This window comes from Vicia villosa, linkage group LG1 (genome assembly GCF_029867415.1).
Source record: "Vicia villosa cultivar HV-30 ecotype Madison, WI linkage group LG1, Vvil1.0, whole genome shotgun sequence".
Classification (NCBI taxonomy): domain Eukaryota; kingdom Viridiplantae; phylum Streptophyta; class Magnoliopsida; order Fabales; family Fabaceae; genus Vicia; species Vicia villosa.
Window position 1 is genome coordinate 32,584,930 of NC_081180.1, and position 72,089 is coordinate 32,657,018.

The 72,089-nt window shown below is 32.9% G+C and overlaps 1 protein-coding gene across 1 annotated transcript; it reads left to right on the forward strand.

Annotated features, from left to right (window-relative positions):
• The first annotated feature begins 29,187 nt into the window (after positions 1 to 29,187).
• Positions 29,188 to 41,889, forward strand: LOC131633335 (uncharacterized). The gene is made up of 15 exons (XM_058904058.1): positions 29,188 to 29,489; positions 29,619 to 29,789; positions 29,893 to 29,944; positions 30,037 to 30,144; positions 32,624 to 32,708; positions 33,351 to 33,405; positions 33,881 to 34,276; positions 36,248 to 36,307; positions 37,206 to 37,304; positions 37,417 to 37,527; positions 38,131 to 38,202; positions 38,295 to 38,411; positions 39,744 to 39,893; positions 40,672 to 40,772; positions 41,454 to 41,889. Exons 1-15 carry the CDS (start codon positions 29,427 to 29,429, stop codon positions 41,779 to 41,781), a joined length of 1,968 nt encoding a protein of 655 aa, XP_058760041.1. The 5' UTR covers positions 29,188 to 29,426; the 3' UTR covers positions 41,782 to 41,889.
• The last annotated feature ends 30,200 nt before the right edge of the window (positions 41,890 to 72,089 follow it).

The following is a 72,089-nucleotide window of genomic DNA, read 5'->3' on the forward strand; positions in this document are numbered from 1 at the left end:
GAAGGAGTTTGATAGTTAAAAACTATCTTGATAAAGAGTTAGTTTTTATTTTTTGCTACTGAAAGTTTGTAGTGCTTGAAATTTGATTCAAAACTTTAAAAAATGTGAAAGTAGTTTATGATACTGTCATGTCATCTTAGAGTATATTATAGCAAGTAGCAACACTAGTTTTGTATTTCTGGCATGTTTGTTAGTTTAGTTTGTTCCTTTTAAGAAATCAATTCATGATAAACCTGAGATTTATAGTAAGTATAAGAAATTCCAATATAAAAAATAATATCTAAACTTATCGTATCAGTTTTGGTTTAAAATATTATTCATCTTTATTATTAAAAGTTTTACAAATTTTAATTCATTTGGTAAATAATATTAATTAAATTCATAACATTGTTGTTTAGTGATATTATATCATATTAATTAAATGATTTTTTCTAGGAAGTAACAAATGAAAACACTTCCAATTCTAATATCTCCAGTGATGGCAATGCTTCATAATCAGAATCTACTGTTGCATGTCGTGGGAAAACGGATCCCGCATGGGAGCACTTTACAATGAAAAAGGATAAGAAAACAATTGTTTACACTTGTATCTATTGTTTGTTAGAATTTAGAGGAGGGTGTATGTTTAGAATGAAGTAATATTTTGCAGGAATAAAAGGAAATATAGCTTATTGTAAGAAAGTCCCTCCTGATGTTCGCCATCAAATGGCGGAGTTATTAAAAAATATTGAACAAAAAAAAAGCACCGCAACTCTCAATGATTCATATGATGGTCAGAATAACGAGGAGGAAGTAGAAGTCTCAATTCTATCTTCCCAAACAGTTTATAACAAAGGAAAGAGAAAAGTCGTTGTTGGAAGCGGTAGTTTTTTTGCTCCAAGGACAACACCGGGATCTCAACCAACTCTAAGAAGTGTAATGTCTAGTAAGAAAACAATATTCAAGGCTAAAATGGCAGTTGCTAGATGGTTTTTTATGCTAATATTCCATTTAATATAATAAAGTCCCCACATTTTTAAGATGTTGCGGATGCAATTGCAGCTATTGGGCCAGGTTTCAAAGTTCCATCATTTTGTGACATAAGGGTTAACTTGTTCGGAGATTGCAAGAGAGAATGTTCATTACTTGTTGAAAGTTATCGATCCAAATGGGCTAAGAATGGTTGCACAATAATGGCTGATGGATGGAGTGACCAAAAACAAAGAACTTTAATAAATTTTCTAGCGTATTACCTCAAGGTATGGTATTTGTGAAGTCTATTGATGCATTAAATATAGTGAACGATGCTACTACATTGTGCAATATGTTTATTGAAGTTATTGAATGGGTTGGACCTAAAAATGTTGTTCATGTAGTGACAGACAATGCAGCCAATTATGTAGTTGCTGGTAGAAAGATTCATGATAGATACAAGTCTATTTTTTGGTCTTCTTGTGATGCTCATAGTTTGAATTTACTTTTGAAGGATATTTGTAGCATGCCTTATGTTGCCGAACTTGCCTCAAAGGCTTCTAAGGTAACTATATTTGTATACAATCACATAATATTCTTATCTTTCTTGAGAACAAGAAAAGGTTGGAAGGAAATCGTACGTCCGGGTGCCACTAGATTTATCACTACATTTATTACATTGAAAAGTATGTATGATCCAAGCTAGTGAAAATCGAACCAGACTGGCTGGTCGAACTGGGAACCAGTTGGGTATCTGGTCTAATATGCCTTTAAAACCGCCTAGCAGCAAAATCGGCCAAGTAACCGTAAAACCTGCAAAAAATCAGACAAAACTAGGTAAACCGGCGGTTATGGCGGTCCAAGCGGGTTTCAAGATTTTGATTTTTTTCTCAAAACGACGTCGTTTAGGGTCACATATTTTTTTAAAAAATTAAATAACATTTAAATGGGAATGTTCTATAACTTTTTTAAATTGAAAAAATATATTTTCAATATTCTCCCTTTTAAGAGAACGTGGAAACCCTTATATTTTTCTTTTCTCAATCGACGACGGCAACATCAAGAATTCCGATGAAAATATCTTGCTATGGTGATATGCTCTTGTATTAGTAATACTCGTTAAAAATGTCTTCTTCTAATCCTTCTCAAGTGAGTTTTTTTTCTGCTTTATAATTTTTAGTTTCTTTCATAAATTAGTTTTCTGTATGATAAAGTTTAAAGAGAAAGATTGCATCATGTGTGTTAGTTTCTTTCATAATTGATTATTTTGTATGTGTTTCTTTCTTGGGTGATAAAATTCACTGACATTTGTTTTGTTGGAAAACATGAAAAAGTTTGATAGTTAAAAATTATCTTTATAAAGTGTTAGTTTTTATTATTCGCTGTTAAAAGTTTTTAGTGCATGAAATTAGATTCAAAACTTTAAAAAATGTCAATGTATTATATGATATTGTCATGTCATCTTAGAGTATATTATAGCAAGTAGCAAAAGTGGTTTTGGATTTGTGGCATGTTTGTTAGTTTAACTTGTTCCTTTTAAGAAATCAATGCATGATAAACTTGAGATTTGTAGTAAGTATAAGAAATTCCAATATAAAAAATAATATCTAAACTCATCACATCAGTTTTAGTTTAAAATATTATGCATCTTTGTTATCAAAAGTTTTACAAATTTTAATTCAATTGGTAAATAATATTAATTAAATTCATAATATTGTTATTTAGTGATATTATATCATATTAATTAAACTAGATCATTGACCCGTGTGACGCACGGGCACTTTAGGGTTGTAAAATATAATATTTATAAAAATTGATATTTTACTATTATTATTATTATTATTATTATTATTATTAGTATTATTATTAGCGTTAATTTATAACAATTACATCACTATATCAAGATATTTTCTATTGATATTATTTTTTAATTTAGTTTTAATTTTTATAAATATAATTAAGATATTCACTATAAATTTAAAAAATCGAAACGAATTTAATTCTTTGATTCATTGTAGTCGAATTTAATTTTGTATTTCAATCACTACAAGAAAAATGACATATACCAACCGCATCTTTTACTAACTATTTTTCAAGTCGTTGGTACAGGTATAATTAACCGTAGGTATAGGAGGTATAAGACTGGGTCAGCACGCGGGATTCTTCCCTCCTTCATTTTGGTTTTTATTTTTCATTTTTGGCAAATCCAAAAAATAAATAATTTAAGATAAAATTGTTCTTCCTATTTTTTTTCGTGAAACCCTTCTCTTTAGGTTACGAGCTCCACCAAAATATCTTCTCTATCATGAAACCCTTCTTCTTTCATCTTCAATTGGTAACCCTTATTATTATTCCATAAAAAAACTCACCCATCAGCCACTATTTACCCTTCTTCTTCTTCCATTGTTACCCTAAAACCCTTGTTTCTCAAACCCTTCAAATCTCAATTTCTCTCTTAAAAAACATAACCCTAAAAGCTCCTCCCTCAACAACTGAATGAGATTTCAGTAAAATCAGGCTAGCAACGCACACTTGAGAGGAGGAAAAGGAATTGCTAGTGATGTCTCATGGCTCGGCCGAGAATCGACCTGCTCTGATACCAACTGTAACACCCCATACATAACTGACTAGTATATTATGCATGAAACGTTAAAATTGATATTGAGTACATACAAAAGCTAAGGATACAAGATGATCCATTTAGAATACAACGTGAAATAATAATAATAATTACAAAACATGTGTCTTCAATGGATCTTGCACAGCGGAAAGTCAAAACCAACGAGGTCTCCGAGCCATCACCACTTCCAAGTCTTCAGTCCAAACCTGCTACTGACCAAACACTACTAAACTGCACCTGAAAAAAATATAAGTTGATTGGGGTGAGATTACTAAATCTCAGTGAGTCCCCCTATCTTACGGGTTCACACGGTCCTACAAGGTACATGCAATCAACGGATCCGCCGTGGATCCGGGGTTTACCTCACGGCCAGGTACAAATACACAACAAGGACAATATCACCATTAGAAGTCCCGTGACTAACCAATGAGATATCATTAACACACAAACAACACACAAGTATGATGTTGCTAGTACAATCACGTCGCCATGATTGTACCAACCCACCGGAGAGGACCTACTGATATTGCCTATGTGGCATCACTAGGGGTGAATAAGCAAGTGATCATACCGATATGGTATCACTATCTCACCGTACCAACATCCGATGTTTTCCTGCCAGAGGAAATGCCTTTTTTCAGTACATGGTGAGTATACACCAGATCATTCCCACCAAGCACTAGCATTTCTTTAGGTAACACGATGAGTATACACCAGATCATTCCCATCGAGTACCCACATATATCATACCGATCAATGAGTATACACCAGATCATTCCCATTGAGAGCGGTGAATATGCCCAGCTATCCCTTCCCACCAATGAGTATACACCAGATCATTCCCATTGGCGGCCATCCACGGAGTATACACCAGATCATTCCCACGTGGAGGGGGACATAAAGATGACGACATACGCAATGAGTATACACCAGATCATTCCCATTGCGTACTCGTTAATGCACAAAATCACAACATACATGATGAGTATACACCAGATCATTCCCATCAAGTATGCATATAATCATATCCGAAAGTTGACCAGAACAAACATAAATCAAGTGATCATTGTCTCACAAATCATCAAGCCATAATAGCATTTATCATCATAAAGCATTCAAATATAATGCATTAATTAATGATCCGCATACGGAGAATCAACACATCCATGATCATTAACAGCATTAACATGATCAAATATAATTTAAACAAGTCTCACACGACTAAGGAGGCACTCGGTTCTCTATTCGGAACAGAACTGCTCTCGGGGGAATTAGTAATGTAGGATCTCGCCCGAAGAGGTTCACTAAATAGGTTTCTAATATTATTAAATCTCACATTCTGATTTGGGGACCAATTCTATTGGAAAGTACATGTCGCTAGCTTTCCAACGATATAAAATTTGCGCAATTCCGATGCCCGAGCTGAAAGTTATGAATTTTCCGAAGTTTTGGAAAATCTGCCCAACAGCAATGTAACGGGTTACATGAATCATGTAACCGGTTACATCACTGTAAAACTGCGTTTTTCACCCTTTTTCACACATGTAACCGGTTACATCAACCATGTAACCGGTTACATCACTGACAGAACCAAAAATCTGCATTTTAAGAGTTCTAAACCAGACTCAAACCCTTCTAATTGATTCCCATCATCATTCTTATAATCCCAACGAAAATCAAACATGCAACAATGATCCAAGGTACATATCATACTCATAAAACATAATCATGTCATTGAATCAAGCATGCATCACATTAGCTCAATCTAAACCCTCAATCATGCATAGATCCCAATCCCTACCCCAAGTTCTAACTAGGGACTCACCTGAAATTGGAGATGATGATGGAGTTGAGAGCAGAATAGAAAATGATCAGAGAATCAGGCTTGAACAGGTTCAGATGCATGCAAGGTTGAGCTGAGTTTGGACCAAGTTTGGAGACTTCCTCTTCTCTTCCTCCCTCTTCCACGTTTCTTTCTCTTCTTCCTAACAAATTCTGGTTTTGTGTTCAATTGGTTAGAATGTCACAAAGAACCACACAAGTCCTTAATCTCATTTAAGTGGGAAATGCCAATATTGCCCTCACTCTTACTAATTGGCATGATTTATGTGATAGACCTATTAGCAAAAGTGTGTATCATACTTGTCCATTACTTATATCAATTTAATTTAGAATTGGTAATTGGACAATTATAATACCGGGTATTACAAAAAAACACACTACTTGGACAAAAACACTATTTAAGTCTTTATTTTATATTATAAAATTATTAAAATAAAATAGACTTTACTATTACTTAATCTTTAGATCTATTTTTAAATTGTTATTTTTATAAAATTTTATCTAATTCAATTTTTTAACATACATTTTTTAATAATAATTAAATCAATTTAATTTGAAAATCTTTGAGAGACTGACACATCATCCTGAAGCTAAGGTTTTGTCTAGGGTTGCCATCATAACAACCTTAAATTTATATTAAGTAAATAATTTTTAATTATAGGAAGTAACAAATGAAAACACTTCCAATCTAATATGTTCAGTGATGGCAACGCTACAAAATTAGAATCTACGGTTGCATGTCGTGGGAAAAGGGATCCTGCATGGGAGCATTTTACAATGAAAAAGGATAAGAAACAATTGTTTACACTTGTATCCATTGTTTGTAGAATTTAGAGGAGGGGTTTATATTTAGAATGAAGCAACATTTTGCAGGAATAAAAGGAAATATAGCTTCTTGTAAGAAAGTCCCTCCTGATGTTCGCCATCAAATGAATGAGGTATTAAAAAAAATTGAACAAAAAAAGAGCACCGCGACTCTCAATGATGCATATGATGGTCAGAGTAATGAGGAGGAAGTAGAAGTCTCAGTTCTATCTTCCCAAACAGTTTATAACAAAGGAAAAAGAAAAGTTGTTGTTGGAAGCGATAGTTTGTTTGCTCCAAGGACAATACTGGGATCTCAACCAACTCTAAGAAGTGTAATGTCTAGTAAGGAAGCATTACACAAGGCTAAAATTTTACTTGCTAGATGGTTTTTTATGCTAATATTCCATTCAATGCAATAAATTCCCCATATTTTCAAGATGGTGCAGATGCAATTACAGCTATTGGGTCAGGTTTCAAAGTCCCATCATTTCATGACTAAGGGTTAACTTGATGGGATATTGCAAGAGATAATGTTCATTACTTGTTGAAAGTTATCGATCCAAGTGGGCTAAGAATGGTTTCATAATAATGGTTGATGGATGGAGTGACCAAAAACAAAGAACTTTAATAAATTTTCTAGTGTATTATCCTCAAGGTAAGGTATTTGTGAAGTCTATCGATGCATCAAATGTAGTGAAAAATGTTACTACATTGTGCAATATTGTTAATTGAAGTTATTGAATGGGTTGGACATGAAAATGTTGTTCATGTAATGACATACAATGCATCCAATTATGTAGCTGCTGGTAGAAAGATTCATGATAGATACGAGTCTAATTTTTGGTCTCCTTGTAATGCTCATTGTTTGAATATACTTTTGAAGGATATTTGTAGCATGCCTCATGTTGCCGAAGTTGCCTCAAAGGCTTCTGAGGTAACTATATTTGTATACAATCACATATTATATTCTTATTTTGCTTGAGTAAAAGAAAAGGTTAGAAGGAAATCGTACGTTCGGGTGCCACTAGATTTGCCACTACATTTATTACATTGAAAAATATGTATGATACAAGGTAGTGAAAACCAGATCGGACCGGCCGGTCGAATCGGGAACCGGTTGGGTATCCGGTCTAATATGCCTTTAAAACCGCCTAGCAGCAAAATCGGCCAAGAAAGTGTAAAACCGGAAAAATTCGGACAAAACCGGGTAAATCGACGGTTGTGGCGGTCCAAGCGTGTTTCAAGATTTTTTATTTTTTCTCAAAACATTACCCAAAACGACGTTGTTTAGGGTCACATTGACGCAGTCGGAAGCCGCCCAAAGGAATAGCAAGCGCTAAACCTTGAATGAAAACAGGGTTGCAAGCGCAAACCCTATAGATAAGCTCTGGAGTCCACCAGGAATAAAGAAAACTTTGGATTCTATATAATAAAAGAGATAATCCTTATGGCTATGCCAAAGGTCTTTAAATACATAAAACAAATAAACCCTATTGGGCCTTATGGGCTTTTAATCCAAAACAAAATTAAATAAAACAAATAAAATAGAAATTGCTTAAATATTAAAACTAAAATTGCTTAAATATTAAAATGCTTTCCGACGTTCGATTTCTTCTTTGATACGCACAATCCTCCTACATCAGTCTCTTTCACTTCTGAAGAACTCGACCCCGAGTTCTCTTCTTGATAAAGAACTTCATCTGGCAGCTTGCTATAATTGTAAGTACCGACTGAAAACCTCTCCTTACGCCGAAACGCCATCACATCTTCTCCCACATTGAAAACTTTGATTTCCATGTGTTTATCTCGCATAGGAGGCAAATCGTTTGTCGGGTCATCTGCGGTCAACTCCGTGAAATCCTTTAGGATCCCTAGCAGTTCTTCTGGAATTGTTGTTTCCTCCTTTGCAACATTCATCAACCCTTTGATCATCACTGGACAGAAACATTCAGTTTCTTTTACAGCCTCATCAAGCTCCTTTTCACTCTGCATCATCATCAAGAATCTAGACTTCTTTCCTTCTGGATTCTTATCAAAGTGTAAAACAGGAGCCATAGCAATTTTATGTGTGCCCCATGTAAACATCATCACGTTATCCCGTCCTCGATAAGTGATATCATTATCAAACTGCCAAGGCCTACCAAGTAAAATATGACAAACATCCATATCAAGAACATCACAAAGTACCTCTTCTCTATAATATTTTCCGATGGAGATAGGAACTCTACAGGTTAGTGTTACTCGAACTTGGGAGCCCTTACTTACCTAACCGAGGTTGTATGGCTTCTCATGTGGTTTTGTGGACAACTTCAAATAATCTACCAATTTTTTTGACACCAGATTCTCCATGCTGCCACTATCCACAATTAGATTACACACTTTGTTCTTGATAGAACAATGTGTCTTGAACAAATTCTTGCGCTGCCCTTCGTCTTTGGATGCTAGTAACATTCGCTGCAACACAAAATTTACCCTCTCATCAGATTCTTCCACCGCAAACTCAACATCGGCATACTCATCGTTCTTAACTGTAGAATCTTCTCTTTCCCCATCTTCCTCCCTTTCTTCCACAACAGCAGCGACTCTTCTTGTTGGACAAACATTTGATTTGTGGCCTTTTCCGTTACAACGATAACATGTGTCTATAGCGGGTCTAGCATATGGATTATTTGGCCTCTGAATTGGTGCTTTACCATGCTGCACACTGCTAGAGGTGCTAGCCCCCTTATTCTCAAGATTGGAATCCCGAAGTGTTGCATTCTTTTCCTTGTCACCTGCTGATTCACAGTTACTTTGGGGTGAGTACCTTTCAATATACGAGAAATTTCGAGGGGATTTCTCCATCAATTCTGCCTTCAAAGCCAAACTAGATGCTTCAGCTACGGTCCATACAGTCTGTAAACCCATCTTCTCCTGCAAGGATCCCTTTAGGCCACTGATGTATCGAGCCACTTTCTGGCTTTCTGATTCTCCCAATTCATTGCGCTCAGAAAACCGCAGGAACTCAGCTGTGTATTCAGTCACGGTTCTCTTGCCCTGAACACACTCGATGTACATCTTATAAAGAATCTGCTCATAATCCTCCGGTAAAAACCGCTCTAGCATCAATTGTTTCATTCTTCTCCAAGTTCTGACTGGCCCCTTTCTTTGTCTCTGCCTTTGAACAACAAGTTTATCCCACCAGACAGCTGCAGTACTTTTAAGCCTGATCGCAACCATCTTGACTTGCTTGTTCTCAGGGACACCCATAACGTCGAAGAACCTGTCGACGTCGATCTGCCAATCAAGAAACTCCTCCACTCCCATGGTTCCGTAGAACAATGGAATATCAGCCTTCACTCGATAGTCATGGTTGTTCGGTAGATTCCCACGATTATCTTCTTCATTGTAAGGTTCTTCATCAGAACTCGAACCTTCGACACAGTTTCCACCCCGTAGAACCCTAATCGGCTCCCCTCTCCTGTCTCTTCGCCGATTCCCATTGTTGGCGTTGTTCGCCTGATTTGCTAAATTCGCCATCTGTTCAGTCAAAGCAGTTAGAGCCGCGGTAAAAGCCGTGGTAATTCCCTCAAGATCTGCTTTGGTCACCGGTTGGTCCGCCATAATTGTCAAGCTATGAAAAGAACAGGAGAAAACCTGCTCTGATGCCAACTGACGCAGTCGGAAGCCGCCCAAAGGAATAGCAAGCGCTAAACCTTGAATGAAAACAGGGTTGCAAGCGCAAACCCTATAGATAAGCTCTGGAGTCCACCAGGAATAAAGAAAACTTTGGATTCTATATAATAAAAGAGATAATCCTTATGGCTATGCCAAAGGTCTTTAAATACATAAAACAAATAAACCCTATTGGGCCTTATGGGCTTTTAATCCAAAACAAAATTAAATAAAACAAATAAAATAGAAATTGCTTAAATATTAAAACTAAAATTGCTTAAATATTAAAATGCTTTCCGACGTTCGATTTCTTCTTTGATACGCACAATCCTCCTACATCACACATTTTTTTTAAAAAATTAAATAACGTTTAAATGGGAACGTTCCAGAACTTTTTTAAATTTAAAAAAAAAAATATCTTTCAATATTCTCCCTTTTAAGAGAATGTGGAAACCCTTATTTTTTTTCTTTTCTCAACCGACGGCGGCAACATCAACAATTTTGACGAAAATATCTTTCTATTGTGATCTACTCTTGTATTAGTAATATTCGTTAAAAATGTCTTCGTCTAATCCTTCTCAAGTGAGTTTTTTTTTCTCCTTTAAAATTTTTAGTTTCTTTCATAAATTATTTTTCTATATGATAAAGTTTAAACAAAAAGATTGTATCATGTGTGTTAGTTTCGTTCATAATTGATTATTTTGTATGTGTTTCTTTCATGAGTGATAAAACTCACAGATATTTGTTTTGTTAGAAAACATGGAAGAGTTTGATAGTTAAAAACTATCTTGATAAAGAATTAGTTTTTATTTTTCGCTATTGAAAGTTTGTAGTGCATGAAATTAGATTCAAAACTTTAAAAAATGTGAAAGTAGTTTATGATATTGTCATGTCATCTTAGAGTATATTATTGCAAGTAACAACAGTGGTTTCGGATCTGTGGCATGGTTGTTAGTTTAACTTGTTCCTTTTAAGAAATCAATGCATGATAAACCTGAGATTTGTAGTAAGTATAAGAAATTCCAATATAAAAAATAATATCTAAACTTATCACATCAGTTTTGGTTTAAAATATAATTCATCTTTATTATTAAAAGTTTTACAAATTTTAATTCAATTGGTAAATAATATTAATTTAAAAAGTTATATTTTTTCACATAATATTTGTATACAATCACATAATATTCATATCTTGGTTGAGAAAAAGAAAAGGTTGGAAGGAAATCGTACGTTTGGGTGCCACTAGATTTGCCACTACATTTACTACACATAAGCTAGCAAAGTCTGTAACGGGAAAAAATGTTAGTGCTATTTTTTTAGATTCAAAATTTTGAAATGATTGTTTCATGGTTGCTAAGCTTGTGGCTCCCATCATAAAACTATTAAGATTTGTTGATGCGGATGAACAACCTTCCATGGGTTATATTTATGACGGCATGCAAAGAGCAAAGAATGCAATTAAGGAAAAGTTTAGGAAAAGAAAGCCAACTTGTAAGCCATATATACAAGTATTATCAAGGCTAGATGGGATAAGCACTTAAAACATGATCGATCATGTAGCTTCTTAATTTCTTAACCATCCTTTATGGTGATGACTTCAAAGAAAAGAGTAGGGTTATGGAAGCACTTATTCAATTAATTGAATAAAATCTTTTTGCCCTAACATGAGCAAAGCCCTTCAAGAGATTCAAGTGTACCGTGATTGCTGATTGGAAAGGAAGTTTTGACTGAGTAAGTGCTAAGAATATATATATGTGATTAAGTCAATAAAACCAGGTGAGCAATAAATCATAGTATTGATTTTTTATATTTAAATAACACCACAACTTTTTATCTTATATAATTCATTGTATTTTTGAAGCTGAGTGGTGGAAAATGTATGGCGGTAGTGTTCCTATTTTGCAAAAGTTGGCGATTTGTCTTCTTAGTCAAACTTCTTCATCATCGGAGTGTGAGAGAAATTGGAGCGTCTTTGAGTATATCCATACAATGAGAAGGAATGGGCTTGAACATCAAAGACTTAATGACCTTGTCTATGTTGCTTATAATTTGCGTTTGCGAAATAGGTATTACTTTTTTTATGTTGAGTTTGTTAATTTGTAATTCCTTGTGTCGAGGCAGGTGGTTACTCGAACACAAGGTATGTCGAAGTGTGTAACAGCTTGTTACACAAATAGTGTGTAACAGTTTGTTACACATAAGTTTGTTTTTAAATCTAGATAGATTTGATTTAGATTTAAAATATATTAGATTTGATTTAGTTCTAAAATAGGTATTTTGGGCTTTTATAGTTTTGGGCTTTGGCTTAGGGAGAAGGCTAACCTAAATCTATAAATAGGGAGTAACCTTCATTATTTGTAATCAAGTAATTAATGTGTATTCACAAAAGTTGCAGTTGCAAGTGAATAACATAATTTCCACAGTTTGTGGGCAGAGAGAAACTCTGCAGAAAATACTTTCTTCTTCTCTTTTAATCTCCGCAAACCCTAATCCTACTTTTGTTCTTATTTTCTTCATTGTCATCTTTAACGATAAGGAATTACTCAAAGGTTTGAGAGTCTAATTCCAACATCTGGTATCTAGAGCTCCGGTTAATCGATTCAAGGCAAGAAGAATGGCGATGGCAATGAACCATCCGAATGGGCATTTTCCAGCAACACTACCAATTCTGAAAGGAGATTGTTAGAACAAGATTTGTTCTTATCAATTATCTTAGTTTTGATGATAACAATAAAATGAATTTTGCTTAAGATAATATGGTACTCTAATCCAATGCAATTTCCCTTTCAGGAAATATATATATAAAGAGTACGCATAATTCAGCGCTCAGAAGATGTGTCTCAAATGGTTCAGCATGCAACATCAGAACATGGTCTGGCAAGACATCAGAAGATGGTCGAAGCAGAATCAGAACATGGGTCTATGGAAGCATCAGAAGAACATGAGATCAGAAGCACTGAAGATCAGAAGATGGTATCACGCTCAGAAGCACTTCAAGGTCAGAAGATCAGAAGATGCTGTGCACCAAGCTGTTTGACTCTGATGATATTCAAACGTCGTATTCACAAACATCAGATCAGAAGGAAGTACACGTGGCAGACTACGCTGACTGACAAAAGGAACGTTAAAGCTACTAAAGGCTACGTCAGTAGACACAGCGTGAACAAGGCTCGAGGTAGTTGACAAAAGCGTATAACATTAAATGCAAAGCTGTACGGAACACGCAAAGCATTAAATGCATTCAACGGTCATCTTCTCAACGCCTATAAATATGAAGTTCTGATGAGAAGCAAGGTTAACGATTCTGCACCAAAACAACTCATATCAAACTTGCTGAAACTCTGTTCAAATCAAAACTCAGAATCTTCATCTTCATCAAAGCTCACTACATTGCTGTTGTAATATCTTAGTGAGATTAAGCTTAAATTGTAAGAGAAATATCACAGTTGTGATTATAGCTTTTAAGAAGCATTTGTAAACTCTTGAATAGATTACATTAAGTTGTAAGGAACTAGAGTGATCAGTTGATCAGTATACTCTAGGAAGTCTTAGCAGTTAGCTGAGCAGGAAGTCTTGGCAGTTGGCTGAGCAGGAAGTCTTGGCAGTTGGCTGAGCAGAAAGTCTTAGGAGTGAACTAAGCCTAGAGTGATCGTGTTGATCAGTAGACTCTAGAAAAGTCTTAGGAGTGAACTAAGCAGTTGTTCCTGGAGTGATCAGGTTGTGATCAGAAGACTCTGGAAGACTTAGTTGCGGCTAAGTGGAAAACCATTGTAATCCGTGCGATTAGTGGATTAAATCCTCAGTTGAGGTAAATCATCTCTGCGGGGGTGGACTGGAGTAGCTTCGTTAACAGCGAACCAGGATAAAAATAATTGTGCATTTTATTTTTATCGCTCAAGTTTTTAAGTCACACTTATTCAATCCCCCCCTTTCTAAGTGTTTTTCTATCCTTCAATTGGCATCAGAGCGCCGGTTCTAAGGTGCAAGCACTTAACCGTGTTTAGAAAAGATTCAGGAAGAGAAAAACGCTTCATTTAAAAGATGGTTGATGAAAGTGAAAGGACTATACCTACACCTGCATCTACATCTGGCTCTGCTGAGCAATACAACGGTAACAATGGTTATACTAGACCGCCGGTATTTGATGGTGAAAACTTTGAATACTGGAAAGATAAACTGGAGAGTTACTTTCTGGGTCTAGATGGTGATCTATGGGATCTTCTGATGGATGGTTACAAACATTCAGTAAATGCCAGAGGCGTGAAGCTGTCAAGGCAAGAAATGAATGATGACCAAAAGAAGCTTTTCAGGAATCATCATAAATGTAGAACTGTTTTGCTGAATGCTATCTCTCATGCTGAGTATGAGAAGATATCTAACAGGGAAACGGCCTATGACATATATGAGTCCTTGAAAATGACTCATGAAGGAAATGCTCAAGTCAAGGAGACAAAAGCTCTTGCCTTAATCCAGAAGTATGAAGCCTTCAAGATGGAGGATGATGAAGACATTGAAAAGATGTTTTCGAGATTTCAAACTCTGACTGCTGGATTGAGAGTTCTTGACAAAGGATACACCAAGGCTGATCATGTAAAGAAGATCATCAGAAGCTTACCCAGAAGATGGGGTCCGATGGTGACTGCATTCAAGATTGCGAAGAATCTGAATGAAGTTTCTCTGGAAGAGCTTATCAGTGCCTTGAGAAGCCATGAGATTGAGCTGGACGCAAATGAGCCTCAAAAGAAAGGTAAGTCTATTGCATTAAAATCTAATATCAAGAAATGCACTAACGCTTTTCAGGCTAGAGAAGAAGATCCTGAAGAATCAGAATCTGAAGAAGAAGATGAACTGTCCATGATTTCCAGAAGGCTAAACCAACTCTGGAAGACCAAGCAAAGGAAGTTCAGAGGCTTCAGACGTTCAAGGAAATTTGAACGTGGAGAATCTTCTGATGAAAGAAGATTTGACAAGAAGAAGGTCATGTGCTATGAATGCAATGAGCCTGGACACTACAAGAATGAATGTCCAAATCTTCAGAAGGAAAGTCCCAAGAAAAAGTTTCATAAGAAGAAAGGTCTTATGGCAACCTGGGATGAGTCAGAAGATGATTCAGAAGATGAGCAGGCCAACTGTGCGCTGATGGCGACAGAAGATGACGGATCAGAATCTACATCAGAATCAGATTCTGAAGAGGTATTTTCTGAACTTACTAGAGATGAGTTAGTTTCCGGTCTAACTGAACTTCTGGAACTCAAGTCTCAGATCAGTCTCAAATACAAAAAGCTGAAAAAGCAATTTGAATTTGAAACAAAGAAGCTTGAGTTGGAGAATTCTGAATTAAAAGAAAAACTTTTAAAACTATCCAATAATGTTGGATCTCCTTCTGATTCAGAAAAATCCACTCCTAGTCTGAACCATATTCTGAAAGAATATGATTTAAGTTTCAGAAAGTTCTTATCTAGAAGTATTGGCAGAAGTCAGCTAGCTTCTATGATATATGCTGTGTCTGGAAACAAAAGAGTTGGCATTGGTTATGAGGGTGAAACCCCATACAAACTCGAACCTGTTGATGAAATGAAAATTACATACAAGCCATTGTATGATCAGTTCAAGTATGGCCACTCACATGATATTAGGCACACCTCACATGCACAGAGTTTTCACATTACACACACTAAGAAGCATGTGACACAACCTAGGAAATATCATGAAACTCACATTAAGAATTATCATGCTGTTCCTCCTATTGCTTACATTGTTAAACCCAAGTTCAATCAGAACTTGAGAAAATCTAACAAGAAAGGACCCAAAAAGATGTGGGTACCTAAGGATAAGATTATTCCTATTGCAGATATCCTTGGCTGCAAGAAGGACAAAGCACAACATGTCATGGTACCTGGACTCTGGATGCTCGCGACACATGACAGGAAGAAGGTCTATGTTCCAAGACCTGGTGCTTAAGTCTGGAGGAGAAGTCAAGTTCGGAGGAGATCAGAAGGGCAAGATAATTGGCTCTGGAACTATAAAATCTGGTAACTCTCCTTCCATCTCTAATGTACTTCTTGTAGAAGGATTAACACATAACCTTTTATCTATCAGTCAATTAAGTGACAATGGTTATGATATAATCTTTAATCAAGAGTCTTGCAAGGCTGTAAATCAGAAGGATGGCTCGATCCTATTTACAGGCAAGAGGAAGAACAACATTTATAAGACAGATCTGCAAGATCTTATGAGTCAGAAGGTGACTTGTCTTATGTCTGTTTCTGAAGAGCAGTGGGTCTGGCACAGGAGATTAGGTCATGCTAGTTTGAGAAAGATCTCTCAAATTAACAAACTGAATCTTGTCAGAGGACTCCCTAATCTGAAATTCCAATCAGATGCTCTTTGTGAAGCATGTCAGAAAGGCAAGTTCTCCAAACCTGCATTCAAGTCTAAGAATGTTGTTTCTACCTCAAGGCCATTAGAACTCTTGCACATTGATCTGTTTGGACTAGTCAAAACAGCATCTGTCAGAGGAAAGAAATATGGATTAGTCATCGTAGATGATTATAGCCGCTGGACATGGGTAAAATTCTTAAAACACAAGGATGAGACTCATTCAGTGTTCTTTGATTTCTGCATTCAGATTCAATCTGAAAAAGAGTGTAAAATCATAAAGGTCAGAAGTGATCATGGTGGTGAATTTGAGAACAAATCCTTTGAAGAATTCTTCAAAGAAAATGGTATTGCCCATGATTTCTCTTGTCCTAGAACTCCACAGCAAAATGGGGTTGTAGAACGAAAGAATAGGACTCTTCAAGAAATGGCCAGAACCATGATCAATGAAACCAATATGGCTAAGCATTTCTGGGCAGAAGCAATAAACACTGCATGTTATATTCAGAATAGAATCTCTATCAGACCTATTCTAAATAAGACTCCCTATGAATTGTGGAAGAATAGAAAGCCCAACATTTCATATTTCCATCCTTTTGGATGTGTATGCTTTATTCTGAACACTAAAGATCATCTTGGTAAGTTTGATTCCAAAGCTCAAAAGTGTTTCCTTCTTGGATATTCTGAACGCTCAAAAGGCTACAGGGTATACAATACTGAAACATTGGTTGTAGAAGAATCAATCAATATCAGGTTTGATGATAAGCTTGGTTCTGAAAAACCAAAGCAAGTTGATAATTTTGCAGGTTGTGATATTGACATATCAGAAGTTGTTGAGCCAAGAAGCAACGCATCAGAAGCAGAGCTCCTCAGAAGCAAAGAATCTGAAGATCAAGTAACAGCTTCTCTGGAGGATCTAAGTATTTCTGAAGAACCATCTGTCAGAAGATCATCCAGACTCATCTCTGGTCATTCAGAAGATGTCATTCTTGGAAAGAAGGATGATCCAATCAGAACAAGAGCATTCCTTAGGAACAATGCAGACTGTCAATTAGGTCTTGTATCTTTGATCGAGCCAACTTCTGTTGATCATGCTCTAGAAGATCCAGACTGGATAATTGCTATGCAAGAAGAACTAAATCAGTTTACAAGGAATGATGTTTGGGATCTTGTTCCTAGACCAGATGGATTCAACATAATTGGTACAAAATGGGTCTTCAGAAACAAGCTTAGTGAGAAAGGTGAAGTGGTAAGGAACAAAGCCAGACTGGTGGCTCAGGGTTATAGTCAGCAAGAAGGGATTGACTACACAGAAACCTTTGCACCAGTGGCCAGGTTAGAGTCTATTCGTCTATTAATTTCTTTTGCCACTCAACATAACATCACTCTCTATCAGATGGATGTTAAGAGTGCCTTCTTAAATGGTTATATAGATGAAGAAGTTTATGTCCATCAACCTCCTGGTTTTGAAGACTCTATGTCTCCTAATCATGTTTTTAAACTTAAGAAATCATTGTATGGATTGAAACAGGCTCCCAGAGCTTGGTATGAACGCTTAAGTTCTTTCCTTCTAGATAATGGTTTCACTAGAGGAAAAGTGGACACTACTCTCTTTTGTAAAACCTTTGAAAAGGATATTTTAATTTGTCAAATATATGTAGATGATATTATTTTTGGAACATCTAATGCTACACTTGGAAAGGAGTTTGCTAAGTCTATGCAGGCTGAGTTTGAAATGAGCATGATGGGAGAACTCAAGTATTTCCTTGGAATACAAATAAATCAAACATCAGAAGGAACGTATGTTCACCAAACCAAGTATGTGAAGGAACTTCTGAAGAAGTTCAATCTTCTAGACTGCAAAGAAGCCAAAACTCCTATGCATCCAACATGCATCCTAGGTAAGGATGAGGTAAGTAAGAAGGTAGATCAGAAGCTATACAGAGGTATGATTGGATCTCTTCTATATCTGACTGCTTCTAGACCTGACATTCTGTTCAGTGTTTGTTTGTGTGCTAGATTCCAATCGGATCCTAGAGAATCTCATTTAACTGCTGTTAAGAGGATTCTAAGGTATCTGAAAGGTACTACTAATGTTGGTTTAGTTTACAGAAAATCTAAAGAATACAACTTAGTAGGATTCTGCGATGCTGATTATGCTGGAGACAGAATTGAAAGAAAAAGTACTTCAGGAAGTTGCCAATTTCTTGGAAGTCACTTAATCTCCTGGTACAGCAAGAAGCAAGCAACCATTGCTCTATCAACCACAGAAGCAGAATATGTCGCAGCTGCTGGTTGTAGTACACAGATGCTCTGGATGAAAAGTCAGTTGGAAGATTATCAGATATTTGAGAGTAACATTCCTATATTCTGTGATAATACTTCTGCTATATGTTTATCTAAGAATCCTATTCTTCATTCAAAAGCTAAGCATATTGAGATAAAACATCATTTCATAAGGGACTATGTTCAGAAGGGTGTTATTTCTTTAAACTTTGTTGATACAGACCATCAATGGGCTGATATCTTTACAAAACCCCTAGCTGAAGATAGGTTTAAGTTCATTCTGAAGAATATCAGTATGGATTTATGCCCAGAATGAGAAGATGAGAAGTTCTCATATATGAGTATCTTCTGAAATGAATGTGGAATTTTTTTTTAATCAGAAGTTCTGATTGAATTCGTTTAGAAATTATGATTCGGTTATTACTAACGTTTCATTGTCTAAGTTGATTCAGAACATCTTGTAAAGCAAAACAGCTGTTACGCTTTATCTCGGGATGGTAAACCTGCCGTTACTATTCATGGATAAGCGCGCGTGCAGTTGAAGGGACGCCGACCATAGGTAACTGTGCCAGTCACTTCATTTGTCTTTATTATCTCTCCTCACGTCACGTAACATTAAATGCTTTTCATCATTCGTTTCATTTTATTTTCCTTTAAATACTCTTCAAAATGGTTTTCGGTTTCCTATCTCCTTGTTTCCTTCTTAAAGATTGTCTCTCCCTCTCTCTTCCTTATCAAACCCTACCTGTTCATTTTTTTTTTGCAAACTCATCATGAATTCTTCTTCAAAACCAGCAAATAATGAGAATGATAGAAACAACAAACGAAAAGCTGTTGAAACATCACCTTCCAAACCCAAAAAGATCAAAATCACCTATGATCCTCTCAAGGTGAATCCTTTCGAAGCAATGCTGTCTGGAAATTATTCTAGACGTGTGTTTCATCCTCCTGGTGAAAGCCCTCCATCATCTCCATCTTCTTCCTCATCTCTCGACCTTCAAGACTCAGCTTCCTCTGATTTTTCCTCTCCCTTAATCTCTTCTGAAGACATCTCTTCATCTTCACCCGCTGAGGATGTTGTCTCTGGAAAAGGTGGTGGAAGATCTGCTGCAGGACCAAGTCTCCCTGATCCCTCGCCTGAAAGCCCTAGAAGCAGTCAATGAGGCGTTTCACTCCTTCATGGCATGCTGGCACAGACGTGGTCTTAGCTAGGGTCCTAGGATTTGGTCTCAGTAGTTTTATTTTTCTTTGTTGCACATCCTTTGTAATCCTCTTTTGATTATCAATGAAAACGTTTCTTTGTGTTTTACATTCCAGTAAATGTTTTCTTTTGTCGTGTTATACATCTGAATCTTTTTAAATATACTTTTTGATGTTATGACAAAAAGGGGGAGAAAGATAAATGATAAATGATTTGATTATATCTATCAGTTGCTGGGTAAAGGCTCCCACACATTCACTAACAAGAACTGCAAGTTCTATATGGTTTAAGTGTTTTGCAGGTACAAAGAAGTGAAGTGAATCTTCAAAGCAAACACTAGAAGCAAAACCATTGAAACTGAAGCAAGCTGAGTGCTGTCAAGCTTCAGAGATCAGAAGCAAGAAAGAAGAATGAATCAGAAGCACTGATAATAGAATTTGAATATCACTGTCTATCCTGTTATGACAAAATTCTATTTGCCCTGATACACATAATGTTATGGCTCTGATACATTATTTGCTCTGATACATGTTTTTAGCCTAAAATGCTCTGATACATTTGGCTCTGATACATATCATGTATTTGAATATACATTTTATGTTCTAACTCGTTCATGCTGACTTTTGTCGTTTAGTTTTTGTTCTGTAACATTTCAGGATGTAGAGATGCTCAAATGATGCTCTGGTACATTCAACAATGTTCTGATACAAATCTAGCATGAAGTGATGTTAGTAGACATTCAAAGTTCTGAAGCTATCCGAGGGAAGCAGAAATCAGAAGATGTGAATGTTCTAAAAGATCAAAGAAATTCAAGTTCTGAAGCTGTCCTGAATGGAAGCAGAAGTCAGAAGCTGTGAATGTTCTGAAGATCAAAGAAATTCAAGTTCTGAAGCTGTCCAATGGAAGCAGAAGTCAGAAGCTATGGATTCTCTGAAGGCAGAAGCTCATATGATCGTCTCTACCGAAATAATCAGGGAAGTCTTTTATTAAAGTTCTTCGAGTATTTATTTCAGGGGGAGATTATTTATCTCAGGGGGAGATTGTTAATCTCAGGGGGAGACATATTCATATGCTTATGCTATAGCTGTGTAATTTGTCTTTTGCCGTCTACTCTTTCTGATCGCAAATTCATATCATTTATATATGTTTTTGTCATCATCAAAAAGGGGGAGATTGTTAGAACAAGATTTGTTCTTATCAATTATCTTAGTTTTGATGATAACAATAAAATGAATTTTGCTTAAGATAATATGGTACTCTAATCCAATGCAATTTCCCTTTCAGGAAATATATATATAAAGAGTACGCATAATTCAGCGCTCAGAAGATGTGTCTCAAATGGTTCAGCATGCAACATCAGAACATGGTCTGGCAAGACATCAGAAGATGGTCGAAGCAGAATCAGAACATGGGTCTATGGAAGCATCAGAAGAACATGAGATCAGAAGCACTGAAGATCAGAAGATGGTATCACGCTCAGAAGCACTTCAAGGTCAGAAGATCAGAAGATGCTGTGCACCAAGCTGTTTGACTCTGATGATATTCAAACGTCGTATTCACAAACATCAGATCAGAAGGAAGTACACGTGGCAGACTACGCTGACTGACAAAAGGAACGTTAAAGCTACTAAAGGCTACGTCAGTAGACACAGCGTGAACAAGGCTCGAGGTAGTTGACAAAAGCGTATAACATTAAATGCAAAGCTGTACGGAACACGCAAAGCATTAAATGCATTCAACGGTCATCTTCTCAACGCCTATAAATATGAAGTTCTGATGAGAAGCAAGGTTAACGATTCTGCACCAAAACAACTCATATCAAACTTGCTGAAACTCTGTTCAAATCAAAACTCAGAATCTTCATCTTCATCAAAGCTCACTACATTGCTGTTGTAATATCTTAGTGAGATTAAGCTTAAATTGTAAGAGAAATATCACAGTTGTGATTATAGCTTTTAAGAAGCATTTGTAAACTCTTGAATAGATTACATTAAGTTGTAAGGAACTAGAGTGATCAGTTGATCAGTATACTCTAGGAAGTCTTAGCAGTTAGCTGAGCAGGAAGTCTTGGCAGTTGGCTGAGCAGGAAGTCTTGGCAGTTGGCTGAGCAGAAAGTCTTAGGAGTGAACTAAGCCTAGAGTGATCGTGTTGATCAGTAGACTCTAGAAAAGTCTTAGGAGTGAACTAAGCAGTTGTTCCTGGAGTGATCAGGTTGTGATCAGAAGACTCTGGAAGACTTAGTTGCGGCTAAGTGGAAAACCATTGTAATCCGTGCGATTAGTGGATTAAATCCTCAGTTGAGGTAAATCATCTCTGCGGGGGTGGACTGGAGTAGCTTCGTTAACAGCGAACCAGGATAAAAATAATTGTGCATTTTATTTTTATCGCTCAAGTTTTTAAGTCACACTTATTCAATCCCCCCCCTTTCTAAGTGTTTTTCTATCCTTCAGAGATAACTTTGAGAATTGGTGCAAGCAGATGAAGGTTGTACTCTGTTGTCAAGATCTTTGGGATCTTGTAAAAGAAGGGATAGAACCGCTTGCAGAAGGTGCGAAGGAGGAAGAAAAGGCTGCACATAAAGAATTGAAGAAGAAAGATTATAAATCTCTCTTCATAATCCATCAATGTCTGAGTCCAGATAATTTTGAAAACGTTAGTGATATAGAATCTTCAAAAGAAGCTTGGGAGATTCTTGAAAAATCTTTTGGAGGTGCAGAAAAGGTGAAAGAGGTGAGGTTACAAACTCATAAGAGAACGTATGAATTGCTTCAGATGGAAGATAGCGAAAGCGTAACTGATTTCTTCACTAGGGTTACGAAACTAGTTAATCAAATCAAGACATGTGGAGAAGTATTAACAACAAGAGCTGTTGTTTCAAAGATCTTGAGGTCGTTATCCCCTAAGTTCAACCACATCGTGGTAGCCATAGAGGAATCGAAAGATTTGTCGAAATTAACAAAAGAAGAGCTTCAAGGGACGCTTGAATCTCATGAACAAAGAATGATTGAAAGAGTTGCAGGCAAGTCGAAGAGCGATGTGGCTCTGCAGGCTCAGTCAGCAAACGAAAAGAAAGGCAAAGGAAGCTGGACTGGAAATTAAGGCAGAGGTGGCTACAACGATTCGACTGGTAGAAATCAGCAAGAAGGAAAATGGTCGAATCAGAGAAAGCCCTCTTACCAAGGCAACCAAAGAGGTGGTGCTACAGGTAGAGGAAGAGGTGGTGGTCGAAAGCCTGACAAGAGTCACATTCAATGTTTCAACTGTCAGAAGTATGGTCACTATTCGACAACTTGTCCAGAAAAGAATAAAAGTCAAGAAAGTGATGCAAAGCTTGCAAAACAAGAAGAAGAAGAGATGTTGCTGATGGTCACAACAAAGGATGAAGATAAATTCAAGGACCAATGGTACTTGGATTCAGGATGCTCATCGCATATGTCTGGAAGAAAAGATTGGTTTGTCAACATAAAACCCTCAATAAAGAACATGGTGAAATTTGCAAATGACAATACTCTAGCAGCTGAAGGTATTGGTGATGTAATGATTACGAGGAAAGATGGAAAGAGGTCAGTAGTTTCCAATGTGTTGTACATACCAGGCATGAAAAACAACTTACTCAGCATTGGGTAGTTGGTCGAAAAGAATTACAAAGTTTCGATCGAAGACAAGATGATGAGAGTTGTTGATGCAAGTGGGAGGTTAATCTTGAAGGCTCCTATGTCACAGAATAGAACCTTCAAGATCGAACTCAATGTGATGGAGCACGAGTGTCTTGCAACTGCAGCTAGCAGAGATGAGTGGATATGGCACTATCGACTAGGCCATCTCAACTTCAATGACATCAGAGAGTTAAAAAGAAGAAATATGGTTTCAGGGTTACCAGAAATCGACATTCCGAGAGATGTGTGTGAAGAATGTGTGTAGGCAAAGCAACACAAGAATAGCTTCAGCAAGGATGCAGGAAGCAAGTCGAAGGCAATCCTTGATGTCATATACTCTGATGTATGTGGACCAATCCAGGTGGATTCGAATGGAGGTAACAAATACTTTGTTACATTCATAGATGATTTCAGCCGAAAACTATGGACTTACCTGATCAAGAAGAAAAGTGAAGTGATCGAGGTATTTTTCAAGTTCAAATCTATGGTCGAAAGACAAAGTGGTCGAAAGCTCAAGGTTTTGAGAACTGATGGTGGTGGAGAATATGTGTCGAAAGAATTTGACATGTTATGTGAGAAAGAAGGGATTGTGCATGAGGTGGTGCCACCCTACACTCCACAGCAGAATGGAATTGCAGAAAGGAAGAATAGAACCATCATGAATATGGTGAGAAGTATGTTGAAAGGCAAACATTTACCTAAAGAATTTTGGGGAGAAGCAGTGTCGACTGCAACATACATTCTAAATAGATGTCCGACAAAGAAGCTAGAAGGAATTACTCCAGAAGAATGTTGGTCTGGTGTGAAGCCTAGCTTGAGTCATCTGAAGGTATTTGGATCTATAGCACATAGACATGTGCCAGATCAGTTAAGAAGAAAACTTGATGACAAGTCGAGTCAAATGATTCTTATAGGATATCATTCGACTGGAGGATACAAGTTGTTCGACCCAGTGAACAAGCAAGTAGTGATCAGTAGGGACGTGATCATAGATGAGCTTAAAGAATGGGATTGGACTAAAAATGTCAAGAAGGATTCAGTGAGAATTTTTTATGACGAACCAGCTACTGAAGTCGAAAGAGAAGAAGTTCTACAAGAAGAAGTCAGAGGTGATGCAGGCTCAGGCAGACCTCAGAAAACAAGACACATGCCTGCAAGGTTGCAAGAATGTGTGATTACATCAGATGATGTAGTCAATGATGAAGGTGAGCTGGTACATTACGCTTCCTACGCAGATGTCGAACCTGTCAATGCAACTGAGGCATTGAAGGATTCGAAGTGGGTGAAAGCTATGAATGAAGAATTGAAGTCCATCGAAGACAACAATACTTGGTCACTTGTCGAATTGCCTCAAGGCAAGAAGGCAATTGATGTGAAGTGGGTTTACAAGGTGAAGTGTAATCCCAAAGGTGAAGTGACTCGACACAAGGCAAGGCTTGTGGCAAAAGGATTTCTTCAGAAGGAAGGAATTGACTTTGATGAGGTCTTTGCACCTGTTTCCAGGATCGAAACGATCAGGTTGGTTGTTGGACTGACGAACATGAACAATTGGTACATGTGTCAGATGGACGTTAAATGTGCATTCCTGAATGGACCCTTAGACGAAGAAGTCTATGTTGCACAACCAGTTGGGTTTGTGAAACATGGCGAAGAGAGAAAAGTGTACAGGCTGCATAAAGCCCTGTATGGGCTGAAGCAAGCTCCAAGAGCTTGGAATAAGAAGATCGACAGTTTCCTAAGGGAGAAAGAATTTGTGAAGTGCACAACTGAACATGGGGTATATGTAAGAAGAAGCAAGAGTGAATTGCTTATACTATGTCTCTATGTCGATGACTTGTTGATAACAGGTAGCTGCAAGAAAGAGATCGAAGGCTTCAAAGGTGATCTCAGCAAGGAATTTGAAATGTCGGATTTGGGCGAAATTTCATACTTCCTTGGCATCGAATTCTACAAGAGTAGTAGAGGCTTGATGATGCATCAAAGAAGATATGCAAGTGAAATTCTCAAGAGATTTGAGATGGAAGAATGCAATTCAACTTCGACACCTGCTGAAACAAGATTGCAACTGTCGAAAAACCCAGATGAAGAGGATGTCGACCCAACCCAATACAGAAGACTTATTGGGTCATTGAGATACCTTTGTCACACAAGGCTTGACTTAGCATACAATGTAGGTATGATAAGTAGATTCATGCAGAAGCCAAAGGTATCACACCTAGCAGCGGCGAAGAGGATACTGAGGTATCTGAAAGGAACTCTCGACTATGGCATTCTGTTTCCTGCAGCTGATAAGGGAAAAATGCAAATTAGTGGGTTACACCGACTCGAGTTGGTGTAGTGATGCTGAGGATCGAAAATCCACAGCACGATATGTGTTTATGCTAGGTGGTGCACCAGTTGCTTGGAATTCGAGAAAGGAACCAGTAGTGGCATTATCATCATGCGAAGCAGAGTACATAGCTGCTTCTCTTTGTGCATGTCAAGCAACGTAGATGGTGAACTTGGTCGAAGAGATAACAGGGAAAAATCATGGAGCAATTACCATGAAGATCGACAGCATGTCAGCTATTAATCTGGCGAAGAACCCGATAGCACATGGTCGAAGCAAGCACATCGAAATGAGATTCCATTATCTTCGAGAGCAGGTAGCTAAAGGGAAGATGAATTTGGAACACTGCAGAACTGAGAATCAGATTGCAGATATCATGACGAAGGGAGTGCTGGTCGAAATATTCAGAAGACTAAGAGTTATGATGAATGTGGATAACTTAGACACAATGAATTAGGTGGTGTGTTAATTTGTAATTCCTTGTGTCGAGGCAGGTTGTTACTCGAACACAAGGTGTGTCGAAGTGTGTAACAGTTTGTTACACAAATAGTGTGTAACAGTTTGTTACACAAATAGTGTGTAACAGTTTGTTACACATAAGTTTGTTTTTAAATCTAGATAGATTTGATTTAGATTTAAAATAGATTAGATTTTGATTTAGTTCTAAAATAGGTATTTTGGGCTTTTATAGTTTTGGGCTTTGGCTTAGGGAGAAGGCTAACCTAAATCTATAAATAGGGAGTAACCCTCATTATTTGTAATCAAGTAATTAATGTGTATTCACAGAAGTTGTAGTTGCAAGTGAATAACAGAATTTCCACAGTTTGTGGGCAGAGAGAAACTCTGCAGAAAATACTTTCTTCTTCTCTTTTAATTTTCGCAAACCCTAATCCTACTATTGTTCTTATTTTCTTCATTGTCATCTTTAACGATAAGGAATTACTCAAAGGTTTGAGAGTCTAATTCCAACATCAAGGTTTTAGGTGGAGAAGTGGTGTCTCTCCCACAAAGGTGTGTTGCTCAAAAGAATGTCCCAAAAATTAACAATGCTCCCGAACTCGACCCTCCCCCCGATGTTGCGCCAATAATGGTATCAGAGCCTTTGGTTCGAGAAAAAAGGGACCGGCTAAAACTTGTAGTTGAAAGTCAACGGATACATGTAGTTGAAGAGAATCAACGGATACATGTAGTTGAAGTCAACAGATACAAGTGTATATGGAAGAGAAGCTTCCACATGAGGGGGAGCATTGTGTAAGACTCACACTTGAGGGGGAGTGTTGAGAATCAAGTGTGAGTGTGCATAATAGTCCCACATTGGAAATGTGTGTGGTGACTTGAGCATATATATAAGTGGGAGAACCCACTCACCTATTACTGTAAGGTTTTAGGTGGAGAAGTGGTGTCTCTCCCACAAAGGTGTGTTGCTCAAAAGAATGTCCCGGAAATTAACAATGCTCCCGAACTTGACCCTCCCCCCGATGTTGCGCCAACAGAGTTAAAAATATTGTTTTCACTTTATGCATATATTACGTTCTCACAAAATTTGTTATGCTTTATTGTAGGTTCAAACCTAAGAAGATATGTTATGATCCCATTGATTACGAGTCTATTGATGAAATTGATTTTTGGGCGTCCGAGGAAGCACCTCCTGAACTTGATATCAATGAGATTGAAAATCTCCTTTATCGTGATAATGCAATTCCAATTGTTAACGAATCATTAAAAAATAATAAAGGTTAATCTTTAATTATATATTGAATATTTTTAGTATTTACATAATTGAAATTTGAAACAATCAAATTGAATTTTCATTTTTCTTTTATTTAATTAGGCGATGAAGAACTTGATACTACGAGATTTCAACTTGAAGGAGATTATGGTGTTGAAGAAGTTCACAATGACTCAAATGATGAAGATTTTGGCACTCCTAGTGTCATATTTAACTTTGGAGAAACAAACCTTGATATCTATAATGATTCTCTAAGTTTTTTAGACATATCTCGTTTTCTATGTTGTTAATGGATGATATGCTATTTTTATGGCAAAATATCCTTTTTGGTCCCTTATGTTAACCTCGGGGTTCATTTTGGTCCCTTAACTTCAAAAAGTGTCATATTGGTCCCTTAACTCTTCAAAAGGTGTCATTTTAGTCTTTTTTGTCACATTAGCGATGGTAAAACTAAAAAATTGGTCGCTAAATCCTTCGCTAATATGACAAAAAAGACTAAAGTGACACCTTTTGAAGAGTTAAGAGACCAATATGGAACTGTTTGAAGTTAAGGGACCAAAATGAACCCCGAGATTAACATAAGGGACCAAAAAGAATATTTTGCCTATTTTTATTATATTGGACTTCAATTTCAAACAATGTTTTAATTTATGTCGACTTACAACGTTATGAAATTATATATATATATAATTATTAATGTCATTTAATTTTTGTTTTAATTTTTGTTTTAATTTATGGCAGCAACTTTTCTAAGGGAGTAGGGCGAAGTAGTCCTCTAATGGCGGAGTTATGTGGTATCCATGATGGGTTGAAGATGGTGGTAGATCATGTTTATCAGAGAGTGATAGTTCAGTCAGATTCAAAGGAAGTAGTGGACATCAATAACAAGGTCAGTACGAAGAAGATGCTTAATTGCAATTTGGTTTGTCAAATTCATAATTAGATGAGTAAATTGGAGAGTGTGGAGATTCGTCATATCTATCGAGAAATAAATGGTTGTGCTAATCTTTTGGCTTTGCATGAAAAGGATTGAAGGATGGTTGCAATAATTTTCTGGATATGCATGGTTGGCTTGCTGGAAATTTCGATAAAGATAAAAAGAGTGTTTTGTACCCTAGAGAAGTGATTGTGTAGTCTCTTTAATTTTTTTTTTGGCGTAGGCCCTCCTTGTTATAAAAAAAGGGTCTAAATATACATTATAGATTATAGAGTAGATGGACGAATACATACATATAAAATAAGAAGTCTTACATTATAGAGTAGATGGATGAATAGATGGACTCATGTGAAATAACTCATGTTAACTAATCTATTTAAAAGACATCTAGTTGTATTATCATCTATCATGTCAATATTTCTATGTGATAGGACCAAATTTCAACCTGATTTTATATTGGGGAACTACTTTACATTTTAAGATTAAAATTGCTAAAAAAATAAAATAAATGGGTCATACTAACGAGTGTTATCAAAACATTTTTTAAGAATACTAAATAAAAAAATATTTTTTATAAAAATTAATATTTCAATTTATAATGCACTGAATACACGCATTTTAAATTTTTTTATCACTTTAATTATTAAAAAAAATATCCTAAATACACTTGTTAGTATTTCCCAAAATAAAATTACAAAATATGAAAAAATTAACAACCAATTTTGCATTTACCTCACCGAATAGTCGCAAAAATACACAACATAATTTCGTACTATGCGGCGTTGGACAGTTGGAAATCAAATTGGTAACACAAGTTCATCGATCTCAGCCGTTCATTCTGGCTGCTGCCTGTGATCATCAAGCGGTACACGAACGCGGCACCCGCGTTATTATTACTAACAAAACAAAAACGTCACGTTCCGTCCTTCTCAGTTTCTGTTAATTTCCCGCAGCACCGATTTTCCTTTTCTTCGTCTCGAAGACACCTCTCTCTATATTTTCACTTTTTCGTTTCTAGTTACTCACAAAATCTCCGATGCTAGATTCCGAAATTCACGACCTCTCCGACGACGCCGATTACGCTGCATCACAGCAACAAGTAAGACCCATAAACCCTTTTTCACTTCACACAATCAATTTGTTCTTCAATTAGGGTTTTGCGATTGCGATTAGGGTTTTGCGATTGTGTTATTGTTTTTGAATTTGAATTTGGATTGTCTTGGATTAGGGATCTGCTAGCGTGATGCTGAGTAACGACAGTGCGAAAGAGAGTTCTTCGGCTAGTGAGCTTGATGGTGCTGAGATTGTGTATTGGAAGGATAATGTTGCGATTCATCCTACTCAGTTTGCTATCAGTGGGAGAATGAAGTTGATTAAGCAAGGGTCTTCGTTGTTTATGGTGATGATTGATGAAAGAGGATCGTTTTTTTTTTGTTTGTTTGTTACTTTTTGGTTTGTTTGTTTTTGTTGTTTATGTTGGTGTTTTGTTTTTTTGGTTGTAGACTTGGATACCTTATAAAGGGCATAACGCGGATACTGGCTTGTCCGATAAAGGTAGTTTGTGTTTAGAGTAGAGTTGAGGTCTTTGCTGCTTTTGTGAAATTGGGGTTAAGTTTTGAAGTTTTTTTTTCTTCATTGCTGTTTAGATAGAAACCTTTACACCATTAGGGCGGTGCCGTTTACTGAGATCAGGTCAATTCAGAGGCATACTCCTGCTCTTGGATGGCAATATATCATTGTTGTTCTATCGTCAGGTGAATTTTCTGCTGTTGAATTGAATCAATTGCATTTAATATTTAGTGTGCTTGATTTTCTCAATTTGCTGCGGTTTTGTTATCTTCCATGCTCTGTATCAACCATGTAAGTTATGTTATTAGTGTGTTTTATGCATATGATGTTATAAAAATAAGAGGGCCGTTGAGAAGGGGGTGTGTTTACATGTTAAATATAACATAACACTATAATAGGGAAATGCTACCTTGAATGAATTATTATGTTCTCTCTGTATGGTAGGTAATTGAAGTTTTCCTCATGTTATTGTCTTTGTTGTTACCAGCAACCTATGCGTACGATTCTAGTTCCCGTGAATTTGGGTGAGTAGTCAGTTTAATTAAGTGCTTATTCAATAAGCTATTTTAAGAGACATATCAACAATGTTTAAAAACTCAGTTAATGAGGAATTGGTAGTGGATTGAAAAATCATAACTTGAGGATCGTAGCACAAATCGTAAGATCTTACTACTACTAGAAAAATATATTTATATATCTATTATTACATAGACAGACATGCTAAAAAATCATCATATGTAAAAATAATAAGTTCACTGTCATAACCATAAATTCATAAAGTTCACGATATTAACCATAAATTCATAAATAAATATAACTGAAAAAACTTAGTTCAAAATGAAAACAATCTAAAAACAACTATTCTAAATCAAATTGGAAAGCGGTGCGGCGAGTCGATGTCGGTGACGTCTTGTTGAATGAAAGAGGAAGCTTGAATGTAAGACAGTAAGAGGAAGCTGGGTACGTTTTAAAATAAGGAAGATGAACAAAATTTGGAAGAAGAATCGTGAATGAAGGAAGAGAATTTATGCTGAAATAATACGTTGCTAACGGTTGAGTTTATTGAGAGTGGAAGGGTGCAGTCATGTTTACATAATACTGGTAGCTTTTTATTTAAAAGGAGTTATGATACGTGTCTCTGAATTTCCATTTGAAAATAATAAATAAGGATTTTAATATGGCCCGACCCGAATCCAGACCCATTTTAGAAAATTAGAAAAACAGATGCGACACACATCTTTGAAACAAAACGAGTTAGCTTTTCAACTCGGGCGATTTCACCGAGTTTGCTACCTACAATTTACTTGAATTGCAGCACGCCGACATGCAATTGGAACGTTGGATTGGCTCGTGATCCTGCTTACACTGCAAATTGAAGTGCTTATTTATAAGTTATTAGAGCAAGTTTATTGAAACAAGTTGAAACCAGATTGTTAGTATGGCATTAGCTATTTTAGAAATGTATGCAAATACTAATATAAACTCTCATGTCATGAGATCAGTCCTAATATTCTGAAAATAAGCTCTTTCAAAGGCTCCCTTAATGTGCAAGTTGCCAGACATCAAAGGAGTAGATAGTTTGTTATAGTATAGCATGGAGATCTGGTGATTAAATGCTGGAAACTAAGGTTCATAAATTTGACCTGGAAAACTGGGTGGCATAAACCCAAAGGGAACCTGGCATAAGCATGCCATCCTAATGTAGGAAAAGCTAAACTCATAATATTTTATTTTAGGCAGGACAGACCAAGTTTTGTAAACGGAAAATGGTTTCTTTTATGTAATAGACTAATGCATGGATGCACGGATAGAGTAATTTTAAAATAAGTATAGGATAAGGGTACTGCAAATACTTGTAATATATAGGAAAAATATATCTTAATATGCTTAAGAATTAATTTTATAATGGATATTAGAGAATATATTGTAACGTGCTTAAGAATTATTGTTACCGTAAAGTGTATAAGTTTGCCGATGCTCTTGGTAGCATGGGGTGTGAGCTTAGTGGCGAATTCTGTTTTTTATAGTCCCCTATGATGGTTAGGCAGTTGTTACTTGATGATGTTTAGGGAATTTTTACACTGCGTTTAGCTTTGTTTAGCTTCTCCGTAGCCATTGTTGGGTGTCAGTTCCTTTTTAATTAAAAAATAGATTTCAATAACAAATTGTTATATTTTTAGTCATTAATTTTTAGTTCAATGCATTTTAAAATTGTCTTTGAGAAATTGTCATACTTTATCCCATATAACCACTCTGAGATGTTTGGGCCTTTTCTTTTGCATTAGTGCTTCATATATTAATAGCTATTAAGTAACTTGCATATCATCCAGTAACTTCCAGATGCTGTATTTCTTAAATACCTAGCACGTGTTTCTAAACTTGATTGGTATGATCCAATTTTTCGATAAAAATGTGAATTGCTATCTTGATGCCGCTCCATTTAATTGTTGAATTGAATGCATGCTTTCTCTTTCAAAATTTGTTATAGCTCATTCATGAGGTCGTGTTTTCATGTATTCTGGTTGACAATCATTTGGTGAATAATATTTTGTGTATGTTTGACAATACTATTTATATTGCTTGCAATTTAGATATTTGACTCAATCTTTACCTTATATTCTGATTTCTACTATTCAATCTCATGTGAATAAAATCCTCTTACAGGACTTGCCCATCCTCCATTATATTTCTATAGTGGTGGAGTCAAAGAATTCCTTGCTACAATAAAGCAACATGTTCTTCTTGCAAGGTTAGGTTCTGATTTCAATGCCTTTGTATATAATTTCTTTCAGGGCAATCACCAATACATTGATGATAGACTATAAAATTGTGATATTTTCCCGGGAATTATGAAAGCTTGTGGGGGAAGTTACAGTATAAAATGAGCTATTTGATTGAATGGTTGTATCATAGAAGGAGAGAGAGATAAAAATAGAACTTTCTCTAAAAGCTGATTGTTTGCAGAGATGTTTGTCGTCGCTTATGATTATTTTTGAAGATATGGTGAATAATATATCTTGAAAATTTATTCATACAGCTTCTATGGTATTTTCATGGTTTCAAAATATAGCAAAAGAGAAGTTTTAAACGAAACAGAATTTGATGACTGGTTTGGTTTGCCATTTCTATTGTCTATTGAGGTTATCGTATGGCAAGTTCCGCTACAAGGACATGTGTTTCCGTCTAATCTCTCGTACTATGATTGCCATGAAATATGTTTTTAAGGTCTACAAGAAGGCCCATATGTTGTTAAATTTCTTCCTACCGTTTTTTTTGTGCACTGTGTCTTTTTATTGTCTTTTTCTTTAGAAGCCATCTTGAGTAACTTTTACTTGAATGCCAACCAAATCTTTAATATCACATTTTTATTTCTTCTTCTGATGCATTTCAGATCTGCGGAAAATGCAAACGTATTCCTAGTAAATGATTTTCAAAGTACACTGCAGGTGCGTGTTATGCAATATTCATGTGAAGTTTGTTTAGTTTTTGCAACTGCATGATATGATAGGGACTTGGGTATTAGGGGACGTCTAAGTCCTATATTTAGTAGTATGGGATGCCCTTTGGTAGCTTGCTTTTAAGAAAGGGTTCCTTTAGTGCTAGGATACTTATCAGATCACTGGTTCAGTTTATCTTTTGTCCTTTAGCAAAAATATCTCGAGGAAAATATTTCCAAAAAATAGGAGAGTTTTACCTCTCTAATGATACAAAGATCATAAGTAATTTTCTCTCTTTTATTGTGATAGTCTAAATGTTAAAATAACTTGTCCGTCTATCAAATGATAAGTCCAAATGTTAAATAGCTTTTCCTTACCAAGAAAGATGAGAAGAATGAAAATGCTTACATGTTGAGTTTGTAATTGAATATTATTATTTCATTGTTTTGGCCTGCTGACTTTTTAATGCTTGGTTGACTATTAGAGGACTTTGTCGTCCTTGGAATTGCCCAGGGCTGTTCCTCTTGCACATGGACCTTCAAATATGTCTGTTGATGAGTCCACTTTGAATGAGAATGAAGAGAGGAATGATAATGGTGTAAATAATGGAAGTGTAAGTGTTCCTCAGTTCCATAGGAGACCAAGACATAAAGCTCACGATCCTGCTCGGGACCTCTCTATACAAGTTTTAGAGAAGTTCTCTCTTGTTACCAAGTTTGCCCGTGAAACAACTTCACAACTCTTCAGAGAAAATCAGACTAATGGATTTAGTACCAATGACAGGAGAACCCAAATCCAGACTAACCTTGATCCTCCGAAGTCTTCCATTGTTGCAGGAAAAATTTCTGATGAAAATTCTGCTGTCCCAGATTCTCAAGAGGTAACTCCTTTTCTTGGTATTAATACTGTGGACATTAGCTTGCTTTCAGGATTCACATTTCACATAGAAAGCTGTGTTGTTAATTGAAAATAACTGTCTTTTTGATAATATTTGGTGCTTATATTGTTCGTATCTTCTATCCTGAATATTGTTAACTTCCAGTGAATTGTGGAGTAACATCGTAGAATCAACATATTATGTTGAAGGGGACCCCATTGTTGTGTATAGTTTTGTAGAATACTAGTACACATGATTAAGATAGTTATTGTTTGTTTTCTTTTAGTTCTTCAGCTACTTTTACTTCTGTACATAACTGTGATTGTCTATTCATGCATTTTTTGAATCCTTCCCATGAATAATATGTTAGGATATCTTAATTTGTTGGCTGTGTTTCATACACATTTCTGTACCAATTCATTAGACCAAACTTTTGGCAGTTATTAGAAAAATTATTCCATAGACAGCGTAAGATTGGTTTATAAATGGTGCATAAAGTAAGGCCTTTTTTTTGGGTGCAAGGTAGTGCTTATATTGATTTAGACACACCTCGTACAAACCTATTAAATAATGCATTGGAGAAGGGGGTCATTTAAGTCTCTTAAGATGCCATGTTGGGACTCTTAATTTGGGGGCTGTGTTTCATTAGCATGTATGAAACCTATTACATAATGAATTAGTCCTGCATTACAATGAACAGGTTAGGTTATTGTACAATCATTTGTTCATGTATTCTTCTTCCCCTCTGCATATATGCTACACCCTGTGCGAAGGAAGTATAGAATACCGATCCTTTATTGCATCAGCACCCGGCAGTCTGGTTGGTTAAACTTACGACATTATGTGTCATGCATATCGGATGTGATAAAGCTTCTGGATTATTTTTATTGGCTACCAAGTCTTCATGTGTCAATTTTAGTGCAGGAGATGAATGTACAGATAACTGAAGAAAGTTGCAACAAGAAGTGCACACTTAATTGAAGAAAAGAATTAGGGCCCGTTTGTTTTGGCTTTTTTTAAAAATGATTTTTATAGTGTTACCAAATTTTGTGAAAAAATTTTTTACAAAGAAACTTTTTATAAAAACTTCAAATGAAAATTTTGTTTAAATAGTTATTCTTAAAATGTGATTTTAGGTATTTCATCTATTTATGGCAAAAAAAATTGGATATCAAAATTTCAAAAAATCACTTAATTTTGAAGCTATTTCAAATAGATTTTCATAAAAATCATTTTTGAAATACAACTTTTTGAAAAAATTATGGTTTTGACTAAGTTTTGGTCTTCAATTATGTATGTTTATGTTATAGGATGTCAAATTAAGTGTTTCATTTTAGAAAAAACGAATATAAAAAAATTTGTAATATTTTGAAAAACGGTTTTAGAAAATCTATTTTCAAAAATACAAAGAAAAAATCCATTTTTTTAAATCTGAAACAAACTGGCCCATAATATAAGGAAAAAGAAGAAAAAATATTATTGTTCTCACTAATTAAGATTAGTGTACCATATTGTTGAGTTACTCAAACTCAACATTCACAGTTAGAGTAAAATAGTGAAATATCAGTTATAACAAAAGCCAGCAACAAATGACTGTCATGTAGTTTCTAAAAATTCTGAGTAGTTTACCATCTTTAGCATCTCATTTAGCCAGATAGAAGCATGTTCATGATTTTCATTTCGGTAACTATGTACTTGATTTTGTTCAAGTTGATACAAACTGCATTAAATATTATCTAATTTTAATTGCCATGTCCACATTCTGCCCCGGTGGCATCTGTTAATCCACATTAATTTAGTAGACTTGAATCATCTTATTGCCATGGAGGTAATGTCATATTTGGCTTGTATGGTTATGATTAGTTTGGATATTGCTATCTGCAAATTTTGTAGTGCATTTACCCCTGTTCACCTTTTTACAACATGAGTGATTATAATTAATAACATCTTTTTTATTTGTTTCTCTTATGGCAGTTTGACAATTTGTCACTAGTATGGGGAAAACCGCGACAAGCCCCTTTAGATTCTAAAGAGGTATGAGCTGTATTCGTAAAAGATTGTTTTTTATACAGACTGCCAGCATTATTACATGCTTGAATTTCTCTAGTAAATGCTCACTTGTCAATGATTATTGATATTGGAATATGGTTTCCTCAATCCTTTTGTAAATGAAATAACTTGGATGGGTTTTCCTGGGATGACTGAACCAAATATTAAAATAGTTTTGGATAGTTTAATAGTTCTCTAGAATTGCAATTAACTTTAAATTATTACATGCTTGAATTTCTCTAGTAAATGCTCACTTGTCCCAATGATCATTGGTATGGGAATGCGGTTTCCTCAATCCTTTTGTAAATGAAATAACTTGGATGGGTTTTCCTGGGGATGACTGAACTAAAATTTAAAATAGTTTTGGATTAGAATTGCAATTAACTTGAAAAGAAAATATGTTTTTCTATCTTCAAAATATTATAATGTGAAAATAAAATAATTTTTTAATACTTATTTTTTAACTCTCTTGGCTATTTGATATTGATTCTTGTTAGACTTTTTTTGCAACCATATATTTTTTTATGTTGAGCATGCAGTGGTAGATTATTCTTGTGGGACAAAACAAATTTTATTTCTCTACAAGAATATAACATAACAAGTTTTTATGTAAATACAGTAGATTTTGAGTAAATGATGTTTTTGTAAGTAGTGTAATATTGATCCTATTCCTATCCATTTCGATATGGTGCATTATCAAATATCTACATGCACTGCGCTATAAAGGAGCTTGCTGGTGGGGTTATAAGAAGACAACTTGCATTAATTTTCAGATTTTAAAATGATAATTGAGAATTGTTGAGGGATGTCATTCATGTTGTTTATATCCTGAAAATTCTCAGACTTTGTATGCTAATTGGTTTTTGGGCTCAATCATATGCAGTGGATTACCTTCTTGGATTCTGAAGGGAGAGTCACAGATTCAGAAGCCATGAGAAAGAGAATATTTTATGGTGGTCTTGACCATGAATTACGAAAGGAGGTTTGTATATTGCATCCGTGACAAGTTATACAGGTTGAGTATCCTGATTATGAATTGAAATATGTTTATCCTCTGATATATCTTTTATGTAAAATATAAATAAAAATTATAGGTCTGGGGTTTGCTTTTGGGATACTATACGTATGACTCAACATATGCTGAGAGAGAATTTCTGAAGTCAGTCAAGAAGTCAGAGTACGAGAACATAAAGACCCAGTGGCAGGTTTTCATTTACTCCCGAAGAAGATATACTTCTCTTTCTTCCTTCCTACGATAAACTTGAAAATGATTTTCTGGATCATAAGTTAGATGCAACTAATGAGGTCACTGTTTTTTGTATAATACTTCCTGTCCTGAAATCATGCAATGATCCACAATGCCTGTAGTTTCAAGTTTGTCAACTATTTAAATCAATAACATAATGAAATGAACTCACTTTCAGAACTTTTTAGTATACTGAGGATAGACAGATCATATATTATCAAATACAGGTGTAAATAAGTTGGGATTTAGATAGAAGATAGCGAAATCAATTTTGATGCGTTGCATCTGTATCATGTATTTTTTTCCACCCAGAACCAGGCAAGAACTATTTATTTTTGGTTCCGGCTAGCTCCAGGAAACTGGATTCTTGACTGTGCAATCCCAAAATAGATATGGAGATGATAATAATAAAAAAAGATTAAATACTAAATCTAACCCTGTAGTTACACAGATGCGATGATCTGCACATGGATATTTTTGTTGTCTTAGTTTTATTCTCTAGTTTTAATTAACACTCTTGCTTTCTATTCAATGTGTAAATTTGTTTATATACTTCATGTAGAGTATCTCCCCGGCTCAGGCTAAACGATTCACGAAATTCAGGGAAAGGAAAGGGCTTATTGAGAAAGATGTGGTAAGCTGAACACTACTAAATCAGAATTACTAAACTGAACAGATAAATGATGCTTGATGTAGTTTTAACTGTTTTTCCTTGTGTTTTTGAAGGTGAGAACTGACAGATCGATCACTTTCTATGAGGGGGATGATAATCCAAATGTAAATGTTCTGCGAGATATCCTGTTGACATATTCATTCTACAACTTCGATCTTGGTTATTGTCAGGTATTCGGCAATGGTTCTGGACTTAATGTTACAACTATGATTAAAGCTTTTTTCTTCTAGGTTTGGGTTAATTCATAATTCTAGTTATTAATATCTATTAGTAACCACACCCAAGTAGCCAATTGTAATATTTAATTATATAGGTAGTTAAAGAGGAAGATATTAAATTTATAAAAGGGAAAATCGGTGGCATAAAGATCCCGCCACATACAAAGTCTAGGAAAAGGTTGAATGTGTGTCATGGCTGTAGGAAGTTTTATTTTTATTTGCGAGAGTAATTCGACGACTCAACCTGTCACCTCCTAAGCACGTTGCAACAAGCTTCCCTTTTTGGTTTCACTATTAAGAAGCAAAGAATAGAGAGGAAGTATTTTTATTGAGAGTGGAAATAGGAAGGATAGTGCGGGTCTCTCAAATAAGGTGGTTAGTGGTTAGAGAGAAATTTTAACAATTATATCCTATGTGCTCTCTTTTCTGTATCACATTGATACTGTATCTGTATAGGTGTCCGCAATTAAGGTGGTTTCAGTCTTCACTGCCTTTCTGAACCAGTATCTAACAATATCATATGTCGTACACACGAAATTTTATTTTAATGCTTTGTTGAAGTTAGCAGCTCTACTTTATATGCATGTGTGGTGCAGATGTTTTCTTACTTGATTAAAAAAATTAAATTATGTTTTCACTGGACTCTGACACGGACACGGGGACACGACACAGACACTCTGACACCGATAATGTCAAAAACATAGGACACCAACACCGCTACATATAAGATAATATTTGAACTTTAAAAAGAGTTGAAAATATTTTAATCAAAATAATGTCTTTAACTCTGTATTGATAACATTGCTTCAAATACATGTTTCACCCTTTTAGATGTGTGTGTCCAAAAATATATGAAGGTGTATTGAAGCAAAGAAAAAAACAAATTTTTGTTTGAAACACTTGTTTAAATATATGTGGTATGAGTGTCATAAGGGTGTCGGACACTGATCCAATGAGTGTCGAAGTAAAGAAAAAAACAACTTTGTAGAGGACACTTGTCTGATTTTTCCGACACTTGTTTGACTTTTCCGACACGTGTCGTACGAGTGTCATACTAGTGTTGGACACCGACGCGTCCGAGGTGTCCGTGCTTCAAAGGAGATGAGTGTCTCAATAGCTATTATCTTTCTGAACCAAATATGTTATGAACTTATGAAAAATAATGCCCTTTTTCTACATGCACCATCTTCTTTCCGTCTGTCAATCCAAAAAAAAAAGTTATAGTTGAGGACCGTTTAAACACATGGTTGTGGAACCTCATACATTCTTGCTCTTTTGTTGCAGGGAATGAGTGATCTTCTGTCTCCCATATTGTTTGTGATGGACGATGAATCAGAAGCATTTTGGTGTTTTGTTGCTCTGATGGAACGCCTTGGACCCAATTTTAATCGTGACCAAAATGGCATGCACTCTCAACTTTTTGCATTATCTAAGGTTTATCTCTTCTCTTTCTCCTTGACAAGCCGCATACACACATACCATCGTTGATTGCATTGTTCTATATTTGTTTGTCAATTTTAAACTTTCTTCTTTTCGGTGGCTTTTTCCAAGCATTATTTTATTGTATATTAATATATATGTACTCAACTTCATTGTGTATACATCATCTATGGCATCTTGAAATAATTTGGGAATATACACTCTTTCAAGGAGATGCTCTTTCTTCTGACTGGCTATGCTGATGTAGCTGCTAAAACACTAATTTTCTCCTTAGTGTTCCAAACTTCTGATTCTGGAATATAAAGAAAGGATTTGGATTCTCTCATGTTTGAGTCTAACATGAAGGGAATATATGCATCATCTTACCATAAAACTCATTTAAGTTTCACAACAAAAATATATAAGTGGGGCCCATTAATTTTAATACTGAGATCCAAATCCATAAAGAAATTGATTACTACCAGATCTATAATTTGAAGTAATTATATGCTTGGCACCAATTTACTCGCGGCTATCATTCCAGCTGTGTTTTGTTTTCATGTATTTTCCATTAATTACTGTGCGGAATTACAAATGATTATTTTCTGTATTTAGCAACAAGAATAAATTATGTTCTCCAATTGATATCCATGAATTATTTCTATTTGTGACCTTTCTAATGTGTCACTCTAACCTGACGATAATTTTTTTTCTGGGTAACTGGTCTCCACATTCTGGCATATATTGCTTTTAATATCCTCCTCGATTCCTAACTTATGTTTATTTGTTGCAGTTGGTGGAGCTGTTGGATAGTCCATTACATAACTATTTTAAGCAGCGTGACTGCCTCAATTACTTCTTTTGTTTCCGCTGGATTTTGATTCAATTTAAAAGGTTAGATTCCTTGAATTTTCAATTTTGATCATAATTCAATCATTTTTGGAATCAGTGTTAATAGTGTTGAGTTTTTTTGTTCTCAAATGAAGTTATTTTATGTGCGTTACCTTTTAAATCATGGTTGTCAAATAGCATAGCCAAATTTGAACAAACTACTAATGTTCCACAATACTCTGTTTTAGTTCAAAATGTTAGCAAATAGTAGCTATAGGCCTTTTCTGTTGCAAAGTTTGAACAATTCACTATTTTTTTTCGTGATCCGTCACTGATAACACTGTTTTGAACAGATTCACTATGCCAGTGCACTTGATATTAGTAAACATCAAGTTGTTAGGGCCTGTTTGAAAGGCTTTTTAAAAACTCTATTTTAGTTTTTGAAAATTTAAAAACTAAAAACTTGTTTGAATGTAATATTTTACAAATGTGTTTTTAAAAACTCTTCACAATTTTTCAGTTTTTAAAAGCAAAAAACTGAAATGGCTAAATTGTGTTTTGATTTTTACTTTTCAGTTTTTAAAAACTAAAAACAAAAACTATTTCAAACAGACCCTTAGTGTTTCTGATTTGCAAATTGCAAGTCTGATAGGCTTAGCCTTACCTTGAATTACCTGAAACATTTATCTAACATTTATCTACAATCCTCATTTAGACACCTAACAATATTGATTTACATTTTAGGGAGTTTGAGTACGAGAAAACAATGCTCTTGTGGGAAGTTTTATGGACACATTATCCCTCGGAACATCTGCATCTCTATGTATGTGTTGCTGTCTTGAAACGATACCGTAATAAAATAATGGGAGAGGAAATGGACTTTGACAGCCTTTTGAAGTTTATAAATGAGCTAAGTGGCCACATTGACCTTGATGCAACATTAAGGGATGCAGAGGCTCTATCCATCTGTGCCAGTGAGGAAGGTGCGGCTCGTATCCCACCTGGCACTCCACCATCGCTGCCGGTTGATGACGGTTCATATTACATTCAACATGATGACGAAGTATTGTAAATATATTTTCAGTAATTTTTTTGGTACAAAGTCTTGAATACGAATGAATAACATCTTCATTGTGCATTTTCCTGATTTGATTTAGTGCATTAAACCCACTTCGTATTTTGTCTTTTGTTTTTTTGAGTCAAAGCTCGCTGCCAGTGTATATTTTTGCTACAACCCGTGTGACTAGTATTCTTCCTTACTCCCCTCATTCAAGATCTTTGGTAGTTTTGAAGTTTTTGCACAAAATTGACAAATTGTTCAATAAACATTTTTCTACAAAAATATTTTATTTTATCATTAATTTTACTAAATTTCAATGCACAGAACATAAATATCTAGAAAGTTTCTCATCCAGTTCCATAGGTCTCTCATATACCATGCAAAATTTTAATTTTGCCCCTGTTTCCGTAGATGGACATCCTGAAGCACTATATTTTGAAAAAATTCGCTTCCTTCTGTAGATGCATCTCTAAGTTTCGTAGATACGGAAGATTTTTTCTAATTAATTGAGAATTTGAGATTTTTTCAATTAATTTGTAATTTAATTGGAGATTTTTTTATTAATTAAGTTTGATTACAAATTAGTTGGAAAAATTTCAAATTAATTTCTCAATTAATTGAAAAAATTTTAAATTAATTAAGTTCATGAAATGTTACGCAGATGTATCTACGGAACATTCTGTAGATGTATATACGGAAGAAATCAATTTTTGTATCTACGGAAGAAACCAATTTTTTTCAAATAGTGTTGTCGGAGATGCATATACGGAAGTACGAAGACAGTTTTGTCAATTCAATGGTGCGTGAGAGATACATGAATTATGTAGGGAAATTATCAATATCTAAGGGTGTAGTTGAAAAATGAATTAGATTAAATCTTGGATTTTGTAAGCAACTATTTTTGAAAAAAAAAGTAAAATGTTAAAACTATAAAAGATCTAGAATGGAAGAAGTATTATAAATTTATAATAGTTACAAATGAGGAAGATATCGATTCCCCTTCACTCATATAAAACGGTAATCGAGTAAATATCTAATCTGGTCCCTCAAAATGAGTACACATTAACTTAGTCCCTCCATTTGATTTACATTATTATGGCCGATTTAATATATTTAAAGATTTAAAGTAGTTTTTATAATTGAATTCATGTCGGATAAAAATGAGACTCTCATCTTTACAAATTCACCTAAAGAATATTTATATAATAATTTGTTATTTCATATATTAATACTTAAGTTTATTTTTTTAGGTTTTCTTGTCACAAATGTTGAGCCCTAAAATTTCTGTTTTTCATGGTTGGCCTTTGGCCCCATGTATATTATATATGTTTGGCATTTTAAATTGAATGAAAAAAAGTTATTTTAAAATAAATAATATTTTTGTTCTTTATCATAATATAAATTATTATTTGCTTAACCATACTTTTTATTTACTTTTAATATTATGTTTTTATTTTGTATTTTATTTTATATATGCAGGCATCATTGTCAATTTTTTTTTTTTTTAAAAATAACCATGTATTAAAAAAAAATATGCAAATAACCACGTTTCGGAAAAAATTACGCAAATAACCAGGCTTTTGAAATCCTTAACACCAAGGCGCCATCTCACACGGCTTATTCTTTTTTTCTTAGCCATAGGCGCCATCTGACATGGAATACTCAGTCCAATAAGCCATGTCAAATGGCGTCTCCCTTCAACTTTTAGGAGGAGGGGCCATCTTATATGACTCCTCCTTGTATATTTGTATTCTATAAATGCACCAAGGCGCCATCTGAGATGTATTGCAGAAAAGCAGCACATAGGAGCCATTCCAAATGGCGCCTCCCTTCATCTGGTACAATAGTGGCGCCATTTCACATGGCGCATTGGTGTTAAAATTTTCTAAAACTTGGTTATTTGCGTAATTTTTTCTAAAACATGATTATTTGCGTATTTTTTTTAATACATGGTTATTTAAAAAAAAAATTCATCATTGTCTATTTTTATTCTATCCCTTACGTCTCTCCGAATCAAGTTGTCAACCACGTGCCCTATTGTGAACCTTTTCCTCGTACTTTCTCTTAAGTGTGACTCCCTATTTAATTTTAAGGATTATTCAATATATTTCATGAGTTACTCCCGCATTATGACGAAATCTCAAAAATACTTAAATTTTGTATTTTAAACTCTGGACTCATCGGGAATACACAATACGTCAAAATAAATGAAAAAGAATATAGATTTTTCTATACCTAACCACGCCATAAACTCATTCCAATGCAATATGGAACGATATTGATGCAATATGAAATGATATTCAAAGAGTGCTGCCTTGTTATTACAAAACAAAGAAGCACAAACTCATCTGAAGAGTTTTTTCTGATTTTGAAATTTGGAATATATCCTATTATAAAAATTTAGAAACAATTTCAGAAGAAAATATGAATTACCATAAATTTTGGTATCACATACACAAAATACGTAACATTATATATCTTTGTTAACAAAAATGTAACATGATATTCCATGCTCAATAGATGGTTTAGGATATTTCAACATCTTTAAAATATTGTTGGTCAATCTCGCCATTATCGCATCTACCTTGATTATACTCTTTGTTGCATAAGTGAAATGTACGCCACATGACTTTCTAATTTTCATCCATCTTCAACTTAAATTTATTGAATTCACCTTTTCTTCGTTATTAATCAATGACGAACAATATTCAATCTTATCCACTCTTTGATTATTTGGGTAGCACAAAGATTTATTCAATCTGAATTTTATAACTACAATAAAGGTGTTTTCTATGACCGTAAATTCAAAAGGAGGCGACATACATATTTTACCAACATAAACCATGTGATCTAAAGCAATGATCAATGTAATATATGAACAATTATCTGTAATTCAACTTCTTTTGATATCAAAATAAGAAGAATATTACTTTGAAATAAAAATATTGAGTTATAATGAAAGGAGATTTTTGTATAGTTTTTATTATTATTTAAAAAGAGTTATTCCAATCATTAAAAACATGAAAAGTAATTTACATGTTAGGTGATAGTCAAATTTATTTTTCCGCTTGTAATTTTAGATATTGTAATTCGACTGACGTCTGAAGATTAAATTTTGGACATATTTTTGTAAGAAATGGACGTATCTCTGTGTTGAGGTGATTCTGTTGTAAAATGGGAAGATTTTTTTTTTTAATAATTATTTAAAAAATATCAAACAAACTCATATTTAAAAAAATTATCCTACTAACTATGTTAGGGAGTGTTTTACACGTAGGTCCCTTCCTACATGGCACCTTTTTCTTTTTTAAATTTTTTCAGTTGCCTACGGATTTACTTGTAGAAATTTTTATTATATGATCTGCACGTAAATCCGCATGTAAATTTGCAGGTAACATTATCTCTTGTAAATTCGCAAGTAATTGGAATTTTTTTTAAAAAAATAGAAGGCGCCATGTGGGATGGCGCCTACGTGTAAAACACTCCCTAACATGGTTAGTGGGGTAATGTTTTTGAAATATGAGTTTGTTTGGTATTTTTTTAAAAAACTTGGTTATTCAATTTTTTTCCGTAAAATGGACACATCAAAATTTAATAATTCGAACTATGGCAAAGGTATTTTGGAGTTTCTAAGTTTCTTTGTGTGATTACTTGATGGGGTATAATGAACATCAATCTTTTTTGATGTTTGGTTCATATATCTTTTTTTTAAAAATAATTCTTAAATGTTAATTTTTTTTTGGTTTTAGTCCCTAAAGTTAAAATTTGCAGAAAAACTTACAGAAAACTTGTAATTTTCCTGCGAATTTTAACTTTAAGGACTGAAACCAAATGAAATTCAATATTTAAGGACTTTATCCAAAAAAAAAAAAAGATACAAAAGGACAAAAAAAAAACAAAAACACGTCAACTTACATGACACCATGCGTCCCAAACCGTGTCGGTAAGAGGGCCGCAACCAAGATCACGAGTTGATGATAACTCGTTTGATGGTTTGCAGGCCGAGGTTCACAACCATCTGGTTCTACTTCTCGTAGCCAATTGTCTCTGGCCTTTACTTCACGGGGCTACGAGTCCCCAAATGATAAAATAGCACTAGAAGCCCAAGACGAACTTGTTGCTGACGCCCCTTTAGAGAGTTATCCAAGAGACCCATATGACACCTCCTTACTTTTTGTAATACCTATGTTTTAAACTAATTAAATTGATATTGATGGTGATTTTTTTTTTACAAAAGCGTTCGTGTTTGAAATCAGTAAGCCACTGTTGGAACAAGTTTAGTTCTACCAATAATCCTTGAGTTTTGATGATAATAAGTATACAACGTAAGTAGAACAATTTTGTACTATAACGGTTTATTGAGTGTGCAGGATTTGATAATTAGTTCTGGACTATGGGCTAGCAAGTTGTGGACTCTAAACTAGTGAAAGTTCTGGACTTTGAACGAGCAACTTAGAACTCTGGTCACCAAACACACTCTAAATCAATGATAGATACAAGATATATTTACAAGAAAATCTGCATCAGAAAGCATCAAGTTAAATCGATAAAGGATCTTATCGAGAATGACTCTGATTCAAGACTCTGAAGTCTCAACGTTCTCTAAGCTTTGAAGACACTCTGATAAAGCTTCAACAAATTTATCAGAAGCCTCTGACTTAAAAAGTTAACTATAAAGAGAGAAAGTGACTTTGAACTCTGATCAAGCTTCAACAACTTATATTCAGAAGTATCTGATTCAAGAAGTTAGCTAAAGAGAGAAAGAGACTCTAAACTCTGATCAAGCTTCATAAGTACTTATCTGAAGCCTTTGATAAAAATCTCATGACAAAAGAAGATCACATGACTACAATACAATATCCTACTCACTTCCTTGAAAATCCGGATAAAGGATTGTATTTCTTTATCTATTTAGGCATGCATACATAAAACTATATATCATTTATATATTTTAAAAAATATAAACTATTTAATTATTTTTATTTTCTATCTTTTTTTTAATAGGTGTGTCCAAACTGAGTTCAAATATTTTCTATCTTTTTCTCATAGTTTAAAATAAAAATATGTTAATTATTAAAATAAAAAATAAATATGAGAAATTATTAAGTGATCTCTATTTTAGGTGTAAAAATTTGTTTCAATAATTTCATAATATATAAAATAATTAATCTATTAAATCAACACAGTTGATAATTATACATAGACATTCATTTAAAAAATAAAAAAATGTTATCTCAATCGTTTCAAAATAATAAATAATTTAAGATAAAAAAAATTGTACTAAAGAGATGTTTATAACGAGACAGACAAATATATAAAATAATGCTATACAATTTTGAATTATATATACAATTTTATAAATATATTTAGTTCTTTATTGTTTATTGTCAGAGCAAATGTTAACCGTTGTCTTAAAATAAGTCTACTCTCACAAGAACATTATCCTCTACTGTTTTATTCTCTTTTTTCTTTGTTCTTTACGGTGTGTTTGGAAGAGGTGAAATAGATAAGAGAGAAGTTGTTAAGAAAGAAGTTAAGAAGAAAGATAATATTTCTCTTACTTGGTTTGAATAGAAATAGGGAAGAGAGAGATAAAAACCATGGGCCCCACTGATTTTCAACTTCTTCTCATCTCAGCGAAGAAAGTGGAAAGATTGGCCTATTTTTTACTACTTTCCAGCTTTATCCTTGTATCTACTTAACTTTTGTTATTTTTAAACTTAATTGTTTTTTCAAAATAATAATAATAATTTAATAAATTTTAAATAAAAATAAAACTTAAATTAAATAGAGAAAAATAATATAAAATAAATCTAATAAATATGGTACTGTTAAGTATTAGTGAAATAGTAAAATATCAGTTAATATGATTCTTTATCTGAATTAATAAAATACTTAATTAAAACAATTAATTCTTTTAAAATAGTTATTGATTTTTAATTAAATTAAAAATAAATATTTAAATTGAATGATCTCTATATATTTAAAAGAACTAGAAGTGGTAAGAAATTTTAATTTAAACAATAAAAAATTTGGTATTAATTATTTTAAGTTAGGGGTATTTTTGTCCTTTCAAAAAAAATTAAACTTCTCTCTCTTCTATTTCTCTTATACTTCTATTATAACAAACAAACCATCAAATTCATTATATTTCTCACATATTTCTCTCTTCTTAGACTCTCTCTTATGTATTTCTCTCGTCACAACTTCTCTTCCCAACCAAACACACCCTTAAAACGATAGTATACAAATTCTTTACTATCTTGTGTTTGGTTTTTCTGTTCATATACCTCCTACACTGCAAGATCTTTTTAGTATTGTCTATGTCAAATCACAAATGTAAATACATTGCAGTATTGTCTATGTCAAATCACAAATGTAAATAGTACATTGCAGCTTCTTTGCTCAAATGTTGTCTTCGTGTAATGCTCCACAAACAACGTGGGCCTTTTATATTTGTTGATACTTGACTTGATAAGGGAAGATTATCTTGCTATCCTCCAAGTTGTACAAGCCCCCAATTCTCCCAAATTAAATAAAAAAAATTATAATATTTTTGCAATTTTTTTTCACTATTTTTAAAGTTAACTCAAATCAAACGGAAATTCAAAAATCTCTTGTGTGATCTATTGGAAATTATTTAAAAAGTGAGTAATGTCGAAAATTTTAAAATTGCCAGAAGTTTATCCCAAATATTTTTGAAAATGCCGGAAATTATAAATTTTTTGGAATTTTTTACCAGCAATTTTGAAAATTCTGAATTCTTGTGAATCCATTTGTATCGTAAATTTTAAAATTTCTGATAGTTAAAAAAAATTGAAAATTTTCAGTAATGCTTAGATACTTGGAAACGGTTGGATGAGTAGTCATAGGCCCAATTCCACGTACTCAATGTCGAGCACTTAGAGTTGATGTTGAGTTTGTAGGAAGATGACAAGTTAAATCCTCTAGATAAGGTTGGAGAAATTATTTTCTTGAAATACAAAAAATAATGCATATTTTAGAATTAGAATGTGTATTCACACACTTTCTAAAGTATTTAAATTTTTATGTTTCGATTAATCTGAATAATATATTCACTTTTTCGTAGATTTTTAATATATCTCTTTCTCGCTCTCTTTTATACGAGTTACGAAAATGTCATGTGATCTGACAAAACATATGTATAATAATGTTTATGTGTATATTTATCCCTTTCTCTCATGTCTATATTAAATACAAGGCATATACCGTATCACCCTTATTCAATTCAATATTAGCTCCTTAGGCATTTATCCTATTATCTAGCGTATCACCCTTATTCAATTCAATATTAGTCCCTTAAACATTTATCCTATTATTTAGGATGGATAAATTTCATCTAGGTCATTCATATCTCTCAACATGATTTGTGGAGTACCCATCAATCATCTTTATGATCACTCTGTAACAAACAACGTTTGTAATAGGTATTTGTGAAAAAGGCCGTTAGTTTAGTATGGTAGGTTTATTATAAATAACATATCAGTTTCTCATCATTACATACTGAAAATCTTAATTTAGGGTGAGAGAGTTATTTGTTATTCATGTAACACTTGTAATCATAATTGACCGAAAAAGTAAAGAATAACATTTATAACCAATTTTTTGTGTTCTTGTTACTCTCATACTTTTTCTTATCCTTGTGGGTTCCTTGCCTAAAAAAAATCTATTATACTTTGTGATTCCGACATCGTTTTTCACAACAATATAAGATAATTAATTTCGATAAACAAACTCAATTCATAGCTTAAATAGACAATTTTTTTAAAGGAGTGCAAATTCAAATTGCAATATCCCACTTATTTATTTTTCTAACAAGAAATTATAAATATTAAACTACTAGATAAATTAAAATAAAAAATGATTAATAAGTTACTGAAAAAATAAATAAATGCTGTCTTAAATAAATATTAGTATTTTTTGAAAAATGAATAAATGTTAATAAAACTATTTTAAAATAATAAGTAATTTAAGATGAAAAAATAGTACTACGGGTGTGTTTTTTTTTTTAAAAGAAATTGTATTCTTATCAAAAAAAAGTTTTAGAAATTATTGAGGTTAATAAAACTATTTTTGAAATTTATTGTATTTATAATTTTAATTTTTTTTAATTGTTAAAATAATGTAGAATCGAATAATTATTGTTGGTTATTTTTTATTTTTATGAAAATGTAAAATTCTCACCCTTTAATATATAAATAAATATTTAAAATTTTACTTGTAAATTATATTTTTAAAAATTAAAAATATCTAGACATAATTTGTTAAAATTTAAAACAAACATAAAAATGTAGAATTTTCAATCTCATATTTTTCAGAATACAATTTGAATTCATCATACAAACACTTTTTAAACGATGTTTATAACAAGAAATACGAGAATTTAATGAGAATGCAAATATAATTTTTTTATTATTTAAATATATAAAAAATTAAATGTACAATTTTATAGAATATATTTAGTTCTTTATCGCTTATTGTTAGAGTACATGTTAACCATTAAAATAGTTATACTCCTATAAGAACATTATCGTATGTTGTTTTATTCTCTTTTTTCCTTTGTTCTTTGAAATGATAGTATACAATAGGGGTGCTCAAAACCAAACCAACCCAATAGAAAACCGCAAACCAAACTAAATCAAACCGAAACCGCAAAAAACCGCATTTGGTTCGGATTAGTTTGGGTCATTTTTTAACAAAACCGCATGGTTCGGTTCGGTTTGCGGTTTGTATTTTGTAAACCGAACCAAACCGAATCAAACCGCATTATGTTACAACCTAAATTTTACTTAACTCACATCCAACCCAAAATTAAACCTATTATACATTAGCCTTATGAATACGAACAATTTTCTCATCCTTACACATATAATTTCAGTTCCGATCTTCTCAAATCTCTAATAACATTATTTCACCTTCTTTGCTACATACATCTTCCATCTTCTTCTATAATCTTTACTCTCCTATATTCTTTCTTTTTCACTTTCTCATTTGTATGTAAATGTTTCGTATTTCAGTTTCTTTTTATCGCACATCTTCTTCTCTAATCTCTCAACACTTTTTCTTTTTCTTTTTCACCTTCACTAATCTTTCGTCTCTTCTATTTTTTTGTTTCATTATAATAATTTTATATTGTTTTATGCTATTATTTTATGTTTAATATTCCACTTTTGTCTAATTTAATTTTACATATTACATGAAAAATTGTTGTCAAAATATGACGAGTTTTGTTGTTATTTGTTAGTGTATGAATGTCTAAATATAAAATTATGTTGTCATATATATATGTGTATGTATGGCTCAATAAAATATTTGTAAAAAACCGAACCAACCGAACCGAACCAAACCGCATTAGTTTGGTTTGGTTTGGTTCGGATTTTTTTTAAAAGTCAACCGAACCAAACCAAACCGCACTATTTTTTCTCTTGCGGTTCGGATGATTTTTTTCGTCAAAACCGCCCAAACCGCACCGCGAGCACCCCTAGTATACAAATTCTTTGCTTTCTTGTGTTTGGTTTTTGTTTTTGTTTTTATCTACAATGCTAGATCTTTTTAGTCATGTCAGTGTCAAATGAAAATACTTTGCAGCTTCTTTGCACAAATGTTGTCTTCGTGGAAAGCTCCAAGAACAATGTGGGCCTTTGATATTTGTTGATAAGGTAAGAGAATTTTTCGTTTGACTAAAATAAAATTCCATCATTTCAATGATAGAAAACATTGTTGCAATACAAATTAAAAATCGTCAAAAAATAAAATGGATGAATATGCAAACAAACTCGCAACATCCATGTTAATAGTAGAAAGCGGCAAATTGTACATGTCTACGAATATAACTATGACTATATTGAAATGTCTGAAATATTCATGCATCCGAATTTGTAGCGTTAATTGCACCGAAGTCATAGATTGAATCTGCACTAGATCAAAACTCATTTTTCAACCTGAAACAAATGAACACCGCACAAATACGAAAAAACAAAATACACTGCACAAATACGAAAAATTAAAACAAACGACACACTAAAATTGCAAAATCACAACAAAAAAAATACAAAAGAAACATTAAATATATGTGAAAATTACGTATTTAACTAATAAATAAACAAAAAAAGATTTGAAAGAATAATTTTGAATCAAAATCAATCCTAAATCGCCTTCTCTAAGAGACAAAGAAGAAGAAAAAGGAACGACAGCTAGCATTGAAAACCACTCATTAAAATGTCTATTGACACACTCTCTATGGTATTTAATTTTTATGTTTGGATTAATTCAAAAAATATAATTAAAAAAAATTATTTCACATTTACTGCAACATATTTAGATTTTAATGGTGCCTCTTTCAAAATGTTTTTATAAAATTTATATTAAAAAAATGGAGAAAAAAGAAATTCATTTTCTAAAAAGTGCAATTGATATTTAAATAAAGTTATAAATTATAATTATTCAAAGGAATTTTAGAGTTTCATATAAAAGATAGTGTAATCTGTTAAAAAAAATTATAAAATAACTTACTCATATTATCCCCGCTTTTTCTAAAGTACTAATAAAAACAACCTTTTTCTAAACTTGAATTTGTTTAGGAAAGTACGAGAAATTGAAAGACGTTTTTTTAAAAATATTGAATTTTACCAAGGATTCTTTAAAAAAAGAATGTGCATAAAAATGACTAGTTAATTTTTATGTGTGCTTAAAATCTCTTATTTAGATCAAATTTTCATTTTACAAATACGATCTCATAAAATGGATTCCAATGGTAGTGAGCACAGATCAAGGCATCATATTCCTCATTCCTTCACCTTCATCATTCAAAAGATCATCACCTTATTTTTCCATCTTTCTCTTTTTTATGGATTTTTAATTTCTCTCTTTGTTACCCGAGATAAAAAAAAAAAACATGTGTTCCGAGAAAACCTTCATGTAATAATGCTTATGTGTATACTTACCTTTTCTCGTCTCATTTCTAAAATAAATACAAGGTATAGACCGTATCACTTTTGTACAATTCAATATAAGATCCTTAAACATTTATCATGTTATCTAGGATGAGCAAATTCTCTATAAGTCACTCATATCTCTTAGCATGATTTGTGGAATATCCATCAACCATCTTTATTATCATCATTTAACAGAAAACGTTAAATCAATAAAGTACTCAATTGCACATTTAAGGACCACAGTGGTTTCAAGTCGAATGGTGGTATACACCAATATCACCATGAGAATAACTTACGATATTGGCTAACATACTATGTAGTATTGTCATGATGGGTCAATCCAGTATAAATATTAATCTTAATATTTATACCTATGTGTTTGATAGATCTTTATCCATAGTATGTAAGATGTGATCATTACTCTATCCACATAATAGTCTCATTTCTTTAATGTTATTCTACTTCACAATAAAGCCTGACTCTGAAATTTAGAGAAGTCGTTGGTTTAGAGTTCCATTTCTTTTCTTCCCACTTCCTATGATTTTTTGGCATTCCAAAAAGTTGGATGTTGACCAATCCCTTGTACCTCTATCACGCTCTTCTAACTATCAAAAAGCATATGTTCATCACCTTCTTCATCCCCATCAAATATTTGTTATCCTCCATTAATGAATACCTCTAAGGAATTCAGATTCTCTGACTTTCAGTTCTCTAACTTTGTCTCTATCTCTCTCTTGATTTATTTTCTATAACATCTTTTCCTTCCAAAATAAATATCCTCATCTCTCTTATACAATTCAATTTTTTCCTAAAGTCTCTCTACCTTTCCCTTCGAAAAGGTAGAGGATCCTTACCCTACCTATTACTTCCATCACCAATCTCTTCTCTAAGACAAAAAAAAAAAAAAAGAGCCCAAGTCAGCACTTTCTACCATATATATCTTCTTCCTCCAGCGTCCAAATAGAGTATTGAATGGACCATATAGTAAACAAAACTTCTTCAGTGTTCCAATGACGTTATTCATCTTAACTCTGTCCTTTTTCAAAATGTAATCTCGAGAGAGTATTTTTGTCCACTTCTATCACCCTTTCAAATGTAAAAACTCCCAAGTCTTAAAAAAGAACTTTTAAACCAAATATGCCCAAGGATACCTCTACACCTAAACCACCCTTCTCTTTTAAAAGACAAAAAAGGAGACCAAAGGTTAAGGGATGAAAAATCCGACTTCAAAAAGACTCATCCTTTATTTTGAACTCCTTTTTATTTATTTTGGAGTTTGATAAAAATATTTCACATTAGTTATATCTAAATTAACAATCAATTAATTATTTATTACAATTCAAGTTAATATTTAAATATAAAATATAAATTAATTGTTTTAAAAAAACATTTACACATAAAATATAAATATTTGTATTCTTTTCTAGTATTTGATTATGATGACAAGGTAAAATATTTAATAACATATAATTTGTATATAAATTTTGAAAGATATATCAAAAACATAGATAATTTGTTATAGAGTTTAATTGCTATGCACTGAAAAATTTTTACACCATCAAGAGATCATGACTATTCATTTGTATTACTTTTAAAAAATTAAAAATAAAAGTCAAACAATTATAACTTATCAACGGTTGTGATTCACTGACAATGTAAAACTTCTTTACACTGTCAGTGCATTTTAATTAATTTCTTTGTTATATATGAGAAAAGTTACGTAACAAATTAAGAGATATTGACAAAAGTTAATATTCAACGTAGATATAACAAAAACATAGATAATTTATTATATATGAGAAAAGTTACATAACACATTAAAAGATATTGACAAAAGTTAATATTCAACATAGATATAACAAAAACATATTGAACATCTAAAATAAAATTTAACTATGATACCAATACCATGTTGATTGACATATTGAACATCTAAAATAAAATTTAACTTTTCATTTTTTTTTTCAATTAGTTTCTCTTTAAATATTTTTTTCTTTCACTTCTTTCCTTTTATATTTTCTTCTATAATCCAAACAAACCACTTAGGTTAAGCTAGGTTATGCTTACCCCTACTATCTACACAGTTTAATTTTTTAAAATTAATTTCCAGAAGTTATTATTTCACGTATGGATAACTTGTGTCTGCAAGCTTTGTTCATCAACCAACCATATGAAATAGAAATACAAAGACAGCACGTGCCCTCAAAGAAAACAATACCATGAATGCATGTCGAACATCTTCATCTATCATACATTGATTAAGACAAAAAACCCTAAACCGTGTGTGTTTGTTCACCTAACGTCACAAGTCAAATTAATCAATAGAGAAAGAAATGAGACATGCTTTGAATTTGAACCCACTCCTCTATACCCTATAGTGATACCCTAGGGTGACTCAACCTACCTAGCTATATATAGCCTATACAATTTTGTCAATATAGTTGAACCTTCAACTTCTAGTATTCTATTTCAGACCACTCAACTTGCCGATCCAACGTGACAAACAAGCATATTAATTCATGCTTTATTATTAAGGGCTAGCAAGAATATTGTTTGTTGTATGGATTTTTCTGATCATTGGAAGTAATTTAAATTGACGTTTTGAATGAGATGAGGTTCAAGTGGTTCTTTTTTGTTGAAGTGTTTTGTGGATAGGAAGATTTGAATGGGCTTCTTCAAGTATTGCATAATTAGATTGCGCGTGCTATTTTGTTTGATAACGTTAAATTTGAATATAAGAAACTTGTTCTCATTTGGTTAATTAGTTTGAGTTATGAAAAATAAAAAAATGGAATTTAAGTAGGCATGACAACTGAATTTGAATTTGTACCAACTTTAACGAAAAAAAATTGGTTTAATTATGTATAAGCTTAAATATATTTTTGGTCTTTATAAATATTTCAAATTTTATTTTTAATCTTTATAAAAAAAATCTTTTGATGTCTACAAAATGTTTATGTATGCAGTTTTAATCTATGATATTTTCTAAAATTTTAAAAACTGTTTAATTATCCTTAAATTTTTGAATAATTTTTTTATGCATGTTTAAAGCATTATTAAATGTTCCTTGACCAAATTATATAATTTTTTAAAATGAGAAGAATTAAATATGATTTTTTTTAAATTTCTAAAGATAATGATAAAAGTAATGCAAATCTCGACTTAGAAATTAAATTTTGAGTTCTTTTTTCCGAAGAACTTTTTATAATGTTTTAAACATGTATGGAAAATAATCAATCAAAAATATACATCGGTGTAACAACATGGACTTAAACTACGTGCATGCTAATTTTGTGGGGATGAAAATATGTCATTTTTTTAATAGGGATCAAATACAAAATTTTATAATTTTATAGGGATAAAAAATATACTTAACCCTTGTGGATAATAGTAAATGATGAATAAACTCAACTTTTGAAAACAAGATGTAGTCAGATGCAGATAAAGGGTGAATTACTAAGTTACTTTTGTATTTTTCAAATCTTATTATACATTTATCTTTGTTAATAAAATATGTCGTGGAGCACCTTAACGTTTCTTTCAAAAGAGCGGTTTCGATTAGGGTTTTGGAAGGTTTGAAGGTGGGTACGAAAGGGTTAGAGGCATCTCACTTCAATATGCATATAAGTGGTGCTTGGGGGTGTTCTGCCAGTTGAGAATCTTTTGACCATTAAGGTGATTCATAGAAATTTTGAGCTTGCTTTGACCTTAAAGTAAAATTTACTAAGAGTTGTATGTTTACTGTTAATATGGGTAGCTCTTTTTTAGATTGGGCTGAGGAGTGTTTGTATTACAAGGTTGGTACCCTTTTCATTCAAGTATTTAGGACTTTCGATGGATGCGAACCCGAAGAAGGAAGGAACATGAAATTCTCTTGTAAAATTACTCTCAAAGGGATAGCTTCTTAGAAGAATAGATTTGTAAGTCTCTGAGTTAAGGTGGTCCTACTAAATTTTATGCACAATTTTATCCATATATTTTTTCAATCTTTCAAGAAGATGTCGATTGTGACTCAGAAGAAGTTGGTTGACCTATAAAGCATTTTCTTGATAGGTCGCAGGGGAGGGGAGAGGTCCAACTGAGGAGCAAAGATCGCTTGGGTTAAGGGAAAGATATATGCTAAGATAAAAAGGCATCTGGTTTAAGGGTAAATGATCTTAGATTTGTAAATTGCACCCTATTAAAAAAATGGAGGTGGAGAGTTCTTTTGGATTTTCCTTCGTTACACTAGGTGTCAGGGCCGATCCTGACTTTTTAGAGGCTCAGGATTGATCCCGACTTTTAATTCAATATTTTATAATCAAAAGCAATTGTTAATACTTTTAATTATTTATCATGCATTCTCTATTATGAATTGGTTAAAATATAATATTTGTCTAATATATTTTTATTACAAATTTACTCATAACTAATTTAATAAGAAAAAAGTATTGATTAATAAATTCAAATTTCAAATATTTTTTTAGCAACACACAATTTTTATTGGGATTAAAAATTAAATCAGTTTTATTAAAGAAATCTTATCAATAAAATTAATTATGATTAAATATATCGTTAGAAAAAAATTATATTGAAAATAAATGATATTTAATCAATTCATAATATGTAGTGTATAATAAGAGTGTTTTGGTTATAAAAGATTGAATTATAATCTAATATATTTAATTAATCGCTAAATGAAGTAGTGTTCCTGTGTTCTAAATGAAGTAGTGTTTCGGTAAAAAAAATTCTAATTAAAAATTTTAAAGACCTGTCAAAATGGGCTCGACCCATAAACCCAACAATTTAGCACGGGCTGGGTTGCTAAATACCTTAAAAAAATACGATCATGTCTTTTTGGACCAGCCCATCGGGCTACGTTTTTATGGGCTGAGCTAGGCCGGGCCAATCGGGCTTCGGGCCGGCCCATTAAAAAATAGATGTTGGTAATTTTGGAGAAAAAATATAAAGATAAGATATGATTGCATAAATGTGTTTTCAAGTGATAAAAAAAACTAAAGAGAATGAAGATATATTTTCAAGACGATGTGATCAATGAAATGATTGTGAGATAAAGAGAAAATTTGATAAGTATTGGTGATAATATTAAGTTACTTTGTACTTTTACATGAACGATTTTGTGGTATTCTTATATATTTATGGATAAACATTTTAAAAATCATTTATATACGTTTACGATACTCTTTACTTATATTATGTTGCATTTATCCATTACATTTTTTTATAAAATTAAAACTATAATATTGAAATACGGGTCGGATTGGCCTATCGAACCGCACGGACCTTTGTTAAATGAGTCGGGCTCATTTTATGAAGCCCATTAAACAATCAGGCCGGGCCGGACTAGCCCATTTAAACCTATTGGCCCACCGGCGCAAAGCGGGCTGGACCGGGCCGAGTCATTTGACAGCTCTAGTACTGATGACATCAAGTTTCTAAAACACTAACCAAGCCGTTGGACTACATGCAACAAATTGTTAAGTATTTTCGCTAACAAATATATAATACGTTTTTTACAATATTATATTTTTTTTCCGTAATTTAAAAATTGAGGCCTCTATTTTTTGAGGCTCTAGACTATGGGCCTGCTTGCCCATTCCTAGGACCGGGCCTGCTAGGTGTGAGTTTAAAAAAATTAAATCAAATCTCAACCGCTAAAAGAATTGATCAAACGATCATATTAAATAAAATTAAAAAATAAAAAAAAATGAAAATTTCTTCACCGACCTCCTAACCTTCTTGGCCACCTCTGGTGAATTTACCACAATACCCCTATTTTCGAAAGTTCATTTCCGAAAATGTACTTTTTTTGAAAAAAAAGGTGTTTTCGGAAATGTATCTCCGAAAAAGTGTTTTTTTTAATATAAAATATTGATTTCGGAGATGCATCTCCGAAATAAAGTTATTTTTCAGAAAATGTGGTGTTCTTGGAAGTTCATCTCCGAATTCACCCCCCTTGGAGGAATTCGGAAATGCACTTCCGAAAAAAGTTCTGGACAGAAGAAAAATAACAAACAAGAACGATTCGCTTTATTTAATCAGATGAAGACGATGGAGGAGACGCTGCAACAGGTTAGAAAGTCCTGATCCTCTAGAAATCCATACCACATTGTAACTTACCAACATAATAAACAACAATAAAAAACTTATGAGCAAACTATACTTACATCATAGTGGTGTAGATCCTTATCAGCCACTCGCAACTGAAAATGATTAGCACGAACTTGAATTTTCCTTCCCAATTGACCGTAACCAGGTCGGTTATGGAACCTAACCGCCTTCTGAGACGACGGAGCCGACTCTCCTTCCCAATTGACCGTAACCAGGTCGGTTAGGGAACCTAACCGCCTTCTGAGACGACGGAGCCGACTCTAGAGTAGCCTTCTGTTTAACTTCGGCAGTCAGGCTCTCGATGGAGATCAGAGCCGAACTCAAGGAAGCAACCGGCGCTGTGACAGATGGAACAAACGGCGTTGAAACAGATGGACGAACAACCTGAGCTGCAACAACAGACGGAGGAGAGGTAACCGGGGCCAGAGCATATGACGGAGGAGGTGGATGTCCGGAGGAAGAAGAACCAGAGGTACGTCCACCGCAAGAGCCACGGCCACCACCACCACGGCCTGATCCTGCAGCATTGACGGATGATTGTTGAGAATGTGCAGGAGATGGTTGACTCCGGCGATTTTCGGGATGATTTCCTCCACCGCGGCGAGACATTGTGATGAAAGCAGTAACAAGAGATAGAAAACGTTAAAGCAAAGAAGAAGACTTAGGATCGAAAATGATTTGGGATATTTTGAAAGAAAAATGGGTGAGAAGCTTTTAAATAGGAAAGTGTTTAGAAGTTAACCGTCTGAGAGTGGTGGGGAGAAGGAAAAGAGAACTTCGAAATTTCAAAAGGTTTTTTTATTCTTTTAATAAAAATACGTACTACGTACTGTAAGTAACAAAATGGAATTAGCGCGTGGCTGTGGAGCTTCCCAATTTTTGTTACGTAGGCTTTTAAGTAGGAAAGTGTTACCACATTTCTTAGAAGGTAACCGTCTGAGTCCTGTAATGGTTTTCTTACATGATTGTAAAAAATAAATGAATTTTGATGCATTTCGGAAATGCATCTCCGAAATCTGTAAAAATCTAAAAAAAAAAAAACTTCGGAGATGAATCTCCGAAGCAGGGGTAAGTTGGGAATTTCGCTGGGGGTGACCCCCATAGGGAGGTGGGTAAAGAAATTTTCAAAAAAATTATACAGCCTATTATTTCTCTTAAATATAGAATATTTATAAGACCGTTTGATTGAATGTTATTAACGAGTATATATATATATATATATATATATATATATATATATAACCACAATAAATTATTAACAAAAGTTTTTTTCAATTTTGAGAATATAGTTTTAAATTTGTATAGATGAAAGCAACCAATTAAATTAAAAAATTTACTTTAAAAAATAGTGCTAAGAAAGAACATATTTTCTACCCCACACAAAAAGAAAGCGTGTAGGTATGGGGTACACGGACACAGACATGCATGGCTCCCTTCATGTGGATGTTTGTTGGGAGACACGTGAAATCCGGGCCATATTCTGACACCAATTAACTACCACTGTGATTCTGATTGTCTTATAGGAGACAATCTTTCCAACTTTCTTATGTTAGGACTTTACCCCTCTTTTATTTTTATTTTTTACTTTTTGTATAGTTAAGAATTCTAAAATTGGTTTTACAATTAACCAACATTAGAAGAGCACATAGAGATGGAGAAAGGAAACCGCCGATGGAATTTAACTAAAATCTGTCGAGAATTCCTAATTATTCTTGTCAAATAGAAGTCAATTAGGTGTGTGTTTGTTTCCACGTTCAATTACCGTAGCCGCACGTTCTATAGCTATTTCACCATGATTCTTAGAAGCAGGTAGAAGTAGCTTTTCTATCGGGATTTTGAAATTTTCCAAACATAGGCTAACCTAATTAAAGTGTCTTGTTCTTCACTTTTTATTTGAGTGATTCAACTAATATTGGTTGTAAGATGATTATCGCTGCAGAATAAAAATGAAAGAAGAAAGAAAATATGAATTGAGGAAGAAAAGAATTATTAGGATTTGGACAAAATAAAGGAAGACGAGATTTTCTGCAGAGTTTCTCTCTACTCACCAACTGTTATTTTTCTCTATGTCATGCAACTACATTAATTCTTTACAATAATAGGGTAACTCCCTATTTATATATTTTGAATTAGCTTGCTCCTTAAGTTAAAATCCAAAATACAAAAGTCCAAAATACAGAAAGTAACCCTAAGTTAAAATCTTGTCGAGCAATTTGCTTCGATGTTTCGACATCACTAGGTGTTTCGACAGCAATATGCTTCGACACCATGAATTACTACAATCTCAATACACCACCTAATTCATTGTGTCTAAGATATCTACATTTATTATAGCTCTTAGTCTCTTGAACACTTCGACCTGCACTCCTTTCGTTATGATGTGTGCAATCTGATTCTCAGTTCCGTAGTGTTATAAGTTCAACTTTCCTTTAGCTACCTGCTATCAAAGATAATGAAACCTTATTTAGATGTGCTTACTTCGTCCATGTGCTATCAAATTCTTCGCCAGATTGATAGCTGGCACGCTGTCGATCTTCACGGTAATTGCTCCATGATTCTTCGTTGTAATCTAATAGACCAGATTCACCATCCTTGCTGCTTGACATGCACAAAGAGAAGCAGCTATGTACTATGTATCACACGACGATAGTGCTACTACTGGTTCTTTTATCGAATTCCAAGCAACTGGTGCACCACCTAGCATAAATACATAACCATATTAAGGTATTGATTAACTTAACTTGAATGAGTAAGAGTCGCCATTGAACTTTATTATTTCCAAAGAAAGGAAAATGAAAAATATCGATAAAACATTAAAATGATCTAGATACGAAAGTCGATTACGCAAGGGGAAGGTATTAGCACCCCCACGTTCGTGGTACTCCACGGGATCCACTCTAGTTGTAATAATCAAAAGGGTGTGTATATCTAAAGGCTTATTTGCTAAGGGATGAATGAATAAATTGATTAAGGGTAAAACAAACAGTTTTTATTATTGAGCTCGGCTCGGTTGTGAACCTCGTGCCTGCGAATTCTCATAGTGCAATAAAGAAGCCAGAACCTCATAATTCATAGAAAATATTGTTTGTTGTTTGTTTTTTATAGATGATTCTAAGTTCACATTCTAGCAGTTAACGTTTGTTGCTCGACCATTGGAGACTTACACGTTGTTGTATTGCATAGAAAGGAATTAACATATCCTTTTGAAAAAAGGTCTTAAAGAGGAAAAGCCCTAAGGCAAAAATAAGTTTTTGATTTATTGGAATGTTTTTGTTAGGAGAAATATCTTAAGTGGTTCCCTTAAACAAGGGATACTTAAGTCTTTCTTCCTTTAATTTTTGAAAGTGTTAGAAATTGTTAAGTGTTTTTGTTTTTTTATAATGAAAACAAGTTAGTTTTATTTTTAAAAAAAGAAAGAAAAGATTAAAGGGAACCTAATCTAATGTTGTCATGCAAAGTGGACTTAAGACTGAGATTGAAGGGAACATAATCTAATATTGTCATGCTTGGATATCAACCTAATGTCTATCTCAATTCAATCTTAATCAAGGATTAAGTTGAACCAAAAAGTCCTAAGGGAACATGTGAATCCAATTAGTAATGACCAACAACACCAAACAAATGTCAAGATGAGATTTATAACAACTTGGTTTAGGTTAGGATAGAGGTTTGGGATATATCTTAAGGTCTTAATGCTTCTCATTGGCTTTATTCAAACAAAAGTGGCAATGAGGTACACCATGGCTAAGGTTTAGTTTTGCCTCCAAATGGCCATTTTGAGCTCTTGTTTTAGATTTGGATAACTTGTATTTTGAGGTGTGGAATGAGTGTGTTCAGATCAAACTTCATGGAGAAGTCTTGATCAAGTTTTGGCATGGAGTGCATTTTTGGAAAATTCGGAAAAATGCCTTATGTGACATGCTCATGGTTGCACCACTTTTTGCAAAGTTTGGGGATTGTGTTTGGAGTTTTGTATGCAGAGGTAATGCATGTTATGCTGCAGCACAAATGGGTTGATACCTAGCATAGAAGCATGGAACAAAACTTGACTTGATTTTGATGCATAAATTTGTCCACCAAATAGACTTACCATGTCTACTTTGCAAAATTATAACTTCTTGCTCAACCAACAAAATTCTTTCTCTTGGTATCATTGGAAAGATGGGAACATGGACTTCAACTTTGATGTTGAAAACTTGCATTGAATCATCTTGTATCATGGAGAAAAATGGCCATAAAAAATCAAAGTTAAATCTATTTGACATTTAGAAAATTTTTAAGTATGTGACATGCTTATGGTTGCACCACTTTTGGCAAAGTTTGTGGCTTGTGTTTGGAGTCTTGTGTGCAGAGGTAATGCATGTTATGCTGCAACACAAATGGGTTGGTACCTTGCATAGAAGCATGGGACAAAACTTGAATTGATTTTGATGCATAAATCTGTCCACGAAATAGACTTACCATGGCTACTTTGCAAAATCATAACTTCTTGCTCAACCAATAAAAATTCTTTCTCTTGGTATCATTGGAAAGATGGGAGCATGGACTTCAACTTTGATGTTGAAAACTTGAATTGAATCATCTTGGATCATGGAGAAAACTGGCCATCAAAAATCAAAGTTAAAGCTATTTGACACTTCGAAAAAAATTCTAAAGTATTTTGACATTTTTCACAATTTTAACATCTCATTTTTCCCTGTTGCTATAAGAAATTGAGAAATGCTTTAGAATCCAAACTCTTCACCATGATTTAGTATCATATAAAATCTTGAATTGTAGACCTTGTTTTCTCAAAATTGATGCTTGAGAAGGAAGTTGCAACCTTGAAAAGTCACCTCCATGAATATGGAATTTTGACACTTAGAAAAAAATTTTCCTTTCTTCAAAATGACCAATTTTCAAAGTCTTCTTGATTTTCACGTTTTATCTTGATCAAATCCATCCATATTCCATATTTTCTTGAAATTTGACTTGATATGACCATGGTTGACCAAAAATCTCAAAGGTCAAAGTATAACTTTTAGGCAAATCAATGAATTTCTTCAATTGAATAACCAAACCTTGATCAAATGGAAACACAAATTCCAATATGAAAATGTTGAATAACTTGAAGCACTTGATATCCATATAGGTGTCAATTTAAAGGGTTAGGGCCTAATATTTAAGGTCCTAAAAATATAAAGGGCCTAAATTTTTAAAAGTAAATGAGCCCTAAAATAAAGGCTCCTAAATTTAAAATAAGGCCTCAAGGCCCAAACTTTTTCACAAAATATTTTTCATAAAAAATTAACTTTTTAATTTTTCATTAAAAAAATGAATTTTTTTTATTTTTTGAAAAAATCATTTTTTTTTTATTTTCACAAAATTCAACTTTTTTATATTTTAGAAAAAATGACTTTTGTATTTTCGAAAAAAATCGTTTTTTTACCGGAAAATCGACTTGTATTTTTGTAAAAAATTTGAGATTTTACCAAAAAGTCAACTTTTGTATTTTTGACGAAAAACCGATTTCTTTTCAGAAAAAGTCGACTTTTTATATTTTCAAAAAAATGGGGTTTTTTCGAAAAAATTCGATTTTTTATATTTTTGAAAAAAAACCGGAAAATCAACTTGTATTTTTGACAAAAAAATCAAATTTATTTATGGAAAATTCAATTTTTTATATTTTCAACAAAAATCAGTGTTTTCGAAAAAGTCTACTTTTTTATATCTTCGATAAAAATTCGGTTTTTTTAAAAAAAACCAACTTTTTATATTTTCGATTAAAAAATAGTTTTTTTCAAAAAAGTTGAGTTTTTACAGTTTCGAAAAAAATCGATTTTTTCCGGAAAAGTCAACTTTTTCTTTTTTGAAAAAAATTGATTTTTCGATTAAAAAATCTTTTTCGGAAAAAAATCGATTTTTTTCCGGAAAAGCCGACTTTTTTATTTTCAAAAGTAAAACGGTTATTTTTTGAAAAAGTCAACTTTTATATTTTCGACAAATTTTTTTTCCCGAAAATATTTGTTTCAAAAAATTATAATTTGGGGCCCTTACTTAGGGCCCCATAAAAAACAAAAATATAAGGGGGCTTTGAAATATGGGGCCAAAAAATTATTTATTTAGTAAAGGGCCTAAAAAGAGGGGCCTAATTGATAGGGCTTTACAATTTTTGGCTTTTTTGACCCCTCTAGATATCCATAAAGAAATGTTCTTGATTAACCTTTGAAAATGATAAACCTTGAGGCCTATAGTAGAAACCCTGTCACAATTTATGTGATGAACGCCAAAATCCTAAATTCAATGTCTTGATGGACAAGGAACTTGAGCAATGGGAGACTTAAGAAGCTTGAGAACCACAATTCTAATCAATAATGACTTTAGGTGTGGACTAGGGTCAAAACCCTAATTGAACTCAATCCTTTGATGAACCAATGATGAAACCCTAGCACCTGAGGAAATCTTGAAGAAGATATCTTTTGTGCTTTGATGATTTAGGTTATGATGATGACAAATCTTTCTCTTTGAACCAAACAATCAAAAGAGTGATGTGATCCCATACCCTAGGTAACAAAGCTATGCCTAATTGTGAGATTAATGACTTGATGAATTATACATATGAATGTAAAGCAAAAGCCAATTAGGGTTGAAATCAAGAGGGCAAATTTTGGGATGCAACATGTGTAATCCACTAGCTTACATTATTTTCCTTCATCAGGTGCAGGAAAAAAAGTTCCATAGTCGAGAGTTCCTTTGAGATACCTTAGTATCCTCTTCGTTGCTGCTAGGTTTGATACCTTTGGTTTCTATATGAATCTACTCACCATACCTACACTGTATGCTAAGTCAGACCTTGTGTGACAAAGGTACCTTAATGATCCAATAAATCTTCTGTACTGTGTTGGGTCGACATCATATTCATCTGAGTCTTTCGACAGTTGCAACCTTAGTTAAGGAGGTGTCGAAGTCGAGTTGCATTCTTCCATCTCAATTCTCTTGAGAATCTCACTTGCATATCTTCTTTGATGCCTCATTAAGCCTTTACTGCGCTTGTAGAATTTGATGCCAATGAAATATGAAATGTCGCCCAGATCAGACATTTCGAATTTCTTGCTAAGATCATCTTTGAAGTCTCCGATCACTTTCTTGCAGCTACGTGTTATCATGTCATCAACATAGAGAAAGAAGTATAAGCAATTTACTCTTGCTTCTTTTTATATATACTCCATGTTCAGTTGTGCACTTCATAAATTCCTTCTCCCTTAAAAAACTGTCGATTGTTTTTATTCCAAACTCTTGAAACTTGTTTCATACTATACAGGGTTTTATACGGTCTGTACACCATTCTTTTTCACCATGCTCAAGTAATGAAACAATTTTAGTTTTTGATAACACACATTTATAGTAAAGATAATTATTGTGCAAATAAAGTTGCTAACTTAGATTTAGTAATTACTAATTTTAAGTGGTGGAAAGATATACATATATATCAATATATTTATGGACTTCAATAGAAATAAACTATGTCTTTCTAATTTTAAAATTGGTTAGATTTGAAGTTTTGACTTCATCCCTATCATTTTTATACCTACTTTTTCATTTTTAGTAGTGATTTGAGAGAATATGTTACTTAAATGTTAAATAAGTTACATTAAACTTAGTACGTGTATTAGACACACAGATCTATCAAATGAACATTCTATGTACTTCCATTACTAGCATCCATGGATTTTTGTGTTTTAGATGAATCTACCACACATTGGATTTGACTTCTTTTTTTTTTTTTCAGCTTACGAAAGACACATAATTGATTGAATTTAGAAACATTAAGACACCTCGGCTCGGACCCAATAAAGGTGTAGTATTTTTGGTCTTTTTTCGTACAGTACTTTTCATAAACCGTTATAAAATTGACATATAATTAAAATTGTAGAGAATACTTAAATACAATTTTATATTTATATTTTTCTCTAATAAAATATGACAAATATATTTAAATATTTTTTAAAGAGTAAATATAGGAGAAATTATGTATATGGAGGAGGAAATTATACACTTTTCATATTTTCATTGAAAAAATGTATAACACATAAATCACTTTCTTTTAAAACATTTTATTTTGTATAAAAACCTACTAAAATTGATAGTACAATATTTTTAAGAATCTTTTCTAAATAAAACCAAAAGAGTTTTCATATTAATTTTCATACATTAATAGTGTAAATTATTTTAACATACACATTTAATTATATTATATTAAATACATATATTTATGAAAATATTTTAAAACTAACTTAAAAAATAAAAGTGACTTAATTGTGAAATTCGATGAATGCATAAAAAACTACTTTCACAACCTTTTATTAATTAGTTAATAGAATTATTCATCCATTAATAGAGTGTTGAAACTTTTTTTTAATTTAAATTTTTATTACTAAAAATTTTAATTTAATGAAAATCACATAATTGTATTTCAAAATATATTTAAGAAAAAATATTTATAATAACTTCAAGTTTTATTAATTTTTTAAAATTTTGATATTAAAAAAATCATTGCAAAAGTATAAAATAATTAAAGTAATGGGTAGTGAGAATTTATTTAAACAATTCTATATATGAAACATTTTTAAATATATAATTCTTAAATTTTTAAACAAAATATACATTACTACAAAAATAACTTTTAAAAATAGTAACAAACAATCATAATTTTTTTTCAATTATATGTAATGGAATCAAGTACATGGGCCTTGAGCCCTAAACAATACTTTTAAACAAATTGTATTAAATAATTATTATCAAATGCATATTTTGAAAACAATTGAATCAAATAGTTTTCAATTACATTAAAAAAAGTTATTAATTTATTAATTAATAAATATTAAATAATATATTATTCAAATTATCATTGTCATGTTATTTAAAATAAATTCTAATCCTAAGCGTTACTACCACATAATATGTAAAACTAAATGGGACCAATGAAATACCAAAATACCAAGTACAATTCAGGGATTAAAAAGCTCGATAAATAGGAGGACTGAAAATTTATAAAGCGAAATACATATTAAAGATTAAAATATGAAAATTATGTGAATATGAAAAATTATATTAAAAACATCATTATAAAGCCAAATATATTTCATTTACTTCACATTTTAATAAAGAAATTAAAATAAAATGAAGTAAAAACATATACACAAATCAAATAATTAATTACAAGCCTGTTGAGACATAAAGTAATTTGCCTTAATTTATTAGTTTTTTAAAAACTAATTCATAATAAGTCATATAAATAATCTTTAACTATGGACAAATGAAACAAAATAAATAAATAATAACTATCATTGTTTCTTGAACTACTCAAATACCTATATCGCCACACAGGTAAATTTATTTAGATTCGATATAAATTTATTTATATATGAATAATTATTATATAAACTCAATTGTATTAAAATACAACGAGGAAAAAAGGAACCGGTAAGATAAAAGAAAAAAGAATATGTCATCTTTCAAAATAAAATTTTTATATTTTAAATTAAAATAATTGTTGATTAAAATAAAATATGTATTGTGTTGATAGTGACACATGAAATAGAAAATTTATTTGATACAATATAAAATATATTTATATATAGATATAAATTTAAAATGAGTTACTTAATCGTGAGAAGAAGAAAATTTTATTTTTGATTTTTTGAAATGAGAATTTTATCTTTTAAATCAAGACAAATTGTTGATTAAAATAAAATAGACATTATGCTGATAATGACCTGTAAGATAAAAATATTTGATACGATACAAAATGGATTTAGATACACATGCAAAATTTGAAATGATTTACTTAATTGTGAAATCAACAGTAAACATATAGCTTTAATTATATTAAATAATCTTACACAAAGAAAAAAGAACCTGTGAGATGGAGAAAGAAAAAAAATTAATATTTAGAAAAAATAATTTTGTCTCTCAAATTAAGGTATAGTTGATTAAAATAAAATAAATATTTTATTGATAGTGACATAAGATAAAATAAATGGTTAATTTTATTAAAATTTAAAGGGTTAAATATGTTTTTGGTCCTCATAAATATTGGAGATTTCGTTGGCTAAATATTTCTTTCAAAGAATGATCTCTCTAAAAATTTTCATCCTCACTTTCGGTCCCTCCTGCTAACATTCATTAACAAAGATGACGTGACACTTCCATGTGGCGATGCTAGCATGACAAAGATGTTGACATGGATTTCACGTGCCATTTTATCCCCATTTTATATCTTCTATATAAATTTTATTTACAACAACAGATATTCCGTCACAAAATTCATCACTAACATGAAAATCATATAAAAACCTATAATCTGTAGCTAATAAGTGGCTAATATGCATCTAATATGTAGCTAAGGATATCTCACAAAAAAAATTATGATTTCTTGCATCTAATTCCGTCACATCATTCTTATGACCTAGACTTTGTTTTTTTTTCATGATTTCTTGCAATAAATTTTTTCACATTATAAAGATATCTCACAAAAATATAATTTTTTTTTACTTGAGAAGAATTAAATAAAAATTTTTTTTACGAGTCGATTTTCTTTAAAACGGAAACAAGGAAAACGTTAGCATATGATTGATTTTTAGGCTATTATTTTTCACAGAGTTTTTTCATAACACATAAAAAAGATTAATAAATTTTCATAGTATTTCGAATAAGTCTCGATTTATTTTGATCGAAACACATATAAATGTGTTTTTTTCAAGTGACGAAATAAGAAATTTAACCCTACTGATTATAAAACAGATGACATGCTTTAATTTTTTTCACATTAGTCTACCAAATTATAAGGATTTCTCCCACAAAAATTGATTTTTTTTTTTGCATATGAGGTGAATTAAATAAGAATTTTTTTAAGCGCCGATTTTCTACGAAACGGAAACAACGCAACATTGGAATATGATTGAGTTTTGAGCTAATATTTTACAAGGAATTAGATAATATTTAGATAACATTTTCCTTGTTTCCGTTTTATAGAAAATTGACTTGTAAAATAATTCATATTTAATTCATCTCAAGTCAACAAATTTTAAATTTTTGTAAGAGATATCCTTATAATGTGATAAAATTTCTTGCAAAAAAAAAAAATGAATTCTAGGTCATAAGAATGAATGATGTGTTTGAATTAGCTACGGATTCTGAATTTTTTATATGATAATCATGTTAGTGACGGAGTACCTGTCGCTATAAATAAAATTTATATAAAAATGGGGATAAAAATGCCACGTGGCATCCGTGTCAACATCTTTGTCACGCTGACAGTGCCACGCCAGCTCTGTTAACGGACATTAGCAGGAGGAACCAAAAATGTGGATGAAAAATTTTAGAGGGGCCATTCTGTGAAGAAAATATTTAGAGTGACTAAAAACAAATTCTGCAATATTTATGAGGACTAGAAATATGTTTAACCCAAATTTAAAAATAGATTATTAGTATTTTTAGCGATAATAAATAAGTAGAGAAAAAATAAAAATAAAAATGAGAAAGTGTGGGAAAAAGAAATGTGACAGATTTGAAATTTTAATCAAGAGAGAGAATGAGTGGATGTAATATTTGAAGTTTTGACAAATGAATGATTCTAATGAAATCAGACTCTGATAATGTTCAAACAAAGCTCTGATATCCCATATCTAACTCATGGGGAGCTTGTACAACTCAGGGGGAATTTTCTCTATCTAACTCTGATTTGTTTTCATGATATTACCTTGTAAAAATTTTCATCAAAATACATGGTTTTGTCATCTTAAAAAATGGGGAGATTGTTAGAACAAGATTTGGTTTTGCATCCAATTCTTAAGTTTTGATGATAACAATACATATATTTTTTAAGTAACAACTTTGTACTCTAATTGTTTCTTGAGTGAGCAGATTCACTATTTTGATTGATTAAGGATTGTTGTCCAGAAGATCATCAAAATTTGCGTTAACACACGTCAGAAGAACTATTTATTTTAAATTCTGAAGTAACATCAACAATTCTGAAGAATGTCGAATGCCCATCATAATGGTTTTTGATAATATTCAAAAGATAAGCTTCTATCAGATCAAAAGTCAAAATTTCAAAGCTCAGATAAGCTTTTGCTTCCAACTCAAAAATCAAGATGTGTCATTCAGATTAGCTGCTGCTTTCAATTCTAAAGACTTTATTTTGACTCTGAAGAATCAACTCCTTTTGGTCGTCTGCGATATATTATTTCTTCCATGCTATTTATACTTCAGATCAAAAGTATATCTTAAAATAAGAATCTTCACAAACTTGCAATAGAAGTAATATGGCACAACAGTACATCACCTTTTCAACTACTGCAAGGATGTATCGTACAGACCCGCTTTCGGTGTGCTCTTTGTCCCCCACGATCTTTAGGAGCCGTTACATCAAGGAAAGCTATGTCTTGTCATCTCTCAACGATCATCTTTTCAATGAGGCTATATATATGAGACACTCTCATTTGAAGTTATAGTCGAACACAACAAACAAAGTTATACTCAAGCTATATTTTTAAACTCAGCAAATAAACTTCAAAGAGAAAAGGAGAAAGAAATATCTTAGAGAGATTGTTCTAAACACTCCATTGTGATAAATCTATTTTCTAAGAATCTCTAAAACACAAGAGTTGTTGCTCATTAGATTATGTTATTATTTGTTCTTAAGTTTTGTTTCAATCAGCTTATTGAGAAGCAATATCTTATAAATATTATCATTAGTAAATCTGTTGAGATTTATATTCCTCAAGTGATTAGGTTTTTAGTCTGTATACTTGAGAGGACTAAGGTGTCTTTCTAGACTCTTTGAGGTTGTATGTAATCTTTCAAGATTAGTGGATTAAGTCCTTTTCTAAGGCAAAATCACCTTGGCGGGTGGACAAGATTAACCTTTTCTAAGATGAACTTGTATAATCGAACATGTTTTTTTCTTCTCCCTTTTACCTATCTCATTGATTTGTGTGAATAGTTTTTTTAAGAAGATTTTTTTTTAGAAAACCCAATTCAAACTCCCCTCTCTTGTGTTTTTCTCTACCTATATATATATATATATATATATATATATATATATATATATATATATATATATATATATATATATATATATATATATATATATATAATGGTCAATTAGAGTTCTCATTATTCTAAAACGGGTCATTCTAGTTTTCACTCATATTTAAATCTATGTATGGTTAATTAATTTATTAATTAATCAATTTCTAAATAAATATC

Excerpts from the sequence above, each read along its gene's own strand:
- LOC131633335 (XM_058904058.1), top strand. The coding sequence starts at position 29,427 with ATGCTAGATTCCGAAATTCACGACCTCTCCGACGACGCCGATTACGCT. Across the intron at positions 37,528-38,130 it reads ACATAAAGACCCAGTGGCAG|AGTATCTCCCCGGCTCAGGC; the intron begins GTTTTCATTTAC and ends TACTTCATGTAG. Across the intron at positions 39,894-40,671 it reads AACTTTTTGCATTATCTAAG|TTGGTGGAGCTGTTGGATAG; the intron begins GTTTATCTCTTC and ends TATTTGTTGCAG.